The following is a 61,394-nucleotide window of genomic DNA, read 5'->3' as shown; positions in this document are numbered from 1 at the left end:
TAACCTTCCCCTGTTAACTCTTGTTAAATTGTAAGCCAGTTACCTTTTTTGTTTGTTTGGATTGTATTTGCGGCACTTGGATAATCACAGAAAGGATGGAAGAAAGGGTTTGGATGAACTTGAGGAGATGGACATGGAAACCAAGATCAAGTTCCAGTTTGGTTTAATTTTCCATCTTGGTTATTTTACGACTCAAAGGGAACACTTAGAACTGAGTTTACTAATAGAAGGGATAAATCTCTTCTGTTACTCCTGTAAACCACTGGCGGGTTTTAATCCATGCATTTTTCTTGGCTATTCAAGATTATAAATCTGTTGGGTTTTTAAAATACATCGAAACAAACAGTTGAGAAACAGAAGTTTGGTATATTGTCAGATCCCCTTAAGGGGAAGAGTTTAAGCTATAAAATAGTGGCTCTGTTTTTATTCCAAAACATACATATGCAGTTTGTTTTGGATTTTCTTTAAGTGCATATATATATATATTTTTTTTTTTTAATACTGGTTAAATTTTAGAATCTTGGCTAAATCTTAGAATTCTGGCCCTTTGTAGCCATATTACAGAAGTCTATATTGTAAAAGCTTAAAGATCTGGACAAGTTTCCAAAAACCTTACTTTCATGAGTATATAACCTTGGCAGAGACCTGAATGGCATTTATTCTTTGGTACACTACGCACGCGTGTGTATTTGTGTGCGCATGTGTGCTTGTATTTTAAATTTGTTGCACTTGAAAACCACAGCTGCTCTAAATTCTTAAACACTGGAAAGCCATCCTTTGGTTTAAATGGTGGAGGGTTAGTAGAAGTGCACATGCTGGTCTTAGCCTAAGGGCCTTTTGAAGCCTTTGGTAGTAATAGCCTCTTACTAGCTAACTGAAAAATCCTTTTGTTGACTGTCCCTTTTAGGAGGGTTTGTTTCTTGAAAGATAATGCCAGCTTTGTTTTCCTTTCTTTCAATATTGACTTGGATGACACTGCTCTCCTGAGCACTCTGCTTCCTCCAATTGTGGGGGAAGGATGATGGAGGAGAAGGGAATTGGGCTTGACGTTTAAATGGGTTTGAGAGGGGAGAAAATAAATTTTGAAAACTAGCTTTCTACCTCTAAATTGAGGCTTAGGAGTAAAAACCATTTTATCTTAAATTTATCATTTAAAATAGTATCAGTAACTTTTGAGCCCATGTCAAGCATTGAGCAGTTAGAGATTTTATAGGGAAGACTAAGTTAATCCAGTTCCCAAGAACCCAGGCTGAATAAGGCTTCAAGAGTCAGACCAACAAGTTTTATTCTGTATTGAGTTTACTGGTAAGAATATTATTATCTTGATACTACCTCTCAAGGGTATTGTTAGAAAATGCCACTTATGGTTAATGAGATAGATACAAAGAGTTATATTGACAGAAGCTTGAAACTCTGGCATCTATCTGCCCAACAATGGGGGCTTTCACTCTCTGTAATTTAATACTTTGTAGATACATTATTTGTGTGTAATTTTATAAGTGTCCATATTTTTCTCATTTTGCATTGTGTAAAGTGTACAATATCTCAAAGTATAAAATACTGCTTATATTGCTTGTAATTACAGCGTGTAAATATTTTCTAATTGTGTACATTGACAGGGGGACAAGTGGGTTATTCAGGTTTTTTTTTTTGAGTGACCCTTTTGTATTGCAGTTTCAACAGATAACTGCCCATCAAATTTAAAACCACTTTGATACATTTTTATTTAGCAGTTCCAATAAGAAAAGTCTCTATTTTTAATTGTCTTTCTCCATTAGAGAAAAATACTTCATCTGTCCCTTTAAAATCAATGGCCAAACATCAGTTAGGACCCTTGTATTTATGACTTTGGTAGGTGTCTTTAGTCTCCAGGTCATATTCCAGCCAGTATTTGCATTGGGGTTCTCAAAAATTTTTGTGAGTCTCTTTAGCACAATTAGCCCATGGTTTTTCTCCCAAATTAAGTATTATCCTTTTCCCTCTGAGTCCCCATGCTTTGTCTCCCTCCTGCTGCTGTTGCCCAGTGAATGGGACGGTAGTGGGGGAGAATATGTTCATTGCACAGAGAATGTCAGGCCACTTTTTTGGACTTGGCAAACAAAGCTTGCACTGAGTGGTGGTGTGTTTGGCAATATTACTGTGCCAAAAATCACCTTGTCTAATTTTCTGGATATGTATGTCAAACTTATTACCCTTATTGCAAGCTGAAAAATAAGGTACTTGTGTTTATGCTTCTGTGTGTAACTGTTTGCCTTTTCTAAACTGCTTTTCTTGTTATCCTAAAATATAATTCTGTTGGGTATATCACGTTAAATGAAGAGGCTTTCCATGCACAAAATGCATCTATGTAGCAGTGAAGTAACAGCATTTGTACATTTTCTGTCTATCTCCTGAGGGCAGTGGTGCCTTTGTCACCTTTTAGAAGGCTGGCATTTTGTTTTTGTTTTGAAGTACAAGTAATATCTTGCTTTGGACTTCACAAAAATCTCCCCAGATGTAAAAGAAAATGGTGTGTTGTCATCCAGGCTCAGTTGGAGCATTTGTATTTTTATTTCTGTCAAAACAAGTATAGTTGGTGGGGACTGGCCAGTAATAATGTGTGGAGTCTTTAAACCAAGAGTAGTTTTCAAATTTAAAAAAAACAAAAATTTAAGAGGTGACCCATTAACAAGTGACTGAGTTGGAGAATTAGGGGAGGACTGTTCTGGTTTGTCTCTAAGGAGACAAGTTAGGGTACAGGTGGCTTGGGCATATAGAGCATGATCTGCAGTTATTTCTTATTCATTAATAGTGTTGGTGCACCTCCTTATCTGTGTGTTTGTTTTCCCAGGCCAATCCTATCAGTCAGTTAATCCACCAGCTTTTATGAAGTTTACAAGTAAATGCAGATTTTCTTTCCTCTTTTTTTTTTTTAATTTTATACTATTTACATCTTGTTTTAAGTCCTATGAATGTATGTGTCTGTTATTAAAATGGCTTTTTCTTCATTTTGGACATGTGTTTAGTAATATTTGTTTGGGAGTGGGGATGGTTAAGTATCTGGAATGTCCTGATTCTTCCCCTGCCCCACCTAGGTTGGTTTTTTTGTTTGTTTTTGTGGGGTTTTTTTTTTGCAGTATGCAGGCCTCTCACTGTTGTGGCCTCTCACGTTGCCGAGCACAGGCTCCAGACGCGCAGGCTCAGTGGCCATGGCTCACGGGCCCAGCCGCTCCGCGGCATGTGGGATCTTCCCGGACTGGGGCACGAACCCGTGTCCCCTGCATCGGCAGGCGGACTCTCAACCACTGGGCCACCAGGGAAGCTCTAGTTTTTAAACTGATTTCTTCCTTTCTTCCTCTTGCATTGGATTCTCCAGTCAGATTTTTAGCTTGATGTTTCCTGTTTCTGGAATACATAAAGCCATAGTTGTACATAGTTCACTTTTATATAACCCAATTAATAATTTGCTGCATCCTTTGCAGTCAGGAATTTGGTAATCTCATGTTTAGATTACCTCATTCACTATGTCCATTCAACAACTGATAAGTACCTACTGCATGCTAAGCACTCTTTTTAGGATTTGGTGGTAAACAACATAAACAGAGCTCTCATGAATCTTACTTTCTGAAATCCAGGTGAAAATATTTTCTGTTATTAGGCAAAGGGGACTGGAAAAGAATTCCCTTGGCCTGGCTCCCTTGTTGTAGAGCTCAGGGCAAAGAAAGGGGAAGCCATACAGTACAGAGGCAGAGCTGCAACCTGCCAGGCAGATACAGCTCTGGATATGCCACCTGAGAGGAGACATAGGTTGAGACCTCCTCACAGGAGAAACTGTTCTTAGGAGCTCAAAGAAGGGCTAGGCATGGTTGCCAGAGGCTTGAGTTCCAGAACCATGCCAGTATTTCTTTCTCCCTTCTGACAGGCTGGTTAGGAGGAGACCAACCCGCCTGTGAGCACTTTTCTCCAGACGTGGGATGGAGCGGTAGGGAGCAACAGCCTAGGCAAAGCAGAGAAATTGCCTTAAGTACTTACTGGGAGACAGGCAGTACAGCCTTTACAAGTTAAGGGCCTTGACCTTGCCCTTAGTCCTGACCTCAGATCCCAGATTCACCATACCAGCCATGTGATCTTTGGCAAGTTACTTAGCTCCTCTGAGCCTTAGTTTCTTCATCTGTTAAAAGGAATAATAACAGTGTCTACCTCAGGATTAGTGAGGGCTAAATAAGCTAATTCATGAAAAGTGCTTAGCAAAGGCCTGACATATAGCAAGAACTCAATAAATGATAGCTGTCATTACTTAGCTCTACTTTGAGGCTCTTCTCAGATGACAAAATTGATCTTGGCACTTTGGGATTCACTGACATCTGAGCAAACCGTATCTCTTAAAATTATAGTGTATGTATGCTTATTCCTTCTGATACAGGGACCTCCAGAAGCTGCTCTGTCCAGCTCTGTCTCTGCTGGCAAAAAATTGTGATTTTTTTTTTTTTTTTTAAACCCAGCATGCTAAAGCTGAGAAAGGGATGGTGGGTGGTGATTTTCCATCATTTGTGGACATGTCCTAACACTCCCTTTTCCTTGCTAACCATTCCCCAGGCTGGAGTCAAGAGAGGGCAAACCAGAAGGCCCAGCTTTGGGTCTGACTCCAAGACGACTGGCTGGGAGGAAAACTTAACAAGCAAAACAGGCTTCTGAGGCACAGTGGGACAGTGAGACTACAGCATTGTTGCACTGGTGACAGTGCCTACAGAAGAAGCACCTCAGCTGTATGTGTGGCCAAAATAAATATCACACCACCAAAAGGGAGAGTACTGGGCAGACCAGAGCTGGAGATGGCAAAGTAGGAACAGAAATGCTGCCACAGTGAACAGGAAGCAGGACAACTTGACTAGGCCAGAGTTCTCTTGCCTCAGGGAACCTCTGCTCAAGTTTCAGGATTTCATACCTACCCCCTTCACCTAGGATCTCTGCTACAGTGAGTAACTGCTCTGTGCAAAGCCTGGAGCCAAACGCTGGTGTGTAGGTGGCTGAGGACAACCAGCACTGCCCTCTGCCACTTTCTTACAGCGGAGTTGGGGAGAATAGCCTAGCAAAAATAAAACCCATATTTGTGTTCTGTGTTTGTTTTGAAAACCAGAAGGTTTTCAAAATGGGCTCCTCTCATAGCCACCCTATGAAGCAGCCAGGGTAGTGACTTTAGGGGTAAGTAACAACCCACTCAGAGAACGACCTTCCTATGTCCCAGGATACAGATTCATGGCTAGGTTAGGATTAACTTCTTGGTTTGATTTTTAATCTCTTTCACTGTCACTATCCCCTCATTCATATTTTATCAGCTTGATTTGTAAAGAGGAGTATTGTCAATCGAAGGGGCTTCCTATAGAAAGTTCCATTAATTGCTGTTACATCTGATCATTTCATTAAGTTCAGAGATTGAATTGGGAGGACAGCAGAGAAAATGGATTTGGTCTGAATCTATATTATCAGAGATAGTGAAGTAACTGCCCAACTACAGCAAGTGCCATGCTGGAACTCAGCATTGTGATTTGTACATTCTGTACATTTGAAAATGTGTGAGGTTCTGAATCGGCCATCAGAGCACCTTAGAGGAGAAAGGCTTGCCTCGTAGAGTGTACACAAGTGGGATGACCACCAGGTCACTTTGGCCTTCTTGCCACCTCCTGAGGTATCTGAGGTTGGCACTGAGTTCTGTGAGAACATGAGGAGCTGTGTCCCTTAGCCCACTGGGCCCCTGCAGTTTAATTTCTCTCCTGTCTGGTACCATGGGGCTAGCAGTCTTCCTGCCTTCCCTCTACTGTCCCCCAACCCACTTTCCCACAAGGACTGCAGATTTATTTTTCATAGCCATGTCTCTCCTGGTCTTCCCAGCTTGGACTTCCTTACTCAATCCATCAGCTCTCTTTGAGGATTTTTTTCTGTAGTCTTTTCTGCACTACTTGCTGACTTTTCCCTTCTGTTTCTTACTAGGAACCTTCTCATCTCATCAAATCAAACTCACTTTCCTCTTTCATGCCCCTTCCCTTCTGCCTACTCCCTCAACACTCATCTGTGCACAAACTTGCACACTTCTGCCTTTGCTTTGACAATTCCCCTTCAGGTTTACCCTGCTTCCCTCTTCTCAGGCTTTTCCAGTCCTGATTTCAAGGCAAGTTGCTTAACCCCTTAGAGCCTGTTTTCCAATCTATAAAATAGGGCTATTAATCCCTCAGGGTGGAATGAGGCTACAATGAAAGAAAGAAGTTGGACATTCTTTGTAAAAGTTTGTGTACATTTTATTTATTTATTTTGGAATCTTAGTTCCCCAACCAGGGATGAAACCTATGCCCCCTGCAGTGGAAGTGCAGAGTCCTAACCACTGGACTGCCAGGGAATTCCGTGTATACTTTAATATAAACATCTCTCCCCAGCTATCTCCCCTTCCACATATACACACATCCTATTTACAGAGTGCTGGGGTGGTGGAAGTGTGACGTGGGCCCTGCTGTCTAGCGGTCTGCAGTCACACACAACCGCACAAACTACGAGACTGTATATGATGAAGTGCCAAACTGAGCTTTGGGGAATTCTGAGAAGAGGGATGACATGTCTTTCCCAGGGTCCCTTCAGTTAAATAATGGCAGCTACTTTAATCCTGTTCACTCTCTCTCAGGCCAGTGCTCATCTGCCTATTCCCCCACCCCCTGCTCCTCCAGAGCTCAGATTCTTAGGCACATGTGATACTCAGTTACCTATGACCCTGTGGCCCTCATCATTTTGGTCTTATTCTTGGGCCCGTATCAGTACTGTCACGGATGTCAGAGGGAGGATCAGGCCAGATCATGGCTAGAGCTCAGGTTTGATTCAAACCCTAGAGGGGGTTTTAATAGGTGGTGGGAAGGAAGCATGGCCTGAGTTGAGGGGAAATTGCAAGGCCAGATGGCATGGGAGGACTTCCCTAGCTGAGTTTAAGGGAGTTGGGGAATTGATTCTGAGGAGGCTTCCTAGGTTGTTGCTGGGTACGATGATTAAGCCTAGGCAGAGCAGGATATTTGCCTAGGAGGAACTCACTGTAAGATCTGGAGTAAGAATGATATTCAAGATGAGCTGGAAGGGAAGGCAGGTGTCTGAGTGACCCAGTCCCCAAGGAGGTGAACCCCAGTTACATCTAAGATTTGGTTGAGTGGACGGGTGCAAATGGTTGTGGCTATTTAATCAGAAAAACAGCATTTTCTGTGTGCACTTCTGGTCAAGCTGTTACTTCATCCCTCCAAGCCTGACCCCCTTCACCTCCTCAGACCTCGGCTGGAGACCCTTGAGCTAGGAATCAAGACACTGTTCTGTGGTGAGAGCTGCCCCAACTCTTGGTCTCCACCTACTCTGGCCCTCTGCCCTAGGCAGAGAGCAGAAGGAGGTGGCAGGAGCACAAGAAGTGAGTTCCAGGTTAGAGGACTGGCCAGAGGGCCTTCGGAGAGTTAAGCCCCGAGAAGAGACGTGTGCACATCCCCAGGAGCAATCAAGTCCAAGGGGTTCTAGGGCTGAGGGGTGGGAAGGTAGGATCAGCCCTTCGAGGGCGCACGGGGTGGTGAAGCCACTACCAGGGGGCGTTACCGGGGCCGCGGCCCTAGGGGGCGGGGCACGCCAGACACCCGAGGGCTGTTTGTGAGCCCTGACCTATAGTGTAGGGTGAGGAGCGCCCTTCCCCGCAATTCACCCTGTTGGCCCCGCCTCCCAGGCTCCCGCCCCACCCCCCCGGCTCCGCCTCCACCCCGCCCCTCCTCCGGCCGCGGCCCCTTCTTCCAGCCGCTGGTGCTGTGGTGCTGTGGGGCCGCGGAGCCGCGCACCGCTGTCTCTATGGCCGGGGATCTGAGCGCAAAGGTGAGAGAGGCGTGGAGTGCGGGCGGCGGCGGCGGTGCCCGGACCGGGGGGGCGGGGGCCAGGCCTTCCCACGTCTATTAAACCCGCCAAGCTAGGCCAGGCCTTCCTCACCGCCAAGTCCCCTGGTCCCGAGTAAAGGCTCTAGAGGGGCGCGGGCCAGGCCTCGGGCCGCGCTGGGAGCAGACCCGCCACCGCAGAGTCGGGAACTAGCGTGGGGCGGGGGCCCGCGTGGCGAACAGTGTTCCCTGGGATCTGGGTCACGTCTCCCAGCATCTGGCTGCATCGAAGGAGAGCTTGTCCTCGAGCTGCAGCAGTAGAGACCGAGGTTAGACCTGAGGACAGGAGAGAACCGCGGACTGTCCGGGATGGAGGAGGGAGGGGGTAGCGGGGGAGGGGCTCTCAGGCCTGGAGGGACCGCCATCCTACTGGGCAGAGGGAGATACCACCTACACTAGGCAGGTGGACATCTGGGATGAAGGTCGAGAGCCTGCCCATCCTACACTGATCCTGTTTGCAGGGTGGCTCCCCTCCTCAGTTCCCTCCGCCCTAAGATCTAATAGAGGGAAGGTGGTCAGAGTTCAGGGGGCTGGCCTTGGGAGAGGAACCCAAGCTGTGGAATCGGGGGGTGGAGTGTGGGATGTGGACTGGAGACCTTGAAGCCTCGTTGCCACTGGGGGAGGGGGTTGGCAGCTCCGCCCCCCCCCTTTAGCCCCATCCTCCCTCCCAACAAGTTAAATGGGGGCTGAGAGCTCCTGCCCAACTCCCATATCTAGAACTGCAGTATACATGGGAGTAGAGGAGGACTAAGTTACACATTCCATTGCATCTTTACTTTGCTAAAACTAGGGGCCTCCTCCTGCCTGGGTTAGGTAGCTCCTCCCTCCCTTACAGAGCAGCCTTGACCCATGCACCCATCCTATTTGAGCATGCGAGGTCAGAAACTTCCCCCATCACTACACACACACACAGACTCACAAACACATACTTGGATTCTGGCCTTAGAATTGGGACTTTCGGGAAAGGAGGCAGGGTTCTGCTCTGCATCTCAACCCCAGTGGACACTGGCAGCCTCCAAGCCTGCAGTGAAAACTGGACCCCTGTATGTACTTATGCTTGTCTCTGCGTAGATGTAACTGTGTTTGAGGACTGTGTGCGTACGCATGTAGTTGATCCTTTTGCAAACATGACGGTGCCTGACCCACTATATCTGTGGGTTTGTGTGCATGTCCCTACATGTACATGTGTATGTGCAGGACCCTCCTGTGAATAGGTGTACAATCCTTCATAGGGACATGTGTGGGTTTATAACTCTCCTTGTTAACCCCATAGGCTGGGTGACTTGCTGAACAAATGGGCATGTAAATACAACTTTACATGTAAGTATGTATAAACATGTGGCAGGCCCTTTAGATGAACATATGTGTGCACACACCTCCCTGTGAACGTGTATGTGCATGACTCTCCTGCAAGTACACGTGCTCACAGCCCTCTGATGAATATGTACGTATGTGTGTACCTATGTGCACACACATCACCCTCCTCTGGACATAAGTGACTCGTTTAAACCTGTGTAAGTGTGCCATGCACCACACTCTGAGTGTGGTGCCATGCACCTCCTCTGACCTGGGGTGTGTTCCTCTTGCCCAATTCTAGAGGCTGATCCCTCCTAGCCATAGGGCTCCCCCACACCCCCGCTTCTGCATTAAGGCCCAAAGGTAAACAGGTGTGCCTCCACAGTGAGAGATGGGGCATGCGCTGTTTGCCTGGGGCCTCTTGCTGCCCCAGCCCCCACACCAGGGGCCCATGCCCTTTCTGTGAGCCCGGAACTCTCCTCAGTCTACTCATACTCCATTCTCCCCTCTCTGGGCTCTGCCCACCACAGTGGTGACCTTTACCTCTTGAAAAAACCCTCCAAGTTCCTGTTTTCCCTCTGGCCAGTTCCCAGTCCTTCCTCTCTCTTAGAGGCCACATAGTTAATATTTGACCTGGAAGGAAAGGAAGAGGCCAGTTGCCCCCCTGGCCTCGTCTGATGAGATTGGGTGGGTCAGGTTTTTCTCCACACCTAGCCCAGCCAAGCCTCAGGAACTTCAGAGATCAGGCCTATTACAGGGATCACATCAGACCTGCCACCTATCCCAACCCCACCCCCAGCTGGTTGGCGTGAGGGAGGGTCCTGGTGTGGGAATAGTCTCCAAGATGTGCCAGGAGAGGTGGCCGAGAGCTCAGGGATCCTATCGTTCACCTTTTACATGTTGCTTATGTCACAATTAAGTGACCTTGCACACTAGAGACTCCTGTACAGGTATTACAACTGTACAGTGGCAGGGGGTGGAGAGCAGAGGCAGGCAGATACACCCCGAGGTGCCTGTGAGTGCCTGTTTGCAGGTAGGGGCACGTGTGGATGCTTAGCCAGAGGGTATAGTACAGACTCGCATGGGCAGGGCAGAGATGTGCACCCCCTTGTAGAGGAATGCCGAGGAGGAGAAGTATCTAATTAAAGACAAATTCCAAAGGGAGCTTTCAGGCCAGGGAAAAGAAAAAACAAAGGGAAAACAGGACAAAATAAACAAAGGCCCATTAAGCATCTCTGCCCAGGCCTTCCTGCATAAGGCACCCCCGCAGGCGCCAGGGGCAGCTGCTGCCTGAGTTGGGTCTCCCTGTTGGGAAAAGGCACTCTCCCTAGGAACCCGAGCTCCACCAAGATGGAGGCCTAGCCAAGCTTCTGACTCAGTCAGAGGAGGGCTATTACCTTGGGTTTGGGTTGAAGGGAGTCTAGGGTCTTGAAAGTGGACAAGTTCCACCCAACTTCCTGCATCAGAACACCGAGGGAGGCAGAATGGCTGAATCCATCCTCTTGTGGGAGTTTCGTAGATGCTGGGCCTCCTCCCTTTGGTACCACCTGAAGTCTGAGGGTAATGCTATCTACTTTCCATCCACACACAGATGAAAGGGCTTTTTTTCCTGTTTTTTTCTTCAGAAAACAGACCTCAGAGAACCAGGACTAGCCCTGCTGTTGGGGCAGGGTGACGCCATCAGTGACCTACAACCCCTCTGTGACCCCACAACTCCCTCTCACCATGGCATTTGTATTTGATGCCGACAGGCAGCATGTAATCCATTTCTCCTCTTGACCTCTTACCTGGGATTCCATGGCCACACAACCCTGTGATTCCATGTCTCCCCAGTTCCAGGACCCCCCCTGGCCCCATGACTCCTGACCTTCTAAGTCACCTCCCTGGACCTTAACCCCTGTGACTCTTCTTCCCATCATCCCCTTAACTCTGGCCCTGGCTCCCCTGGGGGGTCTTGTTGGTCTGGGCCTCCCCAGGAAGATGTGGGGGAGGCTCTGGCCCCTCCTCCTGAGCTTCCTCACAGCAACTGCAGTCCCTGGACCTTCGCTGCGGAGACCATCCAGAGAACTAGATGCCACCCCGCGGATGACCATCCCCTATGAAGGTTAGACATCCCCAACCTCGAAAGGCAGCAGGAGCCAGGGCTGGGCATGGGGAGTCAGTCCCAGAGCTGGGCTTATAGCTTCCCCTCTCCCCAGAGCTCTCCGGGACCCAGCACTTCAAGGGCCGAGCCCAGAACTACTCAACGCTGCTGCTGGAGGAGGCCTCAGCAAGGCTGCTGGTGGGAGCCCGAGGCGCCCTGTTCTCTCTCAATGCCCACAACATAGGAGACGGGACTCACAAAGAGGTCAGCCCCTGGAATTTGGACCACCAGAGGGTCTCCAGCTTCATCCAGCTCCTTGGGACCTCAACTTCCTGGAAACCCTGTCAGCCTTCCATAGCCTCCTGGTCAGACAGCACTGCCCTTCCTGACCCAGGTCTCCCTTACCTCCAATACTCTTCCTGAAACTTACCCCCACCCTGGGGTCCTATCACCTTGTCCCACAGGTAGTGGGGAAAGGCAAAGGCATTGGGTTCAATGCATCAGCCAATTCCCTTTACTGCCCCCTCCAGATTCACTGGGAGGCCTCCCCAGAGATGCAAAGCAAATGTCATCAAAAAGGGAAAAACAACCAGGTATGTGGTTCGCCCTCTCCCCAGCTCCCTTCCTCTTTCTTTTCAGTGGGGGATGTCGGGGTTGGTGGGGACACAGATGGAGAGGTACGGATCAGCCAGTCCGTTGCAGCAACCACAATAAGCACTGTAGGTGCCACTGGAGTGGCAGGCCCTGGGAGCAGTATTTTTAATCCAAACATCTGGTGACCTACTAGCTTGGTCTGAGACAGCATCTTAACCTCCTCTGGGCTCCCCAATAATAATCATGATAACAATAAGTAATCTCTAGTAAGTGCTGACTTAGCTATTATCTCATTTAATTCTAAAATAACCCTATGAAACAGTATTATCCTCCATTTTACAGATAAGAAAAATGAGGCTTTGGTCAAGGAATAGCTCAAGTACCCAGTTTTCCGTGGAAGGTGTATTAGTGAAGTGTCAGCCCTTTCTGGCTAAAGAACAGGGTGTCTGCAGGGGTCCTGTGTCTGGCTATGAAACAGATCCATCTGGAGAGCTTTTTACAGAGTGGGTTTTTTTTGTTTGTTTGGTTTGGGTTTTTTTTTTTGGTTTTTTTTCTTGGCCATGACCAGGGATCAAACCCACGCCCTCTGTAGTAGAAGCACAGAGTCTTAACCACTGGACCACCAGGGAGATCCCTGGAGAGCTTTTTAAAAATACACATTCCCAAGGCCCACTGGCCTGGGGATTCTGATTCGGTGGTGCTGAGGCAGCTGCATTTAAAGAGGCGTCTCCAGGAGATTCCATCAAAGGCTGCCTCTTAGTATAACATGGGTAGAAAATGGGGCTGGTGAGGCAGATGGAGCCCAGTTTATGGAGGGCTGTAAACACCCAGCTCGGGGTTTGGATTTTATTCTAGGACAATGGGCACCCTCACCATTTGACACTTTAGAGAGTCTCAAACTTTAATGTGCAGTGAACCACCTGGGTGTATTATAAATGCAGATGCTAACACAGTAGGTCTGGGGAAAGGCCTGAGATTCTGCAATTCTAACAAGCTCCCAGATGAAGCTGACACTGCTAGTCCCGAACCACACTTTGCCTTTAGAACATTTCCCAAAGCATGTTCTGAGGAGCATTAATTTTCAAAAGAGATGTTTAATAGTTAGATGAGTTTGGGAAATGCTGTGTGCTCAATCCCACAATGCACAGCAATACCCTTAAGGCTCTGAAAAGGTAGGTTTTACCTGTGGTTTCCTACTTATTTGACCACAGAATTCCCCCTCCCAGCTCCATTTTTTTAATGTAAACATCTTGGGGAAACACTATTATAAGAATATTTATTTGGTCCCAGGCACTAGATGGCTTAAAATAGAGTGAGTCTGGAGGCATGAAAGGCAGTGAGGAGGTTGGGGGCATCATATGGGTCAGAGGAGGGAGGCCTGAGCAGGCTTGTGGAGAGGAGGGATGGATGCCAAAGTACTGCACCTGGTGAGGGAGTGGGATGAGACAAAGAGGGCTGCATGGACTCAAACCCTGGGTAATAGGCAGGAGGAGAAATCATTAACAAGGCAAAGAAGTCAAGAGGGTGGCAGCTTAGGGCATTTGATGGGCAGAGGAGGCCAGTGTAGCTGCTGTAGGGTGAATTAGGCCACAGGAAGGGGTAGGGCCCTATCATGTAGGGCCGGGAGCATATGGGACCCTATGTTCAGGACTCTGGTGAGTCACTGAAGGGTTTTTAAATACAGCAGTGACATGATCTGGATTACATTTTTTAAATATGCCTTGGAAAGTGGGTTGCAAGACGGTGCTGACTGGTAGAATCTCTCTGGAAGGAAAATCCAGACAATGGTAACAGCAGTCTCCTTTGAAGGCAACAAGGATAAAAAGGAGACTGTTTACAACATATCCCTTTCTACCTTTGGAATTTTACACTGTGTGCATGTATTCCTCATTCACTGAATAAATAAATGGTTTCTGTAAAGCGTGGCAGAGAGTTGGGAGAGCTGCCAGGTGGTCGCATAGCTGCCCAGGGAAGAGGTGATGGTGGTAATTTGGACTAGGGTGGTGGTAGTGGAGGGGGAGTAGACCAAGTCATGAAACATGTAGGACAAAGACTTAATCACAGAGAGAGACTGAGTGTGAGGGTGAGGGAATGGGAAGCAGCAAAGATGACGCCTGGTTTCTGGACTGAGTGACGGGATGGACTGATGAAGTGGGAAAGACTGGATGAACAGTTTTAAGAGGGAGGATGCAGGTGAGGGAGGGGAGGGGATGAGCTTGGTTTCTGACAGCATGAGTGTGATGTGTCTGTGGGATATCAGGTGGAGCAATGGCTAGAACCTGGGGGTAGATTTGGTAGTGCCACCCCGAAGCAGGTGTGGGAGCTCCATGACTGGGGGACAGTGCTGAGGAGATGTAAGAGAGAAGCATCTTAGGGTGGTGAGAGCCCTTGGAGCCCCCGAACTGGGGGGTGCAGGGGACTACAGAAGATGCAGGAGAAGCCAGCCAAGTGTGTCAGGCAATCTAAGAGATAGCCAAGGGAAAAGGGGTCATGCCCCTGGGAGAGCAAAGGACAGTGAGTTCCAGGGAATAGTCTGTGTTCTGGGCAGTGAGAAAGCCCACCAGGCTCTTGGAAAGAACTATTTGTCCTGTGGGTGGGGGCAAGAGCCAGACCACAAAGCTGGCCTAATGGAAGCAGTCTCTAAGGAGGCCCAGGGCTCACAGCCCTCCCCCACCTATCCCACAGACCGAGTGCTTCAACCACGTGCGTTTCCTGCAGCGCCTCAATGCCACTCACCTCTATGCGTGCGGGACTCACGCCTTCCAGCCTCTCTGTGCAGTCATTGTGAGTATGCCTGTCCCTGCCCTGATTGCTGGTCCCTGACCCTGGACTGGTCTGATCTTCGGCAACAACCCTGGCCTATCAGGATCAATGACCTCTGGCCCTTCCTTCATTCCCCCAGGATGCTGAGGCCTTCACCTTGCCAACCAGCTTTGAGGAGGGGAAGGAGAAGTGTCCTTATGACCCAGCCCGTGGCTTCACAGGCCTCATCATTGGTAAGCATGCCCTCCTCCCCACATCGGCCCCTCATCCACAAGCATGCTGTTTGCGGACACGGATCTCATTGCTAGGACTTGCCACCCATGTGTTATGTGTCTTGTTTTGTGTGACATGTCTGTCATGGCTGGCATGTCCCTGCCTCAGATGGAGGCCTCTACACAGCTACTCGGTATGAATTCAGGAGCATCCCTGACATCCGCCGGAGCCGCCACCCGCACTCCCTGAGGACTGAGGAGGCACCAATGCACTGGCTCAATGGTTAGGAGGACGAGGCACAGGATGATGGGGGGCAGGGGACCACTTCTTCATCTTTACTCCCTTGGGCAGTTGACCATCCCATCCCCATACCCCCAGGTGATCGTGTCTATTCCTGTGTGTTGTTGAGTGAGGGCGGTTGGGGGAGATCCCAGCCTAACTCAGAAGCCACCTGAACTGCCTGACCCACAGATGCTGAGTTTGTGTTCTCTGTCCTGGTGCGGGAGAGCAAGGCCAGTGCAGCGGGTGACGACGACAAGGTTTACTACTTCTTCACGGAGCGTGCTGCTGAGGAGGGCTCTGGAAGCTTTGCTCAGAGCCGCAGCAGCCACCGTGTGGCCCGTGTGGCCCGTGTATGCAAGGTGAGGAGGACTGAGGGAAGGGCCAGGGTGTAGAGGCTGAACCTCTGATCCTGGCCCCTGACCCCATGCCCCTACCTCCCCAGGGAGACCTGGGAGGGAAGAAGATCCTGCAGAAGAAGTGGACCTCCTTCTTAAAGGCGCGTCTCATCTGCCACATTCCACAGTATGAGACACTACGTGGTGTCTGCAGTCTGGAAGCTGACACCTCAGCCCGCACGCACTTCTATGCGGCCTTCACGCTGACCACACAGTGGTCAGTGCAGGGACAGTGGGGAGGCAAGGAACGGGGACAGCATAGGGGCTGGAGCAGAGGTCAGTGAAGATGAGATAGGATCCACTGGGGGGAGGCTGGCTGCAGACAGAGAACTTCAGGCACGTCCAGTGGCCTGCTCACCCTCAGGAGAGGCCCTGTGGGCCTGGAGCAGGGATTGGTCAGGGTAACGGTGGGCTCCAGGCCACGCAAGTGGGCAGGCTCCATTCAGTGTGACTCAGCCCCGTCCCCTATGTCGCGTCTCTAGGAAGACCCTGGAGGCCTCAGCCATCTGCCGCTACGACCTGGCCGAGGTGCAGGCTGTCTTCACAGGCCCCTACATGGAATACCAGGATGGTGTCCGACGCTGGGGCCGCTACGAGGGAGGGGTGCCGGAGCCCCGGCCTGGCTCGGTGAGTGCCCAGGCCTGGGGTCAGTGCTGAGCAGACGGGACCCCTGAGAGGGGCAGGAGGTCTAGCCTTGTGGGGAGGACGGGCAGGTGGCAGAGTCCTGAGGTTCACCACCCCGTCCCCCACCACAGTGCATTACAGATTCATTGCGCAGCCGAGGCTACAACTCATCCCAGGACTTGCCATCTCTGGTCCTGGACTTTGTGAAGTTACACCCACTGATGGCTCGGCCCGTGGTACCCACACGCGGACGGCCCCTGCTGCTCAAGCGCAGTGTGCGCTACACACACCTCACGGGGACACCTGTCACCACGCCAGCTGGACCCACCTATGACTTGCTCTTTCTGGGCACAGGTGCTTCTGACCCCTGGCCTGAGCCCTTTGGTGACTGCTGGCCTGAGTCCTTGATCCCTGTTGACCTCCAGCCCCCTGGATGACCCCTGATCACAAAACCCTGATGACCATTGATGTTGATTCTTCAATAAACACTCACTACCGGTCCCCAATGACCACTAGCTCTTGGTGATTGCTGACTCCTGTCACCAACCACAGTGACATTTGACCCTAGTCACTAATGCTTCTAAATCCAATAATTCTTGTCATGACTAGCTTGGAGTTCCCAATGTCCAGAGGGCCCACTGCTACTGGCCGAATCCTTGTCCCTGACCTCATGACTCCAAGCTGCTCCCATTAGGCTATTGCAGGGGGCTGAGAGTAGATTCCACTGTTGGAGTCTGACCTTCTGCCATTCCCATACCAGCTGATGGCTGGATCCACAAGGCAGTGGTCCTGGGCTCTGGGATGCACATTATTGAAGAGACACAGGTGTTCAAGGAACCCCAGTCTGTGGAGAACCTGGTCATCTCTCCGACACAGGTAGCCCCTGACTTGTGACCTCAATATTCTGGCCTTGCCAGAATAAGTGGAGGGAGTGGGGAGGCTGGGCGGTGGCTGTGTGTGTGTGTCTGTAAGTGGGAGTGGGGTGTTGCCAACCAGCTGTCCTCTCTGGCTCCTAGCATAGCCTCTATGTGGGGGCCCCTAGTGGAGTCATCCAGCTATCACTGTCCAGCTGCTCCCGCTACCGCTCCTGCTACGACTGCATCCTGGCCCGGGACCCCTACTGTGGCTGGGACCCCGGCACCCATACCTGCGTGGTGACCACAACCGGAGCCAACAGGTCCCAGGGTAGCAGGTGGGAAGCCATAGGGGTGTGTGAGGGTCCCCTTTGCCCAGGGGATCGGGCCTGAGGGGTGGAGGAGGGCCTGCCAGCTGCAGGGAGTAGGGGCCAGTTGTTGGTAACAGCTTTACTGACCCTTCCACTGGGGAAACTGAAGCCCAGTTCTCCTTGTTCATAAATCCCAATCTTCTGTCTCCAGGACAGCACTGATACAAGACATAGAGAGAGGAAACCGAGGCTGTGAGGGCAACAGGGACACAGGTAAGTGACGTCACGGATGTGTGGCTGCATAGCCTGTCCTCTTTACCATTTGATGCCACTTGTATGTGCATGTATGATTCTGAATGGCTGTGTCTGTGCTTTCAGCGAGAATGACCCAGCACAGAGCAAGTACTCGACAAATATTTGTTGCAAAAAAAAATTGTAAATAAGGAAACAGGTTCAAGATGTGAAGTTTTTTGTCACTTCTGGAGCTTACAGCCAAGTATATGCACAGGCAATCAAATGATCACACAACCAATGAATTACAATTATTTTCTTTGGTTTTTGTTACAAAAGGAATAATTACAACTATGACAAGGGCTTGCCCCAAGGAAGATCAGATGACCGAGCTGATAACTGAAGCAAGAGCAATAATCATAATCATAATCATAGCTAATATGTACTGAGTACTTACCATGCGCCAAGCACTGATCAAACACTTACATGAACAATTTCATTTATTCTCAGAGCATTCCTATGAGAAAGGTGCCATTATTACCATCTCCGTGAGGGGCAATCTCTCTGGGGCACAGAGAGAATAAGTAAACTACCCAAAGTTAAATCAGCTATTAAGCAGTAGGGTCTAAATTTGAACCTGACCCTAAGCAGGCTGCCTGGAGTTTGTGCTTTTGATCACTGTTATGCTCTCTCCCCCAAGTTAACTGGGCAAATAGAGGGCATGGGGAGGGGGATGACACCCAAGTAGAGGGAAGAGCAGGCAGAGCAAGCTTGGAGTTTGAACAACAAGAGAAGAGGCTGGGGAAATGGGCGGGACTGTGCTGAGGCAGGGGAGTGGCATGATCGGCATAGTGTTTTTAAAAGGTCACCCCACTGCTGCATGCAGAATGGATTAGATGGGGGCCAGCAGCTGGGGAAGGAGAGACGTGAACAGGTCTAAGATAGATTCTGGAAGCAGAATCTTAGTGAGGGTTAGATAGAAAGATGAGGGGGAGAGAGAGCCAAGGGAAACTCAGGTTTCTGGGAAATGGCTGGTAGCACCATACATGGTGATGACAATTCAAGAAAAATACCTGGTGTAGGCTGGGAGGGAGATTTTGGCCTTAGTTCCTGTGACATGTCCAAGAGATGCCCAGCATGCGGAAGATATTCAAATCTGATGCTCAGAAGAAGAGAACTCTTTGTTGGAGGTAGAGATGAGGAATCATTGGCAGATGTCAGGAGGAATTGAAACCACTGAGAAGGGCCAACGTGAACCTTATGTGGGAGCGTGAGCACAGAGAGCTTAGTCAGTTGTCACCGTAATTCCAGATTCTGTGCTTGGTGCTGGGGACCTAACAGTGGACCACCTGGCTTGCCATCTCCAATGCCTTCCCAGGACAGGCAGGCAATGACCACTTCTCCTGTCCCTCGCTCCCTCCAGGGCCACCACCACCACTGAAGACCCGTTCTGTGCTCCGGGGTGATGATGTCCTACTGCCCTGTGACCAGCCATCCAACCTGGCCCGGGCCTTGTGGATGCTCAATGGGAGCATGGGCCTGAGTGATGGGCAGGATGGCTACCGCGTGGGTGTGGATGGGCTTCTGGTAACAGACACACAGCCTGAGCACAGTGGCAACTACGGCTGCTATGCTGAAGAGAATGGCCTCCGCACCCTGCTGGCCTCCTACAGCCTCACAGTGCGACCAGCCACTCCTGCCCCTGCTCCACAGGCCCCTGCAATGCCTGGGGCACAACTGGCGCCTGATATGCGGCTGCTCTATGTGTTAGCCATTGCTACACTTGGTGGCCTCTGCCTTATCCTGGCTTCCTCCCTCTTCTACGTGGCCTGTCTTCGGAGAGGTGGACGAGGACACCGACAGAAATACTCACTGGGTCGGGCCAGCCGGGCAGGGGGCTCTGCTGTGCAGCTGCAGACAGTGTCAGGCCAGTGTTCCGGAGAGGAAGATGGTGATGATGGGGAGGGGGCTGGGGGCCTGGAGGGTGGCTGCCTCCAGATCATCCCCGGGGAGGGGGCCCCAGCCCCGCCACCCCCGCCACCCCCACCACCACCGGCTGAGCTGACCAACGGGCTGGTGGCACTGCCCAGCCGGCTGCGCAGGATGAATGGCAATAGCTACGTGCTCCTGAGGCAGAGCAACAATGGAGTGCCGGCAGGGCCCTGCTCCTTCACAGAGGAGCTCAGCCGCATCCTGGAGAAGAGGAAGCACACACAGCTTGTGGAGCACCTGGATGAGAGCTCTGTCTGAGCCCAGCCTCCCAGGACAAATGCTCTTCCAAACCGGCCTGTCTGCCCCAGGCTGGGCCGCTGCCTCCCCAGCACAGACACCCTACCTTCATCCCTACAACTCCAGGCCCTTCTCCCAACTTTTTGATGTCCCTGTAGGGCTGGCCAGAGTCAGGCCCAGCCAAAGCCCCCTTCTCAGTCTCCATGGACCCATCTGTGAGCAGCCCAGGCCAACCGGTGCTCCTCAGAGGTAGGTGCTCCCTCAGGCTCTGCAGACCCAGAGCCAGCTCCTGTTCCCTTTTAACCTAAGCACTTGGGAGGAGAGGATGCCATCCTCCTGCCCCATTCATCTGCTCAAAACCTTCTTTCTCCCAGTCAGGGCTCTGCAGGTCCAGATGGCCTCAATGTCACCACCCTCTGCATGGCCCTATGTGCTGGATGGTCCTGAAAACAGACAAGACCTCTGCCAGCCACCAGAACCACCTGAGCCCTGTGTACATACATGTGTGCACATGGAAGAATGTCTATCAGCTGGGCTGCAGGGCCCCCACGCCCACCTCCTGGTGCATTCTTGTTTCAACCCTTCTTCTGGACTTTGGGTACCCTCCCAATTTGCCACATCCCATCCTACCTAGTCCTCTCCTGTAGTCCCAGCCCTGTGTGATGACCTCTTTGGCAAGAGCTTGGGAACAGGCCAGCCTGGGGAGGTAAGACTACTGCATCATTCACTCTTCTTCCTTAATGTGCAGCCCTTGTAAGTCAGCCTCCTTACCCCCTTAGTCACTCTCAAGAGTGACAGAGACAGTTCCAGGCATGGTCTTCCTCATGAACATGTGCTTACATTTCCACTCACATGCACCTTCTGAGCCTCCCCTTGCTGCGCTGGACCTGTGTCTGTTGGGTTTGATCCATGAACATTTCAGAGGGAGAGCTCTCTCCCATTTAGCTGTCCTCACAGACACTTCCTTCGGATGGGTGACCAACACTGCACTCAATGAGCCAGCCTCCCTTTTGTGGACCAAACATTTGCTACCCCTAGACCAGAGCAGGGGGAGAAGAGATCTGATGTCTCACCTGGCACATGAAGCCCGTTCTTGGAACTATGCAAAGGATAAGAGGCTGGGAGTTTGGATGCTTGGCTCCCACCCCTGTCCTACCTCACCGGGGCACTTTCAGGGTCCAGGGGCCTCTGAAGTCTCCAGGCCCATATGGGACAATCAGAACCTGACTGAGCTCCCCCATTCCCCTTGGGTGAGGGTGACTGTTATTTTTGTAGCTGAGAACGTGGAGTCCCACGGGATTTTTACTGCCCTTCACCCGGCCTCTCCCCCCTCTACCCCACAATGAATGTATTTATTGTAAACCGGCTACCATTCTTTAGGAATGCCCCCGCTCACGACCCAGGGAGGCAGGAGAGGCATGTGACAGGGTGGGGAGGCTGGGCTCAGTTCCTCCCCCCACTGTTGGTTAATAAATACCCTCCTTCCCCACAGCTATGAGTGGTCTGCTTGGTCTAGACTGGTCTTCTGATCACCAGGGGACAGGCTTCTGAGCCTATGGTAAAGGTGCTGCAGGGTTGGCTTTGCTTCCCATAAAACCATTTGAAGAGGAAATTGGGCTCCTCAGCTTCCATCCTGACTGTCCTGGGCAGGTACAGTCCTTTTTTGAAGGCTCTCACTATTTATTGATCATGGTGATAAGGGGATGACAAACAAAATTACGACAGTTCAAGGATTCATACAACAGTTTCTAGGTTTTTACCTCCTGGCTCTTTTTCTCACCATCTCCCCCCATCCCTCACCTCATTTTTAGCTAAGCCTAGAAGATGCTGCCTATTTCTCAGCTGGCCTGAGAATCACTCTCTCCAAGGGTCAAGCCTAGATTAATCACGTGGCCTTTGATACTACACCATCCTGAAGAGTTATTATTCACTTTGCTTCTGGTTTTAAGATAAAAAAATGGCATTACAGTTTAAATATCTGCATATTTTGAAGTAGACTTCAAGTGTGACCTTGACAAGTTTATTAACTTCAGTTTTCTAATCTGCACACAAACATTCACAGGTATAAAGAACCTAGCCCAATGCCATGCTCACAGCAGGGTATAAGGTACTAGCTCTCTCTTGGTCAATGGCTGCAAAAACAGGACATAAGGGATTCTTCAGAAGCCAGCCTTAAATCCTCTCACTGTGATTTGAGATCTGGATTTAAGAAATGAAGATCCAGTAAAATCTGAAGACTCTCGGGTTTCAGAGATGTTAGCTGGATCAGAATTAGGAGACTCACAGTCTCTGCCCCTCACAGGGTACATCAAAAAGAAACAGGCAGCTCTTCTTTATCCCAAGCAAAAGCTTTGGCATCAGCTTCCCCTTTGGTGGGCTCCATCTGTCTCCCGTGAACCAAACCAGAAGGAAGAACCACCTCTACTGGGGCTCTACTGGGGTGAGTCCAAACCCTGGGGATGGAGTAGGTGGAGCAACTCTTCATTGTGTTAGCCGCTAGGCTGGGGCAGGATCCTGGACCTCTCTCGAGGGCGCAGCCCGCCCAGCGTTGTCGGTTTGTTGGTGAAGGGATGCCACTGGCCCTGGATGCTAGGGCTGTCCGTGTGGAAGGGCTTGCGGATGCGGATCACGTCCAAGCCCGACTGGTCCGCCAGCTTCTGCACCAGCGTGGCGATCTCCTCGACCGACTTGCAGTGGATGCTCTCCTCGCGCACAGACCCGTTAACTGGCCGAACGGAGGTGGGGATAAGAGGAAGCGGGTCAGGGGTCACACGAGCGGCAGGCAAGCGGGCCGAGCCCCACGACGCCTCCCTCCAGCCCTCGTCCGGCCCCACTTACGGTATTCGGCCACTACTCTGGGCACGCAGCACGGCCGCGGGTTCACGTATATTACGACCCCGGGGTTCCTGCGGGCGAAGTCGGTCACCTCTCGTTCCACGAACTCCCTGAGGGACCGGAGAAGGGTGAGCAAGGTGACTCCTGACCCGGGGCAACCTCGGCATGGAGTCGCACCTCCGCGCCCTTCCCCGGCTCACCTGGCGCCGCGGGACGAGGGCGCATCACGGCTGAGGCTAAAACTGAGACGCTGCAGCTGCTGCACGTAGCGACCCAGTCCGTTGTGCAGGACACTGGTCAGGAAGCGGCTCGCGCTTCCGCGCGCCGTCATGGCCGCAGCTCCGAAGCCGTCGAGCCCGGCCTCTCAGTGTGGGGGCGGGACTAACCCGAGGCTTCCGCTTCCTGGAACACTGGCGCCGCGGCAGTTTTGTTTCCGAGGTCGTGGCTAGTGGCGCGAGTGACCCATGTTGCAGGCGACAGGGGCAAGAGGAGAGTGGTGACTCGGGGCCGGGGTTCGGAGCGGCGGAGCTCCTAGCGGTGGAGCCGAGAAAGCCACGCGGCGGAGGCGCGGCGGGCGTCCCTCTGAGCGCGGAGCTCGGCGGGAGCGAAGGAGTGGCGCTTAGGTTGCCTGGTGTCCCCTTGAGGGAAGGAGCGGCGGAGCGGTCCTCTAGCAGGGGGCTCAGAGGAGAGGGACTACGGAAGGGACGCAGGCGGCCGCAGAGATGAGGACGACGAGGAGGGGCAGTGGAGGGGCGGTAGTGGCGAGGAGATGATCGAGAAAAACCGCATCGGCGAGGGGCGGCGCGGAGGGGAGGCGGCGGGGGGAGCAGCTGTGGAGGACTTCAGAGGTAGGGAACCGGCCAAAGGGACACGGACGTGAAAGGGCCGTGTCCTCTGGCATAGATGTGAAGTGGCAATGTAGAGGGGCTGAAGAGGATTCAGAGGGAGAAGAGAGCTGCGTGCAGGATCCCTAGGGTCTGACCTAGTAGTGAAGGCATCCGAACCGGGCACCTAAGGCATTTCAAGCAGTGACTTCCCCCGTTTGACTAGGAATGTGGGTCCTCCTCCGAAGTGGGTACCCCCTCCGTATCCTGTTGCCACTGCGTGGGCCGTGGATGGGGTGGAGGGGCCTGCCACGAAGCTTGGCCGTGGGCCCTCCTCGCAGACGGTACAGGAAGGAGGCTCTCGCTGCCTTGGAGGTACCAGTGTTGCCTGTAACTGCAACTGAAATCCGGCAATATTTGCGGGCCCATGGGATCCCCTTCCAGGATGGGCACAGCTGCGTGCGGGCACCTAGTCCCTTTGTGGGTGCCTCGAAGCTCAAGGACGAGACTGGTGCTGCCACTTCCTTCAGCCTCTTCATTGACAAGACCACAGGCCGCTTTCTCTGCATGACCAGCCTAGCTGAGGGGAGCTGGGAAGACTTCCAGGCCAGCGTGGAGGGGCGAGGGGATGGGGCCAGAGAAGGGGTCCTGCTTAGTGAGGCCCCAGAAGCTGAGGACAGTGAGGAGGTCCAGAGGATCTGGGACCGAGCCGTACCTCTCTGGGAGCTGCCTGAACCAGAAGAGGCCCAGCTGGCTCGCGTGATGTTTGGCCTCACCAAAGTGACAGATGACACACTCAAGCGTTTCAGTGTGCGCTACCTGCGGCCTGCTCACAGCCTTGTCTTTCCTTGGTTCTCCCCTGGAGGTTTGGGATTACGAGGCCTGAAGCTACTAGGGGCCGAAGGCCAGGGTGACAGAGTGCACTATATGGAGACCACCATCCCCCAGCCTGGTGCCTTCCACAACCTGTTTGGGTTACCCCTGATCAGTCGTCGAGATGTTGAGGTGGTGCTGACGAGTCGTGAGCTGGACAGCCTGGCCTTGAGCCAGTCCACAGGGCTGCCCACCCTTGCCCTACCCCGAGGAACAGCCTGCTTACCCCCTGTCTTGCTTCCTTACCTCGAACAGTTCCGACGCATTGTGCTCTGGCTGGGGGATGACCTTCGGTCCTGGGAAGCTGCCAAGTTGTTCGCCCGAAAACTGAACCCCAAACGATGCTCCTTGGTGCGGCCTGGGGACCAGCAGCCCTCTCCCCTAGAGGCTCTGAACCAAGGCTTAAATCTTTCTCGTATTCTGCGTACTGCCCTGCCTGCCTGGCACAAGTCTATCGTGTCTTTCCGGCAGCTTCGGGAGGAGGTGCTAGGAGAACTGTCAAATGTGGAGCAGGCAGCTGGCGTTCGCTGGAGCCGCTTCCCTGACCTCAATCGTCTCTTGAAGGGACATCGGAAGGGCGAGCTGACAGTCTTCACAGGTGACCCTTTGGGAAATCACTGCTTGGGCGGGTTTGGGAGCAGAGGGTCAGATGATGGAAGCATGTGGGTTTGGGCTACAGTAAATGTTGAAGAGGCACCTTCCCCTCCCAACTTTGAAGCTCCTTGCGTGTCTTGGTTTCAACGGTAGGGCTTTACTCCTCACATGGGTCTGTGTTCAACCCCCCATGCAGGGCCGACAGGCAGTGGAAAGACGACATTCATCAGTGAATATGCCCTGGACTTGTGTACCCAGGGAGTGAACACGCTATGGGGTAGCTTTGAGATCAGCAACGTGAGACTAGCCCGGGTCATGCTGACACAGTTCGCTGTGGGGCGACTGGAAGAGCAACTGGACAAATATGACGAGTGGGCCGACCGCTTTGAAGACCTGCCCCTCTATTTCATGACTTTTCATGGGCAACAGAGCATCAGGTGAGATTCCTAGGTGTGGAGCTTTCAAAGAATAGGAGGGTGGGAGAACAGACTCCCAACAGAGTTTTCTGGCTGCCATGGTCTGGAGATTACTTGTAACTGACTCTTGAATTCATTGTCTCTGCCTCTTCCCAGGACTGTAATAGACACAATGCAACATGCAGTCTACGTGTATGACATTTGTCATGTGGTTATCGACAATCTGCAATTCATGATGGGTCATGAGCAGCTGTCCACAGACAGGTGACATCCTCCTCTTGTCTAGCTGTAACCCACTTAGACACACATCTTCTCAGGGAGCTGGCCTGTGGGCAGACACACTGTGCTCTTGTTTTCTGACATACGTGCAGGAACATACCATCCCATATGTATTTCTGTCTTTGTAGAGGTGTGGGGTGTGGTAGTGGGAAGTATGGACAGGGACTTAAGTGTGAGTCCTTAGGTAGAGGGAAGTAGAGTGAGCTTGTGGTGGTTTGTGGGGAGATGTTAACGAATCAGGAGTATGTGTTTGTTCTTGTCCTTCTGTGTCTGGTAACCTCTTTGTTGGGTAGGATTGCAGCTCAAGACTATATCATCGGGGCTTTTCGGAAGTTTGCCACAGACAGTAGCTGCCATGTGACACTGGTCATTCACCCCCGGAAGGAAGATGATGATAAAGAACTACAGACAGCATCCATTTTTGGCTCAGCCAAAGTAAGTGGGCTTTAGAGGAGCTCAAGCTATGGAAAGTAGAGGGGGCAGGTGTGACCAGGGACAGCCCTCATTCGGCCTTAAATCATCTTGACTATCCATCTGGAACAGGCAGGAGGCAGCTTGCCTCTGGGGCCATGACATGAGGAACACATGTGCTAGAATACAAAGGCTGATAATGGTTGGTCCTTTGCCCTGCTTGCCTTCCAGGAACTCACATATTCTATGGGGAAAGAGGGAGACAGTGAGGGACTTCCCTGGCGGTCCGGTGGTTAAGACTCCGTGCTTCCAATGCAGGGGGCGCGGGTTCGATCCCTGGTTGGGGAACTTAGATCCGATACGCCACGTGGCGCATCCAAAAAAAAAAAACAGGGAAAAAAGGAGCCAGTGATTACAACTCAGTATGATAAGCGCTATGATAGGCAGCACAGGTGTTGGGAGAAAAGAGAAAAGGCATCTGAGTCAGCCTGGGGGGAGACTTCCTAGAAGATGTGTCAACAGAGGTTGGGTTGGGTTTTGTCCAACAATAGGTGTTAAATAAGCAAATAAGTGGGAGGGCCTTCTGGGCAGCGGGACCAGCCAGATCCTGGAGCTTCCAGTGGTACACTGAGTGCCTATTACACGCCAAGCCTGGGCTGGGCACGGGGAATACAGGGCAAGGAACACAAACTATGTGCCACAATGGAACAGACATGGAACTGGGGGAGAGAATAACACAGAAATGGAAAGATGGTAGTGCCTTTTTTATTTACAGGGATCAAGAATGGTCTCTCTGATGAAGTGTAACATTTAGACCAGGACCTAAATGATAAGCAACTCGGGTTGAGTGAGCTGTGGAGCCAGAAATGTTAGCAGCAGAGGGAACAGCATGTACACAATCTGGGACAGCAACAGGGTTGTCAGGGAACTAAAAGGCTCAAGTGGCCCCAGCATTCTGGTCAGTAGTTCAAAGAGCTTTGGTGATGGGGGAAGTACTTTTCCCTTCCCCCATTCTTGCTATTCCTCCCTGCACCCTCAACCTTCCTTTGTGCTTCTCTCATACGTCTTCTCACTGCTCCTTCCTCCTTTTGCCCATTATCCCCCAGGCAAGCCAGGAAGCAGACAATGTTCTGATCCTGCAGGACAGGAGGCTGGTAACTGGGCCAGGGAAACGGTATCTACAGGTGTCCAAGAACCGCTTTGATGGAGACGTAGGTGTCTTCCCACTTGAATTCAACAAGAGCTCTCTCACCTTCTCCATACCACCAAAGAGCAAGGCCCGGCTCAAGAAGATCAAGGATGACAATGGGCTAGTGGCCAAAAAGCCCTCTTCTGGCAAAAAGGGGGCTGTGCCGCAGATCTCTGAGACTCACTCTGACCAGGCCCCCAACCCCAACAAGCCAGACCTCTCCAAGCCTTCAAGGTGAAGGCATTGCAGAGCTGGACGCTGAAATGAGCCTGCCAGGACAGGCTGGGGTAGAGACTCTTTCTTAGTCCTCTGCTAGGGCTGCCCCTGTCCTGTAGTTGTGACCTATGGGCCCTTCTCAATCTGAGGGGCCTAGCCTAGGGCAGGGTTTCATTGCAAGAGAATTCAATTTAGCAAATATTTGAGAACCTGCTGTGTGCCAGGTTTTGTTCTGCATCCTGCGAATATAGCACTGACAAGACAGATGAGGTCCCTGCTTCCACAGAACCTGTAATGTGGTAGAAGAGACAAGATAAGCAATGAACAAATACATACAAAACATAGTTTTAGATAGTGAAAAATGCTCTAGAGGAAAAAATACAGTAATGTGATAATGCTTACAGGCTAGTTTAGATTAAGATCTGAAAAGGTGTCTCTGAGCAGAGGACATTTGAGCTGGGGCCTCTGAAGAACTAGGATTGAGCCATGTGAACATCTGGAGAAAGGAGTCCAGGCAGAGGGGAAAATAAATACAGAGGCCCTGAGGTGGGAATGAGCAAGTCGAGGTAAAAGCAGTGGGGAACCTGGAAAGGGGATAGGGGACTTCTTGTCAAAACTCCAGCCCAGGCTTTCAGAGCCAAGGGGCAACATGGTGGATACCAATCTCCTCTGCTCCCCACTCTGGAGCCTGCCCTGAGGTAGTGCTTACTACCATTGGATCTAGGTGCTCAGCCCTTACAATACCAGGGACAGCCACAAAGGTGGAAGCCTGGAAGAGAGCCATGGAAGGGAGCTGTTAGCCCAGGGTGCCTGCCACCTAGACACTCATTCCATGGTATGCTGCCTTGGACTGCTGGAGTGGCTGCAATCATGACGTTGTAGAGCCTTTTCCAGTTTTACTGAAAAAAGTTTCCATTGCCTTTGTTGCTGTGCTTTTTCTTATTTGACCACTGGGTGTCACCCCAGTCTTTAACTGGATTTTCCTCTCACTTTGAATTGGGAGCAGATAGGTCCCCTCCCCCACCTCGTCTGAGCTGTGCACTCCCAGGAAAGCAGGGGTATTAAAGGGTCTTCATGCATGCACACCCTTACATCTGTTTGTGGCCTAGGGAAGACAGGATGGTGCTTCTTTATCTGTCTTCCCTGAGGATCTCCATGTGATCCCTGGCAGAGGTGTGGATCACTGGGCCCCATGCCTAAGGCTTTGCCTGACCAGCGGTACCTCTGTGACATGAGCCACTCACTGACCTCTCCTCGTGGACCCAAGCTCAGCATATTCTTATCTGGCCACCCGCCCCCCCCACCCCGTACATTTTCCCTCCTCTTGTACCCTCTCAGCTTTTCTCTTATGTTAGTGTGTGTCAGAACTGGGGCTCTTGTTTAAAAATGCAGAACCTATTTTTTTAACATCTTTATTGGAGTATAATTGCTTTACAATGGTGTGTTAGTTTCTGCTGTATGACAGAGTGAATCAGCTATATGTATACATATATCCCCATATCTCCTCCTTCTTGCATTTCCATCCCACCCTCCCTATCACACCCCTCTACGTGGTCACAAAGCACCGAGCTGATCTCCCTGTGCTATGCGGCTGCTTCCCACTAGCTAGCTATTTTACATTTGGTAGTGTATATGTGTCCATGCCACTCTCACTTTGTCCCAGCTTCCCCTTCCCCTTCCCTGTGTCCTCAGGTCCATTCTCTACATCTGCGTCTTTATTCCTGTCCTGCCCCTAGGTTCTTCAGAACCTTTTTTTTTTTTTTAGATTCCATATATATGTGTTAGCATACGGTATTTGTTTTTCTCTTTCTGACTTACTTTACTCTGTATGACAGTCTGTAGGTCCATCCACCTCACTACAAATAACTCAATTTCATTTCTTTTTATGGCTGAAGGACTCCTCATTTTTAAGAAACCCTGCCGGAGATTGTAAAATAACTTACCCAGAGACCTGTCAGAAATATTGCTAAGGGACTTACCTGGTGGTCCAGTGGCTAAGGCTCTGGTGCTTCCAATGCAGGGGGCCCGGGTTCAATCCCTGGTGAGGGAACTAGATCCCACATGCCGCAATTAAAAACTAAAGATCCCACCTGCTGCAACTAAGACCCCGTGCAGCCAAATATATAAATATTTTAAAAAAGAAAGAAATCTGCTTCTAATGAAAAAAATTTTTTTAAAGAAATATTGCTAAATGGTGACACTTTCCCATCTCACTTCCTCTGATATCCTAAAGTCTGTTTCCCTTTAGATTTGCCTGCAAGCGTGATGAGAATGCAAGATGTTCTAAGGGGGCTGGGGAGAAGCCTTTTGTAAAGGGTGGTGGGGTCAGTGGGGTTCCTGCTTCCTGAAAGCAGGGCTGCTTTATCAAGTTTTCCCTGTCAACCTAAGAGGGGGCTCTGGAACCCTGTGGAATGGTCTGGGGTCTCTCTGGTCTGTGGTGTGTGAGAACTGTGGCTACAATTGTCTCCTGAAACACCCTGGAGCAAAGCTGTTCTCTGGGGGGGAGGGAGGGGGGACCTCTTCCAGGGCCTCCCTTCTTGGGGGTCTCTCCCAGACTGGCTGGAGCCAGGCCTCCTAATCCTGCAGTAATCATTCCCAGCCGCTGGCTGGTCTAGGCCTCATCCAGGGTCTATAACGTTGAACATCAGCCATGCCTTCCAGATGCACACCACCGGCTCAGTCCTACCTATAAGGATGTGGGTTCCATATTCTGGTCTCCCTAGGATGCCTGGTGTGTTCTCAGGAAATCCTTTAGGGATTTCCATTAGGGGACTTTTGTGAGGTCTCTGTGTGAATTGGAGTTCGAGGGATAGATACACACTCGCCTGTCTTGCCCCACCCTCCTAGCAGATACCCCCCACACTGCACAAACCAGAATGGGGGAGAGGGGAAGCTAATGCTCCCCCAGCCCCACCCCCTATACAAACACATTCCATTCCACACCTGCCTTAAACTCCTCACATCAAAATTAGCCCAAAGTGTGTTCAGGAGTCCCTGGAGCCTAGAAAGCAGTAGTTAATCCCTGGGTCCTGTGTAAGATCCCTGAGAGTCACTGTCCCTGTGCGTAGCCAGAGTGTATTGAGGCAAATTGCCTGTGCCCAGCCGGACATTAAGAATCTTCCTGAGAGCTGAGGAAGAGCCTGGCCCAGCAGAGTCCAGCTGGATTTGCAGCCTTGTCCTCGATTCATTGTCACACTTGCCTGTGAGGAGCAGCCTTGGTCCTCCATCCCTTTACTGGGAATGGGTTTGAGAAGGGACTAAACTCACAGGACTCCTGCTGCCCAAGTACTCAGGCTGCAAATACGGCTCAGATACCTGTAGACATCAGGCTGCCTGAGTGCCATGGAGGGTGGGAGCCCTTTGTGCCTCCCTGCAATACAGGTCAACTTCCTGTTTGTGCCTGTGGGTGGAACTTTATGAGCCTGAGAGAAACCTGGCCATACTCCGTAGGGGCCAGAACTGGCAAGCCTGCTCACCTGGGCAGACACCTACTCCAGGGGAGGGGGAGACGCTGGTTCTGCTCGGGCAGCCCCAGCCCCGAGGTGTGTGTGAGGAAGGGCGGGGTCTGTTTTGGTGAAACCCGAGCCTTCTTTGTTTGATTCCCAGGGGTTTCCCCTGTGTCTGGGGGGTGGGCTGAGAGTGGACCAGGGTGGGCTCCCTACAAAGCAGAGGAGGGTGGCAGTAAAGCCCTATAGCCAACTTGGTTAGCGCAGCCAGGTAGCTTAGCTTGGCTGTCGCGCCACTGGCCCCTTCGTAAGTCAAAAGCCAAATCCAGTAAGCTGTGAAGTCAGAGGCCAGAGGAGCAGTCTCGGGCCACCGTCGAGCCACAGCTGGGCTGGGTACTGGGTCGGCTGTTGAGGGGGTGCTGCGCAAACCACTCCCCTGCCGGGGTCGGGGGCGCGGCCTCAGCCGCCCCGCCCCGCTCCACCGAGCCCGGCCGGGCGGGCGCTGGGAGTCCGCAACCGGGAGCAGGCTTGGGAGCCAGCGGGTCCGCGGCAAGGAGTTACCGGCTCTGGAGCAGAAGCCGGGCGGAAGCTGGAACGGCGGTGCAGGTGGCGCTGCGTGAGTGAGTGGTGGGGCCGCGGAGGTGCAGGAACTCTCGCCTGCCGCACACCCCCGCCCCGGAGCGAACTTTCCCGATATGGGGAAGCTGGGGATTGGGGTTGAGGAGGGGGGTCCCCGGTCCGGGGGCCGCAGGCCAGGAGTCTGAACAAGGAACCTACACGGAAACTTACACTGACGGGCCCACACACGCGCGCACACAGACACACACGCGTACTGGAGACACACGAACACACGTGCATTCCGGGGCGGACGCGCCCAGTGAGTTAACGCTAGTAGTCCGTGGAGCAGCGCCACTGGCCCGCGAGGACCCCCCTGCGGGCAGGGCGCGCTGCTGTCGCGTACTCGATGGGGGTGGGAGGAAAGAGCCGCCCAGTGACCGCGGATGGGGGCGGGCCGGGTGGGACACCTCCGGAGGCTCCTGCTTCCCTGCCGCCCGCAGGTGAAGACTAAGACGTAAACAGGCGCTGAGCACGTGATCGCTTCGCCCACCAGCGGGCTGTCCTCCCCCCACCCCAGCCTCGGGGCGGGAACCTCCCTCCGCGGTACTCAGCAAGTTTGCCAGGTATCTTGCCGGGCTGTATTTCATTCTCCTCCTGGAGGTGATCAGCCCTCCCCCAGGAATGGGAACACAACGCCCCCTGGAGTTGGGGTAGCGCAGGAGGACCAGAGACTGTTGCGCTGGGGTGGGGTTACCTGGGTTCCTCGTCCTCCTTCTCCGGAACATGGTGCCCCCATCCCTGAAAGTATCCCTGAAGGGGGTGCTATTCTGGATGGCAGTGTACAGCAGCCCCCGCCCGGTCCTCCAGCCCAGGGAGCAGCTGCGGGAGCGCCTGTGGGTCCCCTTCCTACTACCACTCTTCCTTGCAGAACTGGGAGCTCCTACCCCCAAAGTAGAAGCAGAAGGCCCACTCATGCAAGAGTGGGAGTCCCCCTTCCCCAGAGGTTGCATGAGCGTACACATCACCTCAATACCAGAGTGGGCCTATCTCCCTCTGGTAGAAGGGAGGACGGCCCCCCTCCCCCCAGGGAATAAGGTAGTGGGCAGCGGCCCTCGGCTTCCCTCCCTGCCCCACCCCCCACCTCTACACACTCGCTGAGCCCAGCTGCTGCCTGAGCTTCTGGGCAGGCTGCCAGAAAGGGGAGGAGGCTCCTGGTGTCCCAGGAGGCTGGGATCAGGGTAAGGCCAGCAGAGGGGGTCTCCACGGGGGAGGGGGGGCTCAGTCTGTTCTTGTAAGGCTGAGGGTCTAGGGTGAGCCTGAGGGTGGCTGGGCTACGTTTCCCTTTACAGGGAAAAAGAAAGAAAAACAACCCTTACCATAGAGCTAAAAATAGAGCTGAGAGCCGGCCAGGGCTGTGGCCTGGAAGGGGGGGAATGCTCCTTCCTGGGGCGGAGGAGCTCCGGCGGGCCTTGGCCCTGGGGGGCGGGGTTAGGGGGCAGGAGGCTGTCCTTGCCCAGGGGTGCGGGCATCAGCTGACCTGACTAGGTCACAGAGACCCCTACGGGCAAGTCTATGTGTTAAAATGTTTGTGAAATACAACGTGTATGTGTAAGAAGTTGTCTTTGTGACTGTGAATAAGACTGTCAGTGTGAAACATACTTAGGAGACGAAGTGTATTTAAGATTGTGACTGGGTGCGAAGGAACTCGAGCTGTGAAAGCTTGTGCACAGCTAGGCGTGTGACACCGAGTGTTTGTGCACAACTAGGCGTGTGACACCGAGTGTATCTCTGTGAGTTGGCCTGAAGATTATGGAAAGAAGGGACATGGAACCTTGTGATGGACGAGACAGACTGTGTGATTGTGGCTGTGTGAGACTGAATGTGGGAAAGATCGTGTGGGTGTTAAGACAGTGTTGTTTGTCAGAGGGTGAGAATATCCCTGACCCTGAGAAGACAGTGGAATGTTGTCGGCTGTGAGGCTCGTGTAGGCTTGGCCTGCAAGTTTGGACCAGCTCACCCCAGTGGCTTTTGGGGGTTCAGGGGCTGCCTCTCGAGCAGTGACTTCTCTCTTAGCAAATGACTCGGAGGGAAGGTTGGGGAGCACAGAGCCGCGCTCGGGGGAGGCCTGGGCTCTAGTGGGAGAGGACACAGTGCTGGGGAGTCGGGTAGGGACCCCCCCGAGGTTGGGGGTGACTGCGCGTGTTCTCCGAATAGGCCGCTAGGTGGCGCCGCCTCCGCAAATCCAAGCGTGCCTCTTCCAACCCGCTGCGGGTGGGGCAAGCACCCACCAAACCTCGGCCCCCGACTTGTGCTGGGGCGCAGGGCCCAGAGTCGGGGGCAGCTGACCCTCGGCCTCCCTCTCTGGACTCCGAAGCCGGAGAGTGTGTCGGGGGTGGGGGGGGCGGGGTTGGCATCGACCTGAGGAGCGGAGGGGGAAGGGCGGCCGCCGCGGCGCCTGGCCCTTTGTGCTCGAACAATGATCAGCAGCCACTGGCCCCGGGGCTCGGGTAGGGGTACAGGGTGACCCGCTGCCGCCTAGTCCTGAGCCGACCGAGCCACCAGACACACAGCCGCGGCGCCTCGGAGGGAGGGAACCTGAGTCCCGCTGCGTAGCCCCTGCGTGCGTGCGCCTCGCCGGACACGCGTGACACGGGGTGCCTACGCTTAAACGCGCCCCGGGGGCGGGGTCGCCCCTCGGACCCTCCCCCGCGCTGCACCGCCCACTTGGGACGGGCGGGGCCTGGGCCGGGCCGGGCCGGGGGCTCCCCGGAGGCGGGGCCGGGCCGGACCGGGCCGCTCCGAGTAGCGGCGCGCGGGCTCGAGCCGGTCGGCGCGCCTGTGGAGCGCTGGGGGCGGCCCGGGGCTGAGCATGGAGCAGCGCGGTGGAGGTGAGGGGGGGCCGGGGCTGGGAGGCGACCTGGGGGTGACCCCAACTTATGCACGGCCGAGGTCCCGTGGGGAGGCGGCATTCTACAGCTGCCCCCACTTTATGGAAACGGCGGGGGTCGGAGGGGGGGGATGGATTCCGGAGGGTGGATTGGGGGCTCCCGGCTTCCGGTCTCAGAATGGCAACTCGTGATCCCAGACTTGATCCCGCTGGATGGTCCTTGGAGTTTGCTGAGAGGGAGACTTTCCCGAACTCTTCTGCCCCCAAAACAGGTCTGTGGGAGCTCGGACCTCGGCCAGACCTCCCTCGGACCCCGGCTGGACCCAGCCCTCAGTAGTCCCCACTGGGTGGGGGGAGTGTGTGCTGTGCCGGAGCGGTTTCTCAAGGATGTTGGGGAGAGCTAGGGGTTCCCTTCCTACAGCCACAAACGCACTTCTCAAAATGGAGCCTCCACTTGCCCCTCCTTCTCTCTCGGGCTTCAAGAGCAGGAGCCGGGCTGGCTGGGCCTGGCTCTCCAGACGCCTGGCGCTGGCTCCCTGGGTGTCTGGCTCTCAGGGCCCTGCTCAGTGTCTCTTCTGGGTTTAGGGGCTCCTGGCTCCGTGGCGCGCAGGGACCCCGGCTCACTGGGTCTGCCTGACCCTGGGGCCTCTCTCAGTCTTTGTCTCTTGTCTTCTGGGTCCCTGTCTGAATCTCTCTGTCTCCTCCCCTCAGTTTCCACTTTCTCTGTGCTCACAGAAGTGGGGAAATGGAGACAGAGATGCCAGCCCCCATGGCCCCCTAAGAAGCCCCTTCCCCACTGTTTTCTCCAGGCCCTGGAGTGGTCTGGGAGAGGGCAGAGGAGGGGGTGTTCCATTGGCTTTGCTCAGGGCTGGCGCTTGTGGGGTGGACTCAGCCCCTGCCCCTGCTCCGTGGACACCAGTCACCCCGACCCCCAGCTCCCAGCTCCTCCTTCCTCAGTCTGGACACCTCCCTGGTTCTCCAGATCTTCTGACTTGAGCGGGGAGGGGGGGTGGGGGCGGACTTAACGGAACACACGCAAGAATGAAGGAGAGCAGATCAAGCAAAGACTCAACGTGTCTCTCTCCTCTCCCCACAATCCAGTGAGTGACAAAAACCAGGCTCCCACTCACCCAGTTGGCCCTGCGTGCCACCCAGGCTCTCACCCTCTCTCTCACATGCTCCCATGCACACACGGTGCTCTATACACACTTGTGCACCCTCATTTCCTACTCACACACTTGTGTAAGATACATAAACTCATGTATATATGAATGGACATCTAACCAAACATATTCTCTCACATAGTCACAGTCATACACCACAAATTCACTTATGTATGCATTTGTAACTTTCACATACTTTCTGAGACACCCTATTTACACACACACTTTTGTAAGATATGCACATATGAGTTCACATACATATGCATGTATATCTGAAGGTACTAAATGCATCTATCCAAACATATATACTCACACATTCATTCATGATATTTTCAAACACAGTGCTCGGATTCATGCTCTGGTACACACACACAGTTTCACACAGTGCTCGGATTCATGCTCTTGCACACACAGTTTCACACACACACAAATAAGTAAGACGCATACACTCCTACGCAATTCTCTGTCCACTTCTTGGCTCCCGTTCTGCGTGATGACTTCAGCAGATGCCTGGTCTTCAGCCTCAGGACTGGGGAGGGAGTTCCGGGTGGAGACTCGCTGTCCCCTTCCAGGAAGGAGCAGGGCCTGGGGAGGTGGAGCCCTCTTCCCTGGGCTCCAGGGAAATGAGATCTTGGAGCAGCTGCCAGAGGTGATGGTAGAGCTTCTATCCTCATCCCCTTGGGGTTACTCTGGGGAATGTCCAAAGCTAGAAGGTTTCATAGGGGTTGGCAGTGGGTCTGTGTAGGCTTCTCTAGGCCTGACTGATTGGGTGTGGTGAGGCTAGTTGTCATGGAAACAGGCATGAGCCTGCATCCACCTCTTGGAGGCAGGAGACCCCAGAGGGTACCTGTGGGCTCCCTAAGAGCTCTGAGTTCTTGTTTGACCAGCTCCACCCTTGCCGCCTGTCTGTCTGGGAGAAACTGAGGCCCAGCTGGGGGAGGCTGGGCACTGCCTGGCCTTAGCTCTTTGTTTCCTAATTACCATCTGAGTTGCTGACTGCACCCCTGAGGTTGCCCAGACTGCCTCTAATGAGGCCACCTGTCCCAGGGGACCAAGGACTGGTGCTGGGAGCTGGTAGAGAGGGCTCCCTCCCTAACTTGAGTCCTGGCCTCTGTGGGGCCCCATTCCGTCATCATCCCTGCTTGGTAGATTCAGTCCTCAGCCATGTTTAGACCAGAATTGGGCAGTGGCCTGGGGCCCAGGGATAAGTGAGGTTCTTGCCAAGACTCGGAGGGGATGCCTTGCGGGGAGGGTATCATTGTTTGTTACTGATGTCGGGGGGCTGTTTGACCTGGGACAAAGGACCAGGAGGAACTCGATACCTTATATAGGGAGGGAGCTCAAGATGGAGAGACTGACACCACTGCCCTGCTCACAGGTTTCCCTGGAGGCCCTTGGCCAGGCCTGAGCCTCTGCTGCCATGGCCATTGTGCAGACGCTGCCAGTGCCACTGGAGCCCGCTCCTGAGGCCGCCACTGCCCCACAAGCTCCAGCCATGGGCAGCGTGAGCAGCCTCATCTCAGGCCGGCCCTGCCCTGGGGGGCCGGCTCCTCCCCGCCATCACGGCCCCCCGGGGCCCACCTTCTTCCGCCAGCAGGATGGGCTGCTGCAGGGTGGCTATGAGGCACAGGAGCCGCTGTGCCCAGCTGTGCCCCCCAGGAAGGCTGTCCCTGGCTCCAGCTTTACCTACGTCAATGAAGACTTCCGGACAGAGTCACCCCCCAGCCCAAGCAGTGACATCGAAGATGCCCGAGAGCAGCGGGCACGCAATGCCCATCTCCGCGGTCCCCCACCAAAGCTCATCCCTGTCTCCGGAAAGCTGGAGAAGGTGAGGACCAGCCCTTTCTTTGGGGCCTGGGTGGAATCAGGGGTCCCCTGGAGAAGCCAAAATTAGGAGACCTATTTAGAGGGAGGAGTGTGGGCTCCAGATTCACCAGACCTGGCTTCTCATCCCAACTCTGCCTCATTCTGGTTGTATGACCTCAGAGAAGTCATTTAACCTTTCTGAGTCTCAGTTCCTATATCTGTAAAATGGAGGTAATAGGTCAACTCTTAGAGGATTGTTGGGAGAACTACATCTGATGATGTGTGTAAAGCGTTTAGCCTAGTGCCTGGCACGTAACATGTACTCGGTACGTGTTAGCTGCTTAGAAATACTGTTTTACACTTAAGACAACGTGTTTGAATTTGAGCAAGGCCCGTAACTGCTGAGCCTCCATTTCCTCATCTGCGGGTGAGAGAGTGATAATATTTTGCCCGTATGGCTGTGGTAATGATCTGGGAGGAACGTGTTAAATTGTTTGACATAAAGCTGACACTCAGGAGGCCCTCAGCCAGTGGGAGCAATTGTTATTAGTATATGGGGATTGGGGACCCCGGATGGGAGGGCAGGGAGTATGATAAGGGCTTTGAAAGATTGGGCGGCCTCATCCCCATTGTCAAGTGGCACCTCATTTCAGAACATGGAGAAAATTGTGATCCGCCCAACAGCCTTCAAGCCAGTGCTGCCCAAACCTCGAGGGGCACCATCCCTACCTAGCTTCCTGGGTCCTCGGGCTGCCGGACTGTCAGGAAGCCAAGGCAGCCTAACGCAGCTGTTTGGGGGCCCTGCCTCGTCCTCCTCCTCCTCCTCCTCCTCCTCGGCTGCCGACAAACCCCTGACACTGAGTGGCTGGGCCAGCAGCTGTCCATCGGGAACTCTATCCGACTCCGGCCGAAACTCACTGTCCAGCTTGCCCACTTACAGCACTGGGGGTGCAGAGCCAGCCACCAGCTCCCCAGGCGGGCACCTGCCTTCCCACGGCCCTGGGCGGGGGGCACTGCCTGGGCCAGCCCGAGGGGCCCCCACTGGGCCCTCCCACTCAGACAGCGGCCGATCTTCCTCCAGCAAGAGCACAGGCTCCCTGGGGGGCCGCATGGCCGGGGGGCTCTTGGGCAGCGGTCCCCGGGCCTCCCCTGACAGCAGCTCTTGTGGGGAACGCTCCCCGCCACCGCCTCCACCCCCTCCACCCCCTTCGGACGAGGCCCTGCTGCATTGTGTCCTGGAAGGAAAGCTCCGAGACCGGGAGGCAGAGCTGCAGCAGCTGCGGGACAGTCTGGACGAGAGCGAGGTGACCATGTGCCGGGTGTGGTCAGTGGCAGTGACGGGGGTGGCATGGCAGGACATCCACAGGTGCTGGGAATACAAGAAGCATTTCTGTCTGTGCTGAGGGGCAGGTGTCGGGCTATTGCACTGTGACCCCATCCCCACCCCAGCTGTCTGGCTTACACTGTAGAGTGGTTGACACAGCACCACCATTTACTGTCCTTCAGACTTGCACAAGTTACTTAGTTGTACTGAGCCTCAGTTTCCTCATCTATAAGTGGGGATGTTCCTGGCCTCAGGGTTATCTTGAAGATTAAGTAGGGTGAAGGGTGTAAAGTGCTTAGACAAATGCCTGGCACCTGGGAAGCGCTTGCTGTTATTGTTGTGTCGCTTTTCATAAAAGTAGCTGCTACTGTTGGTATTGTAATTATTGAATGGAATCTACCTTCCCTGAGCCCAGGACGGGAGCCAGGGCAGTCGGTGATTGGGGAGCTGGGGGTGGCCAGGGCTTGAGGTTTGGGGGAGCCACCAGGACCCACGCCTACCCTCTCGCCCATAGGTGTACGAGGAACGGCAGCGGCACTGGCAGCGCGAGGCCCTGCGAGAGGACGGCGCGGCCCAGGCGCAGCGGGCGCAGCGGGCCCAACAGCTGCTGCAGCTTCAGGTGTTCCAGCTGCAGCAGGAGAAGCGGCAGCTGCAGGATGACTTTGCACAGCTGCTGCAGGAACGTGAGCAGCTGGAGCGGCGCTGCGCCACCTTCGAGCGGGAGCAGCGGGAGCTCGGGCCACGGCTGGAGGAGACCAAGTGGGAGGTGGGCCAGACCAGGATGGGCAGGGAGCAGGGCCTTTGGCAGGGGGGTGGGGGTGGGGAGTGGGTAAGCCTTGAAAGGAGGGGCCCAGCCACACCCCCTCACCTGCCACCCCCAGAGGGCCTCCCCTTCCTCACCTTTGTGAGATGAGGCTCCCCCTTTGACCTCCCTTTCTGGGTGCGGGTCTTCTTGGGCCTCCACATGTGGTCTCATTGGTCTGGTCTAAGTGCACACGTAGCCAGTAACGTTCCTATCCACTGCCTTCCCGGCATAATGAGAATGAGAGTGTAGTGCTTGCTGCTCAACAGGCGCTATTCTAAGCGTGCAGTGTGGAGTGTGTCCTCTAATCCTCATAGCCACCCTGTGAAGTGGGTGCTGTTAACGCCCTCATTTTATAGGTGAGGAAAGTGAGACCCAGAAAGGCTGGAGCCAGAGATCACACCTAGTCAGTGGCTGAGCTGAGATCTGAACCCAGGCAGTCTGGCTCCAGTGTCTCTGCTTTTCACCAGGATACTGTAGTGCCTCTCAACTGGAAATGTGGGCACTGCCCTCAGTTGCTTCCACTCCTACCAAACCCGCCACCACCCAGTCCCCAGGGCGCTACTGCTTTGTGATGGTTTAAAGACCCCAGCTTTGAAAGCAAAACATCTGGGTCTGTATTCCACCGTAGCCAATTAATAGCCGTCTCATTATCCCCATCGGTAAAATGGGTATAATGATCAAACCACCTCTCCCCAAATGCCCAGCATGATGTCAGGGCCTGACACCCTGGGAGAACACTTCTCACCATCCTTTCTGACTATCTCCCACCCCCAGGTGTGCCAGAAGTCAGGCGAGATCTCCCTCCTGAAGCAGCAACTGAAGGAATCTCAGGCAGAGCTGGTGCAGAAGGGCAGCGAGCTGGTGGCCCTGCGAGTGGCGCTGCGGGAGGCCCGGGCGGCACTGCGGGTCAGTGAGGGCCGGGCGCGGGGCCTCCAGGAGGCAGCCCGAACACGGGAGCTGGAGCTGGAGGCCTGTTCCCAGGAGCTGCAGCGGCACCGCCAGGAGGCTGAGCGGCTGCGGGAGAAAGCTGGGCAGTTGGACACCGAGGCGGCTGGCCTCCGGGAACCCCCTGGGCCTCCTGCCACTGCTGACCCATTCCTCCTGTCAGAGAGTGATGAGGCCAAGGCACAGCGGGCAGCAGCCGGGGTTGGGGGCAGCCTGCGGGCCCAGGTGGAGCGGCTCCGGGCGGAGCTGCAGCGGGAGCGGCGGCGAGGCGAGGAGCAGCGGGACAGCTTCGAGGAGGAGCGGCTGGCCTGGCAGGCGGAGAAGGAGCAGGTGATCCGCTACCAGAAGCAGCTGCAGCACAACTACATCCAGATGTACCGACGCAACCGGCAGCTGGAGCAGGAGCTGCAGCAGCTCAGCCTGGAGCTGGAGGCCCGGGAACTTGCGGACCTGGGCCTGGCGGAGCCAGCTCCCTGCATCTGCCTGGAGGAGATCACTGCCACCGAAATCTAGGGCCTCGGCATCCAGCTCTGCGGGGAGGTCTACTGAATGTAGATGGTAGCCTCAGATCCACTGAGGGCCCCGAAGTCGGAGGGCCCCAGGGCCACTTGTCCCCTGTGATCCAGGCCTCTGGGCCTCTGTCAAGGACTCAGGGCTGCCCTGTGATTTGGATGAGCAAGATCAGACTCCTTGAAGGTCCCTGTGTTCACTGTCACCCCGAGGCTCCTACTCACTCAGCCTATTTCACTCACCAACTACTGCCATTGCCACTCTGCCAGCCCCGTTCACCCCCAGCATTCCAGCCCACCCAGCCAGGGGGCTGGGAAGAGGAAGGGGCTCCCTCATCTCCACATTCTCCCCATCACACAGCCAGAGTGAGCCAAACAGCGCCAGCTGCTCCAGATGTGCCTGCCCCCACCCTGCCCGTGTTGGGGGACAGGGCTGGGAGCGGGGTCTGATCCCCAGGTTCCAGCTCTGCAGCCTCTCTCCTGGGGTAAGGGGGCTATAGTCAGACCAAAGGAAGAACTCAGAAATGTCTTGTTTATTTGTATTTGTGACCAAGTGGCCCCTCCCCCACACCCAGGTTTATGGCCTTGTTTTCACTTGTATATTTTTCACATTGTAAATTTCTTGTACAAACCCAAAGAAAAAAATTAAAAAAATTTTTTTGTTTTTAGAAAATGATGAGTGTGCTGGATAAAGATTACGGGAAATTGTTTGACCCCCACGCCCTCTTTATTTGCTGGCTATTCCCCTAACCCCTCATGGAGGTCTTCCAGGGAGAAAGGGTGATGGGGGAGGGACAAATCCAGCAGAAAATCTGAGTTCCTAGTGGACCACAACATGAAATGGGCTCTTGGGGTTTGAGAAACGAGAAAAGACTCCCATCCTGTCCCTTGCACAGAACACTGCTTGGGGCTGGGGGCTAGATACAGCGACCCCCTTGAGGGCCCTATCTGAGAGTGCCTGTCCCTCACTGGGGGAATCACCAAGCCTAAGCCCCAGACCTTGGGTTTCCCAACCCCCTTCCTGTCTTGGGGGGTTGGGGATAGTGAGCTGGTGACAGAGCTGCCCAGTAGCACCTTGTCCTTGACACCAGGTTTATCTGGAATGGGCAGAGCCTTAGTGACAACTGGGGAGGGAGAATGGGGGGGGAGAGGAGCTGAGCCACCAGTGTGGAGCTTTGGGAGTAGGCAAGGCAAGCAGGAGTGGCAGGTTCTTGAGGCCTGAAGAGGTTAGTAGGTGAGGTCCAGGGGATGGCAGGAGGATTCTCTGGGGTCAGTGGGAAGAGTTACGGGGTAGCCGGGGAGAGTCTGGGATTAGTATCAGGAGGCTGGAAGACTGGAGAGGGCACTGGGCTGGGGGTCAGCTGGAGAAGCCTGGCATCAGTGGGAGGGGTCTGGGTATGGGTGGGAAGGGCGTTAATGGGAGGTTCTGGGAGCCAGTGGGAGGTAGCCAGAGTACCATCAAGGGGTCAGCGGGCAGGGGAATGGTCACCAGGAAGCTGCTGTTCAGTGAGGGCTGATGAGTCAGAGGGTAAGGGCAGTGGGTCGGGCCTGGGGACCCTGACCACAAGCTCCATGGGCTCCCGAGCCTTGTTTCGATAAGCCCGGCGGATGGTGTCTACTGCCCGCTGGTGGGTCACCTGCTCCAGGCTCTCTCCATCCACGGCCACAAGCTCAAAGCCAGCCTGGGATGGGGGTGGGAGAATCACAGACCTCCCTCCTCAGGTCAACCCCACACCACCACCCAACCTCTCACCTCCACCAGCTAGGACACTCCTCCCCATCTGGGCTCTGGGCGGAGGCGATGGACAATGGGACTTTTGTGTCCAGAGCCGGTTGGGGGCAGGGTGGGGTGCAGACAATTGCCTTTTGTCCCTTGGGGCTAGCGGTGTAACAGGATGGGCCACCCTCAGGCGCAGGCTGGCATGAGGGGACAGATTTTTCCCTAGGTCTGCGCATCCTTCAGGCCTAACCCCGCTGCTCCCAAGCCTCCTCCCATGACCTGGTCTAAACATGTCTGGCTGGAAGATGAGCATGTACCAGCCCCGCCCCCTGCCAGAATTCAGCTCTGGGCCTAGGGAGTGGGCCTGGGTGCCCTTCACCCACCTGAAGGGCCCCACTGAGGAAGGCGGCGCCCCCAGGGAAGATCTTTTCTATCTTCACCATGGGCTGCACCTTGGACTCAATGCCCCCAGAAATGCTGATGCCTAGTGAGAGGGAGAAACACTGGGTTACCGTGCAGCCACACCCCTAAAGCCCAGAGCTCCCAGGAGAACCCAGGACCCATCCCTAAATAGAGAGCCCCCAACTTCTCCCAAACCCCCAGATTCTATTACTACTCAATCCTCAACTCACTCTAGACCCCAAACCTCCCAAATATGGACCCTCCCAACTATATCCTAATATCCCGATTTTTTCCCTAGTCCCAGGTCCCCTAGTTATACCCCAAAACCAAGCCCACCAACCTCACCCACACCCAAGAGCCCCCACCCCCCAGCAGGTGCAGTCCCGCCTGGACTCACCCAAGGACTGCTTCATCTTGGATAGTGTGACGGTCCTCAGCTCCCCACTGGGGACCTTCGTGGCTGCCTCCTCGGCTGTCCCACCAGTTCCGTTCTCAGAGGGCCCTTGACTGCCCCCTGCCTTGGCCACCTGCCCATCCGTAGGTCGTGGCAGAGGAGGCCTGGCCTTCCGAGGCTTGTGGTAGCGCCCGCTGGCTGTGCTGGGAGTGGGGATAGGTGCCGGGGATGGGGAACGCCTGCGTCCGGGGGACTTGCCTCTGCCCCGGCTGCGGCTGCGGCTCTGGCTTGGGCCCTGGCTCCGGCTCTGCCGAGGGCCCTCTAGGGTCAAGGGTTCTGTCAGCAGCCAGTTAGGCCTCGGGGGCCGGGGAGCCACAGGGGGTGGCTGGGGAGGGGGTGTGCAGGCGCTTCTGCGTGAGATGAAGGCATCTACTGGCACATCCTGGAGAGGGGGGATCCCTTTATGAGGGTGGCGGGAGGCAGAGGCACCCAGGGAGACCTGGAGGCCCCCCAGACGCTCCCTCAGCTCCCCATCATCTTCCTCCTCTGAGAAGCCGTTCACAGGAAGTAGGTAGAAGCCTCCACGACTGTCTGGGGAAGAGGGCCAAGGTCAGGCCGCCTTCTCAACAGCCCAGACCACCTTACCAGACCCCAGTCCTTGCCTTTGTTGGTGTAGGGAGACCCAGGCCTGGGTTTGCTCAGGCCCTGTGGCAGCGTGCCCGGGTTCTATTGCAATAGTATTTTAAAACTTTCTATTGTCATAGTTACAGTTTTATTTAAGTAACTATTACAATAGCAAGTAAAAATATGACTCCCACACCAAGCTGGTAATTTCTCAGAGGTTATTGCATAGAATGAGATGATTTAAAAAGTGAGTGGATTTAAAACCCAATTATTAAGGGGCTTCCCTGGTGGCACAGTGGTTAAGAATCCGCCTGCCAATGCAGGTGACACAGGTTCGAGCCCTGGTCCGGGAAGATCCCACATGCCTTGGAGCAGCTAAGCCCGTGAGCCACAACTACTGAGCCCGTGAGCTACCAACTACTGAAGCCCGCGCTCCTAGAGCCCATGCTCCATAACAAGAGAAGCCACAACGATGAGAAGCTCGCGCACCACAATGAAGAGCAGCCCCCGCTCGCCGCAACTAAAGAAGGCCCGCGTGCAGGAACGAAGACCCAATACAGCCAAAAATAAAATTAATTAATTAAAAAATTTTTTTAAAATTATTAAGTAAATAATAGTACAGATGGTGAGTGGACATGATGAAAATGGGTTCTGGCAGACGAGGGATTTCTTTCAGGGAAACACACATACCTCTTAAGCCGCGACAGCCCACACGGGGACAAGGATGGAAGGTTCACTCTCCCTCCCCCAGCCCCGCTCGGGTGTGCCCCCTCCCCGGGCTCTGGGACTCTGACTGACCAGGCACAGGAGTGATGAGGTGACGCTTGGGCGGTGTGTCCTGCCGGGCTGGTCGCAAGGCAGGAGGCCAAACTGGTTGGAGAGGAGAGCAGGTCAGGAACAAGGCTCCCTGATGGGCCCAGCTGAAAGGGCCCAGGCAATCTCTGCCCCTCTCCACTGGGAGGCCACGCCTCCAGCCCCACCTGTGGCTCGGGAGCCACAGTCCTGCCCCCTGGCTGCTGACCTGCCTGGCTCTTGAGGGCCTCAAAAGCCTCCAGCTCCACAGGCATCACCATGCTGTCGAAGCGACCCAGGTCTGTGGGGGCCACCACACCCCTGGGGGAGGGCAAGAGACGAGGAGTGGTCAGGGCTCAGTTCTGGAGGTGCCTGGAGGGACTTCAGCCCTGGAGAGGTTAGGGGAGGTATTGGGGATCCCCTTCCTGCCCCCAAGCCCTCACCACCTGATGTCCCTCAGCAACAGCAGCTTCGCAGGCCTGTCCAGAATGGCCAGCAGGGGCCTCACCAGGTCTTCCACGCCGCCCTCATGCACGTACTGCAGAGAGAGGCATCACAGGTCAGATAGCAGCAGGGACTTCCAGACCCCGGTGAGGGGGCATGCCTGGGCATGGAGGGGCCCCACGTTTTGGAAAGGTTCTCCCCACCCCCGGGCTGTCTTATCTTGGTGACTGGGTGGAAGCCTGCAATAATAATGACAGAGCTGTAACAGCAATAACAATAACAGCTTTGAATCTTTTTCTAGGCCTCGTACACATGGTCCCTCATTTAGCAACCACTCTGAGAGAGACATCAATTATTCCCGTTTCACAGATGAGGGAACTGAGGCTCAGAGAGAAGGACTTTGCCCCAGGCCACACAGATGAGGAAGTGTGAAGAGGGACTGGAACCTGAGAGCTCTGGCTCCGGCCTGCTGTGGTACCGGAAAAGGATGTGCAGGGCGTGGACTCTCCTCCCCACCCCACCTCCCGGGCTGAAGGAAGGAATTTGAGCCAAAGTCTAGGCTGTGCGCCTGGCTGTCCCAGCTTGTGTCTGCACAGACCTACAAATTAGGCTTTGTTCAAGGCTGGAATGGGGACTCTGGGGAAGGGGTGGCCCTACAGAAAGCCTCTCCAGTCAGTACCCAGGGTGGTGGAGGCCTTTCTGCCTGGCACTGCCCAGATGCCACCAGCCACACCCCACCGACGCAGACAAACTGGCAAACTGTATACTGGGAGCCACCCGACTTGGACAGCACACTGCCCCCTAGTGCCATGAGGGACACACATACTGGTTCCGGGACACACACAGAGCAACCCGGGCGTGCACAGACACAGGGAAACAGCACACCCTGGTGGCCAGAGTGAGACATTCATAAATATCTGGAAATTCAGCTGTGTTTGTGGCCCTAAACCACACACAAAATTACAGGGACCCACACTTACAAATATGGACAATACACCCCCTTTTGTCTGGAGAGAGATACACGTAATTTCACAGAACCAGTCACATATGTGCACACACTTCAAGTCCACAAACCTGTGTTCAGCTTCCACTAAGTGCCAGGTCCTGTACTGGGCAGTGGGGACACGACAGAGAGCTACATGCTCCAGTAAGCTACAGACCACTGGCGACGGGGCAGAGGGAGTCTCAGAGGAGGGTGGGAAGATCAAAGGAGGCTGCATGGAGGAGATGGCCTTTCACTGACTCTTAAGGATAAATGCAGGGAAACAGCATGATAGCTGGCAGGAAAGGGTAGTGTGGAATAATGGGTAGATAGAGGTTGAACTGGAACATGGGGTACATGGAGGGCCTCCATATAGGCTGTACAGTTTGTGACTACAGTGTGAGTAGTTCCCCTAGAGTTGTGCAATTCGTAGGCTGTATAAACCAGTGTTATATGTTATACCGAGGGAAGAGGATGTGATGTGGTGACCATGGGAAAGCAGAGGTTAGTGAATTGGGGAATCAAATCAGGGAGGGCCTTGAATGTGAGGATAAGGAACTTGTACTCTATTCTGCCAAAGATATGAGGCTGCAAGGGGGCTTGGGGAGTGTAAAGTGATCAGAGAGGTGGTTTATAATACCTGGTCTGGCGGCTGTGGGGAGATGGCTCAGAGGGGGAGAGAGAAGGGAGGCTTGGGGTTCGGGAACCACACATCCAAGTCACTAGCGGAGCTTTACTAATCATTCCAGCCAGGACTCCACCCCGAGGGTCTGATCTCTTGGTGTGGGTGGGGCTTGGGTCAGGTTGGGTGGTAGGCATTGCTCCCTAGGTGCTCTGGGACACAGAGAGAGGCCCTCCTGGCCTGGGCAGGGTGGGAGGAGCAGAGGGGTGGAGGAACAGGAGCCTACCAAAGAAACTGATGCAGAGCTCCACCTAGTGGCCAGGGCCTAGAGTTGCAGGCTCACAAAGGCTTGGTACGCACAGCCCTACTTGGCGCTCAGAGCTGAGCGTGACACTCAACTCAGTTTAGCCCAGAGGCCTTTAGCTGCCCCCCAGATGCACCCCCATATGTAGCTCTACTGTAAACCAAGCATTGGCAGAAGGATGCATGAATTAGTGTGCCTCAGTCTCCAGGTGACATACACACAGATACAACCGTACAGTTAGGTCAACACAAACTCAGGTACCCCAGAGATTAACAAAGGCACATGTCACACAGACATAACACAGCCCCACCGTGACCAAGGTGAGGGAGTCGGGGGAACCACAAACAATTTCCTGAAACTCCTCAGCTTGCCCTGGTATACAGGATCACGTGTACACTGATGCAGATCGAGCACAAGGAACCCATCACAGGAAACCTGCAGGTTCTTGAGACAGAGGGATAGGAGAGGGCCTTCCAATCCCCTGGAGGGCGTGGCCTGTGCCTCCTGCAGCCTCCCCAACACCCAGGCTACAAAGACTCCCTCAGATCTACCCTCTACCCCACCGTGGGGCCCTCTGCTTCTGTCTGAAGTTGAACGAAACAGAGAGCAACAGTGCAGGTGTTGGGGGAGGCTTGGGGTATGTTGGGAGGACAAAAGATTACTGACTTGGGTAACAGGGGAAGGTGCTTGGCAAGAGGCCAGACCTGTTGGCTGACCCAGGAGTGGAAGGAGGCATGAGGGGTGGGGAAGCCTGGGTTTAGAAGAGAACAGAGAACAGAGCAGGTGGCTGCAGGGACCCAAGTCCTGAACTCATCACCTGTCTGGTCTGGCTCCTTCTCCCCTCAGCTTAAATATCACCTCCTCAGGGAGGCCCTCCCAGACCACACCATCTAGTTTGTGCCTCTTAGGTTATTTTCTCATGTTCTTTTTCTTCACAGTACTTCACATGGTTTGTCAGTATGGGTGCTTAGGTTTTAGTTACTGTCTATCTTCCCTTCCTGGCTGTGAGCTCAGCGTGTGTGTGTGTGTGTCTGTGGGTCCATGTGTCTGTGTGTCTGTGTGCACTCACGAGTTACAGGGGTAACTTCTGCTTTTACTTACCACTGGCCTCGCAGTGTCAAGCCCAGATACTGGTCAATAGATAGTGGCCTGAATGAAGGGTTAGGAGACTGAGTGACCATGTACTAGGGCTGGGGACGGGCTGGAGGCTCACCCGGGAACAGTGGCGGGTGACAGCAAGCACCTCGTCATCAGTCAGCAGCCTCCGGGCCAGGTCCTGAATCAGGGGCCTTCGGCTCTCCCAGGCCTGCACCCTCTCATCCACGTTGGGCAGCTGGCTGGAGGGGCTCCTGGACCTGGCAGAGAGCAGAGTCCGGCCCCTCTCCCGGTCTGCAGGGCAGGAGCAAAAGGGTATGATGAAGGAGCCAGGAGCCATCCATAAGAGGAGGCAGGGGGGCTCCCCTCAGTGGGGTCAGACCCCAGAACAGACTGGCTAAGGGGCCCATGTACCCCCAACGGAATCCCAGTCTAGCCCAGGTGCTCCCCACCATGGTCTCCCATACAATCTGCTCATCATTGGAGCTCCAATCCAGGCCCTTCAGCCCCAAACACAGACCCCTATCCCAGGCTGTTCCTTAGTGGAGTCCTAGCCCAGTGCCCCCTGGGCCCCCTGAACGTCCCTACTGGAGTTCTAGCAAGGTTACCTCCCTCATATCTCCAAAATATCTGTCTTTGGGGAGACCCAACTCAAGCTCCCATTCCTCAAAAATGCACCCCAATATCTGTCTGCAACCCTATCTTTCTTAGAAAGTATAGTCCAATTCTTTTAGCTGCCCCCCAATGTGTACCTTCCTATCTGTCTGATCCCCCATGCTTGACCCCAGCTGAGTTTAGCCCAAAGCCCCTAAGCTACTACCCCCAGTATGCACCCCATCTGCAGCTCTACCATAAACCAGGCTCGGTAGAGGGATGCACGCATTACCACGTCTCAGCCTCCAGGTGACAAACTTCGGCACGGATCCCGCTCCCCCTGCTATGAAGAAGAAAGAGGCTCAGTTGCAGCCCTGGTCCCCAATCTGAAAATGGGGTTTGGGGGCTCAGGACTGGCTGGATCACTGGGTGGAATGGAGCGTTCAAGGCTGGAAGGTGGCAGGACCGGGAAGCAAGAGGCCAGGCTATTGAGGAGGGTCTTGAAGGCCATGTTCAGGCCAGGGATTCATTCACAGGCAATGGGGAGTCAGTGAGGCTTTGGATCAAGAGAGGGTCCAGTCTGCTCCCTGCTCATGGAGGTTCATTTGGAAGCAAATGAATGGAGGGAAGAACCCCAAGGGCAAATCACCTACCTTCAAGGGACAGAGAGAAAAAGAGGAGCCTTTGAAGGAGAGGAGTGGCCAGAGAAGTAGGAGGAGAACCAGGAGAGAGCAGGGCCCTGGGGGCTTTGGAAAAAGAGATGGCTTTAGGGAGGGGGCTGGCCTGCCCTGATTTGAAGTGGTTGTCTCTCCCATGAGACTGTCACCTTGAGACCCCAGGGAGGGGCAAGGCCCAGCCCCTCATCCCCTGGTTGTTTTTGCCTACCCAACATCCACTCTCCCTTCTGGAAACAGCACCCTGATTTTATTTGGGGACCACCCCACCCCCACCCCATTCTCAGTCCCTGTACTCCAGGGTGGACACATGACCCAGGCTGCCCAATGAAAGCACCTCTCTCTCTCCCAGATGACAAGTGATGTGTTGGGCACGTGATCCCAGCTCGGGCAATGAGAGCCTTAAGCTGGAACTATTTAAGGAGAAGCTCTTTCCCCTGAGTTGCTAAGCGACAGTGGCCTTCTTACCTCCAAGTGGCAAAGCCAGCAAGATAATGAAGCCAACCCAGGGGAAAGAGGAACCAGAAGATGAAGGGGGCAGATGTCTGGGAAGATTGTTTAAACGTTTAGACCCAGCTTACACCAGTAGCTGAGCCAAGAAGCGCTTTTTAAAGCTAGCTTGAGTTGAGTTTCTGTTACAGGCAACCCCTATAGTCTCAACTCATCCATTTTTGGTCCAGTCTCTGAATCTCACCAGAGAGATGAGACACCCTCTGTAAGTGTCCTTAGGAAGCCCCTGACATGAGTGAAGCCTGTCTAGGCCTTCCTGCCTGGCCCTTGATCTACAAATGGCCTTGCTCAAGATGGTTCTAGAAGTGGGTAAAGCCTGTGGAGCTCTGGCCAGGGGAGGTGAAGCCAAATGCTCTAGGAAAGGAGTGCCCTGCCTCCCCTCAATGCCAAGAGCACGGGGATCTGACCCAAGGCTTTCTCGTCTATGCTGTGACTCTCCTCAGTTTTCCCTTCTGTAAAATGGGAAGATAAGGCAGTATAACAAGGACCATTATATTTTCTGAGCACCTTCTGTGTGTCAGACCATGTGCTAAGTGATTAACATACACTAATTCACTTATTCCTCATTATTCCCAAAGAAATAGGTATTATTACTCTCATTTTACTCATGACGCTCGCAAGGTGAAGTGGTGGCTCACAGCTAGGACGAAACAGTGTGGGATTTAAGCTCAGACCTGCTGGAGGCCGGAGTGGACTTTTCCTCTGTCCTGCTTGGCTGACCTGCCCAGTACTTACCTTTCTCCAGGTCCGGGTGGGGGCGGGACCTGGCTGTGCTCCCACTGTCCAGCGTCCAGACCTCTCTGCGCCCGTCCCCTGCCAGCCGCCCCTGCCGCCCTCCCTTGAAGAAGAGGTTCATCAGGGTCTTGGAGCGCTGCAGGGCCCCCTTCTCCCCAGGGGACCCCGACTTCTCCTTCCTCCGCTGTTTCTTCTCCTCTGCAGACACGAGGGAGCACCCGGGGGGCTGGAGGGGTGGGCAGAAGGGAAGGACGAGGGGCAGGGGTGTGGGGAGGGGCAGAGAAAAGGGAGAGTAGGGGGCAGACGGGATCTGCAGCCATGTGGGGAGGTGGGGATGAGCACAGGGCTGGGGTTCCTCTTTCAGCTTTCTACCCCTCCCCCCCCCCCCACAGCTACAGCTATGTGAGGAGTGTGTGTGTGTCTGTCTGTCTGTCTGTAGGCAGGGCTGGGAACTCCGGGATGGAGGGGCTGGGTTAGGGCTGGTTTGGGGCCCAGGGCTGACAAGCTGGGGCTGGGGCTGAGGGTAGGTTTGGGGCCCAGGACTAGTTTGAAATGGAGCCCAGAGCAGGGTCTGAGTGTGTTCTGCAGCTGGCGCTGGGGCAAAGCCTGGTGCAAAGGAAGCTTTGGGGCCCAGGGCAGGGTGCGGGACAGGTTTTGGAGCAGGGGCTTTGCAGAGAGCAGCAGCCACCCATCCCCCACATACCCCACAAGGTTAGGTGGCTCTGGGAGCGGGTGATGGGGGGCCGGGGTTGGCTGAGGGCCAGGAGCAGAGCAGTTTTGGGGGACTCAGAGAGTGCAGAGTCAAGGCGGGGGGCAGGCGGGGGGCCGTCGGAGCGGATGGCCGTGTCCCTGAGGATGACTGTGGGCCGCACACTACACCAGGTCTCCACGTGGCCCCCCGTGTCTGGCTCCGTCTGCATGGCCGTGTCTGCCCGCCCCCGGCCTGGTCCCCAGCTGCCCGACTCCTCAGGCCCCAGGCAGACATCCAGGTGGTCCGAGGGCAGGGAGCTCCAGCCATCGGCCGAGCTGTAGGGGGCACTGGAGGCGAACGAGGAGGCGCTGGAGCTGCTCTCCGAGGCGGGGGACAGCTGCTGCAGCACCCCGTTGCTCACTGCGGGCAGTGGGAAGGGCAGGGGCGTCTCAGTGATCCGGCCAGGTGGCTTTGGGGCCCTGCCGGGGCCGCAGGCCACCCGTGGGCTTGGCGGCAGCAAGGTTTGAAGCATGGGGTCTAGGGAACCAGCTGCTCAGCCATCCTGCCACTGACTGGTTGAGAGATCTTAAGCAAGTCACTTCTTCTTCAACCACCCCCTGCAACTCCAGACCCCAGGAGAGCCTGTAAAGGAACCGCAGCTTCTCGGAGGAGAGCCCATAAATGGCTCTGGGCGTGTGAAAGTCCTGAGGAGATCTTGGTGCCCCTGCCCACTTATTCTACAGAAATTTCAGCCCCAATTTAGGGCCTCAGCCCCTTCCTTCCAACCTTGGAGGCTTGGCTACTTACATCGATCCAGCCAACAGTATTCAGAAACCATCTCCTTGTAGGCAGGATACCGGCCAGTCTCCTGGGGAGGGCATGGTGGGCACAGGAGGGCACAGGGGAGTGGGTGAGGAGGGAGGGTAAGAATGGAGGAGCAATGGGACAAGAGTCAACTTTTCAACCTGATTATTCTCCTCCGAGCTCATCATGTTCTAGCCACACCAGCCACTTTGTTTCTGAACGTGCCAAGTTCCTCTATACTTTAGGGCCTTTGCACTTGCTGTCCCTTCTGCCTGGATTCTCTTCCTTTAGCTCGTCTTATGGCCAGCTCTTCAGGTGTCACCTCCTCAGAGCTGAAAGGTCCTGACCCCCCTGGCTAAAAGAGCCTTCCCAAATTACCCCATCCCACCTCTCTGTTAATTTCCCTACAGCAGCTGTCACAGTCCGCATGCACCTAGTTTGTCTGTTTCCCTCCAGTAGCAGAGACCTAGCCTATCTTGTTCACTGCTGTGACCCAGTACCTGGCATAGTGGCTGCCGTGTAATAGGTACTCAAAAATATTGAATGAATGAATGGGGGCAGAGTGGGAGAGAGGAGGAGTGTTTGGGATAATCTGAGAGGAAGGAAAGGGAGAAACGGGATGTGGGAGAGGTGGGAAATAGAGGCGGTGGTGGGGGGATGGCAGGGGAGGCACTGAATGGTGAGAAGGAAGAAGTCTGACAAGGGAGACGACGGGGGCAGGGGCCAGGGTTGGGCGCTAGGGGAGAGTGAGACATCACCTCTTCCGGGAGCCAGGGTGAGAAGGACTTGATCCTTAGGCAAGTGTGAGACCCACATGAATAATGAATCCAGGCATATCCCCTGAAACACAATCTCTGGCTCCAGCCCAGACCTCCCTGCCCTGTGCCCTGAGGATGCCCACTACCCAGGTCCTGCCCAAAGCCACAGCTACCACCCCCCTTTCTTGGCAGGACTCCTTTCTGGGTGGAGGCCCCTAGACCTCCACCACTCATACAAAGGGACACTGGCCTACGCATCTGGTGGGGAGCTGGACAGAAACCAGGCCTTCCTACTGATCAACTGAGTAATTGACTCTGATTCCTGAGTTATGTCACCTCTCTGAGCCTCAGTTTCTTCTTCTGTGAAATAGGTATGAGGACAATGCCTGCCCTACCTCTCACGAGGCTGTGGAAAGTCATAAGTTGCACAGCGATGGGCAACATTAAGTGCTAGAGTGGTCTGGGAAGTCCTTCCTATAGTCTGGCCTCTCCCTGTCTCCCACAGTCCTGCCCACCTTGATGGTCAACATGATGTGTGTTTGGCCCTTCAGCACCTCCACGGCTTGGCTGTGGCTGATGTCGTCGAACCTGACACCATTGGCCGCCAGGACCTGGTCCCCCACCTTGATGCCGTTCTCCTCGGCCAGTCCACCGTGGTCCACTCTGGGGTCAGAAAGGAGGCATTCTGATAGGCGACCTGGCTGCTCTCCCTCACCCTATTCCAGACTCTTGCATACAGGGATACACCAGTCAAACCCCTTGACTCTCCTCCTCCGACCCCCTCTCCAGATCCCATCCCTGACCTAGGTCATTGGCCAGGACTCACTTGCTGACCCATCCCCAGGTTCCAGCCCAACCCCTGCCCCAGCCCTCACTTGGACACATAGATGCCCAGGCCAAACTCCTTGCCCCCGCGGATGTTGAAGCCCAGGCAGAAGTCATCAGAGGTTGTGTAGAGATGGACGATGCGCCGTGCGCCGTCCTCTGAGCCACTGTCAGAGGGCGTTGAGCTGTACTTTTCCACCACCAGCCGCCGATTGACCACATCCACCCTGGACAACAGCACGGGGCCCTCAGCCTGGGCCCTCAGCCACCACCGGCCACCCCCTCACCTCCCAGCAGCCAAAACAATTGCATAGGAAAGGCAGGGCTGCCTCTGGGGGACTCCCAGACCTGAGATCTTCACTGGGACATAGATTTCATCAAGCCAGGGAAACCATGCAAATCTCTCTTTATTGAGCAGCTCTAACTGCCAGGCCCCATTTCAAATCCTCCCCGGGCCCCGAGGGAGAGGCCCTGTACTGGCCCCTGGCTCACAGCCGCAGCATGGAGGGGCAGGGCCACCGGGGTCTGAGACAGCAGAGTGTTGTGTGGAGGGCTTGGGGAGAGAAATGGCCTTTTCTCATTTCAAGGTTGGGCTGTCGGATCCCTGTGTTTCCAGTGCCAGGGGATGGGAAGAACAGAAGCCATACTAGCCAGGCCCCCGGCTGAGCCCTGTGCCATTGGCCTCTCCCTCCATGGCTTTGGGTGGTGGTGCTGGGGTGGGTGGGGTGGGACCAGGCCTGCTCACCACGTGGTCTTCTCCTTGGAGAACTTGATGCCTGGTACGCGGCCCATGCGCCTCACCATCATGTGCAGGCAGCTGCTGCCCGTCAGCACCTTCACAGCACTGCCCATCGTGGTGCTCTCCAGGCTCAGCCCATTCACCTCGGTGATCTTATCACCCACGCACAGACCAGCCCGCTCTGCACCAGGGGAGGCATGGCTGGCGTGGGCCACTTGGGAGAAGTCCCCCAGGTTGAGGCTGAGCCTCTCCCATCAGACTAGGCTCCCTGGGGTAAAACCTCTTTGATGAGATTGGGATCCCCAGGTAGGGTCTGTGTATCTGCCATCAGACAGGGACCTACCTGTTCATTAGCCCCTTCCATCTCCCCATTGGATCAGGCCCTCCAAAGCGGAGGGCCCTCTCCTCTTATTCTTGACAACAGCATCTCCGCACCCCACCAAAGTGGGGGTCACGTCCGAAGCCAGGACCTGGGCGCCACTCACCTGCACTGCTCCCCTTCTCCACTTTGCTGACGAAGATGCCCAGGCCGTGCTCAGAGCCGCCCCGCACACTGAACCCCAGCCTCCCAGCTGGACTCTTCTCCACTCGAACTGCATGGATGATGTCACTTTCATCGCTGTTGGCTGTTGGCGTAGGGACACAGGCATGACTCCCCTGCCCATTCTGGGCAGAGAGGGACCCTGGCCTCCCCAGCTTGGGGCCTGCGAAGGCTGGGTTGCTGGGCACCGGCACCCAGGGCCCTAAATGAGGGGGTAGGTAGCTAATTTCTGAGTCCTCTCTGGGTGATTTTGAGACCATGGGCCAGGGAGGGTGTGGGAGCAGGCAGGACAGGACTCTATGCTAGAAGACACGGTCCTCCTTTCCTCATAATGCAGGGTCTGTGTGTGTGTGTGTGTGTGTGTGTGTGTGTATCTAATCCTTACTAAGCTACCCATGACCACAGGCCTGGGATAGGCCAAATTCTGAAAAATCCTGCCACTCTGAGAGTCAGATGGATGGGAAAGATGTTCAAGATTCCATTCTACGAGGCACAGTTGAGGAAGTCTGGGCTCTCCAGCTTGCAGTAGAGATGAGTATGGTAAGTCTATATTCAAATAGTTGAAGAGCTCTTCTATAAAAGGCATTAGATGTTTTTGTCTGTGTAATCCATAAGGCAGAACGAAGCCCACGCAGTGGAGTTATATGGAGGAAGATTTAATCAGGGAAAACTTTCTAAAACCTTCAGTTGGCAGACAATGGAATGAATTTTCCAAGGAAAGGTAGTGAGTTTCCCATCACTGGAGGCATACAAGCTGATACCTAGTAAGTCCCTGTCTGGGATGTTGTGGAAGGATCCCTGAGGCCCCTTGTATCTCATAGACTCTGTGATCCTGGAGGTGAGGGCTCTAGGAGCTAACTGACTACATGAGGAAAGAAACTCAAACCACCATGCCTCAGTATGTGCCCAGAGCACAGAAGTGGTCCTCTCCATCAGTGATGGGGAAAGTCAGAGGAGGGGGTCCTTAGGGACTGGAGCTGTCAGGGAAGGTTTCTTGGAGGATGGGATTTGGATGGGTGGAGGGGAAGGGAAAGGCACTGATGAGGGGATGGAGTGAGCAAAGGCTCAGAGGTGGCCTTTTGGTTAGAGAAAAGGGGTAAGTTGGGTCCCAGTTGGGAAGGTCAGAGTTCTTCTTGCGGAAGGCTTACTCAGAGGTGTTTGAGAGGAGAAATATCACACACACACACACACACACACACACACACACACACACACACTTCTATTCGATCTAAGAGAAATCAGGTTACAGTACATGAGCAGGGAAACTCAGGAAGTAATCCCCAAGGGCAGCCTATAGGTGGGGACAGTGCAGGACAGAGGTGTGGGAGATGCTGGGGCTTCCTAGCTGATTCTATCTGCACAGGTCCCAGGATTTTCTCAGCCCAGACAAGGAGGCTTTTGCTCTCCCGCCCTCCAACCCTCTTTCTCCTCAGTCTCTCCTCGGGGGCCTCCCTAGGGCCGTGGGCCAGGGGGATGTCAAATCTGGGGTTTTGAGCCTAGGAGCTTGGGGCCTCTGAGGAGGGAAGATCCTCTACCTCTACTGCCCTAGCCTGGGGCCACCAGGCATCCCTCCAGGCACTCAGCAGCCCCTCACTATCTCCTCCCCTCCTGCCTCCTTTAGTCCATTCTCTCTACACAGTGGCCAGAGTCAACTTTCATACTAGATCATGCCTTTCCCCTGATTAAAAACCTCAGTGCCTACCCCTGCTTCTAGAAGGAGCTCCACATTCCTTCCATGCCCAATAACGCCCTCCCTGGGCTTTCCTCTGCCCACCTCTCTACACTCACCTCTGGCCACCCTCCCCAGCCTCATGACCTTTGGCCACAGTGACTGCCTTCCTGTTCCTCTCACCGGCCAGTCCTTTCAGTGTTCCCTCTGCCTGCGATGCCCTTGCCCAGACCTTCATAAAGCCACCTCCTATTTCCACTTCCCCCTGGCTCAAACACCACTTTCTCAGAGAAGCCTTCCTGGACAACGCTACCTAAGAAAGTCCCTTCCCCCTCCTCCCAGGTAGTCTCTGTTCGAATGGTTCTCAAAGCGAGCTCTCCAGACCAGCAGCATAGCAGCACCTGGAAAGTTATTAAAAATGTGAACTTGGGGGTTTTACCACAGACCCACTGAATCAGATTCTCTGGGTGTAGGGCCCAGTAACCTATCTAACAAGGCCCCCAGGCAATTCGGATGTATTCTAAAGTTTGAGAACCACTGCTCTATCATATCATCCAAATTAGTACCTTCAAGATTCTTACCATCCTTTCTCATCATTTGCTTATTTGTATATTATTTATCCTTGCTCTCTTTTCACTGGACTCTAAGCTCAGCCATGGTAGGGACTTAGTAATTCTTTCCACCAATGTATCCCCAGTTTTGTGCACTGTGCTTGATATTTGCTAAGTCTTCTTTTAATCAGTGAAATAATAAGTGGAATAATGAATAAATGAATGAATTAGGAGAGTGAGGAGAAAGGGCTGGTTGGGATTAAAGATAATACCATTTCTCTGGAACCCACTGAGTTTGAGGAGTTGGTGGGAACTCCTGGGTGATATGGGTGGTAGTGTTCCCCTTCCCACTGTGTCTCCCTTATCAGTTAACTTTAGGCCTCTGGAAAGTTCTAAATATTGATAATAACGTGGGGGAGGGGCTCCAGGCTGTGGTGAGTTGGGAGATGTTTGTGCCCAGGCAGAGGGGATGATTCTGAGCTCACAGGCTCCCAACCCAGACAAGCCAGCTGGCTGGAGCAAGGCCCCAGTCCTTCCATTGCTAGGGGATGCAGCCCTCCTGGCTGCACTAGGGCACTGGGGTGAGGCAGAGGGAGAGAGCACTCATGGAACTTCTGGAAGAGGGACAGTGTGCATAGGCCTCGCATCACAGTTGGGCATGGGGTATGTGGGCATGTGAGGGGGAGGTATAACGTAGTTCTTCCAATTCGATGGGACTTGCAAGGGCCGTGCTACAGTACCTCCTCTCTCCCCCTCTGCGTTTCCTAGCTTATCTGGCGACTTCTGCTCCATGTCCAGAATGACATGCTGCCCTGCTGCTCACCTGAAGTTGAGGCCGGGCTTGGTGGATGATGGGGGTGAGCGTGACGGGCCACTGGTGCAGGAAAGCCTGCTCCCTGAGCAACACGCTCCTCCCCTGCCCTGGTGCCCGGGATAGGGGACAGAGGGACCCAGCTGAGTCAGCGGGAAGGAGCAGGCTGAAAAGTCCAGTCTGGGATCCAGCCAGGGGAGCCCTGCTGGCTGAGAGAGAAGAGCGGAGCTGGAGATACTTATCTGGTCCCACCCATGGAAAGCCCAGGCCCAGGGGGCCCCACTCCCCTGCTGGTATTCAAGGTCCTGCCTTGGTCACCGGCTCTTTGTCGCCTCACATCTGTCACTGCAGCCAGGCTGTCTCCTAAGTGCCCACCCATCATACTCCATGCTTTCCGTTTCAACCTTGTCTGTGATATCTCCACCCCACCACCAGCTGCTGTCATTGCTCTGTCTCTAAGCCCTGCTACACTGGAAATTTCTGGAAGGTGAAGATTGAGCCTTATTTCTCTGTAGGTTCCCACAGGACCTAACAAGAGCTGGTATACAATAGGTGTGCAATGAAACGTTAAGCAACTACATAAGATTAGGTGTCCCCCTCCCTCAGGGCCCAGACCTGGGGCTCCCTCCCTATCCTCAACCCTCCTTTTCTCCCCACTCTTTGCAACATCTTCCACTTTACCTCTGTCTCCGTCCTCTGCACCTGAAGCCTTTAATTCTGTGTCCAGCTGGACATTCACTCCTCACAGCCCAGCACAGAGCTGGGCTCACACTGAACTGGTTGATGAAGAATGTCCCTCTCCATCCTGCCCACCCCCCAAAGTCATACATGAATGGGTCTGGAGAAAGGAAGAGTCCATAGGAGTGAGGGGCCAATTTAATGCTCTGCCTTGCTTCCTTGGGGGCTGGCATACCACACCCCCCTTCTCTACCTTCATGCCAGACCTCCCACCTCTGACCTCTCCACAATCCTGGAACACTAAAGGACCGGCTTAAAGGTGAGAAAAGGGTGGATGAGGAAGAGTCTATGGGTTACCAGAGGCTCTCTCTCCCTGCATCCCTATGATTCCCATTTCTTGAGTTCCCCCACCCACACTGGCTCTGCCCTCTCCTACCTAGTGCCTGCTCTCCCCTACCCCCCACCTGCAGTTCCCGGCCCAGTGGCTGGGCCCTGCTCCCACCTTCGATGGGGGAGTTGATGAGGATGACACGGCCCATGGGCGATGAGGCTCGGATTCCGCGGAGGGGCCCATTCAGCAGCCGCCGTTGCTTTCTCAGCAGGTATCGGGTTGCAGAGCCTGACTCGCTGCCCAGGTGGCCTCGGGAGGAGAGGGAGCTCAGAGAGCCAGAGCTTAGGTCTCTGAGGCCCACTGGGTCGAAGCCCACTGGGAAGCCATGCGCCATGGTGGCTAGACGGGGGTGGTGCCCTACAGGTCCAGAGGGAACCTGCTAGCCCTTGAGAGGAGGGCCCCACGTGCCCCAGGCTCCATGAGCCTTCTGTGCTGACTGGGATCTCAGGGACCTGGAGTCCCTGATCTCTGCTGCCTCTCAGGAGTGTGTGCTCCAGGCCTGCACAGGGAGAGCAGAGATTGGGGAAGGGGTGTGAATGCTGCCTCCGCTGCCCGCCAGAACTTCCACCCCACCCCCTGCTTGGGGCATCCTGCCTCCCACTCCTTAGGCCTCTCACCTCTCCCACCCCCTGGCCAGAGAACTGCCCAGTTCAGCCACCATTGTGGACTTCTGGAGCCATTTATACAACAAGGTGGGTGAGAACCTCTTTTTCACCCCTAGTTCCTGCTCTCAGCTGTCATCTACTCCGGTAGGTCCCCAGTCCTCAGTAGAGGTTGAGATAGTGGAGATGGGATTATTGCCGGCCCTAGGGTTGCAAGCAGTGTGAGAGAAATTTGGGCCAGTACAGTTCGCTGAACCACCCCTCCTGTGTATGTGGGTAGGGGGCCAGCCCCAGGGACTTGCGCCTCGAGGGGCTTCAGAACCTGGGACAGCTGCAGCCAAGGGCCCCAGAGATCCCCAGGCCCCAGGCTGCGGTCCCCTCTGTCCCCCCTTCCCTCCTGTCCAAAGAGGGGCGTGAACCTCTCCCAGCCTTGGGGGAAGGACCTGCTGGCGAGAGCCCCCCAACATCCCGCGCAAAACCTGGGCCAAATCCCTCAGAGCAGCTCCTGGACCCAGAACGCAGCACCCTACTCCCGGCTCGGTCCTCCCGGCCCCCCTCACCTGCTCGCGCGTGCTGCAGCCGCCAGCCTCGCCCGCCCGCGGGCGCGGGCGACAGCAGCAGCAGCAGCAGCAGGGGGATCCCCGCCCAAGCCTCGCCGAGGCTGAAGGAATAGGGCCGCCCAGCGCAGCCCCGGGCTCCCATTGGCTGGGGGGGCCGCCAATCACTCCCTCCAGCCACCTCCCTTGGGTGCCCCGGTCGGCCGTTTGGAATCTGGGCTGCGGCCTCTGGGTTCTACTCGCTCCAGTTCGAGTTCTGGTGCCCCACCCCGCACCGCGAACTTAGGCCTTTGGTCTCAGCTCGCCCGGCTCCCGCCACCGGTTCAGCGCAGGGGAGCCCAGAACCACGTCTTCTCCAGGCCAAACCAGCTACCAGGGCTCATGGAATTGCCACCCCTCCGCGGTCACCCTTGAGGCCTCAGCGAGGGAATGCCACCTGGGCAGAGCGGGGCGTGAGCCTGCGGTGGGCAGGAGCGCGGGCTGGCACCTGGGTGTGCAGCACGCATGCTCTGTATGGTGACTGGGTGAGTTGGGAGTGTGTGTGTGTGTGTGTGTGTGTGTGTGTGTGTGTGTGTGTGTTTGAGCGCTGCCTTCATATGCATCCTCCTATGTCAGAAAGTGTCTCTCTGGCCACCCAGTTCTGGAAAGGACGCAAGGCAGGGAAGCTGGTTCCAGGACACTAGAAGGAGGAAGACTCTTTCTGATCCACTTTCTTGATGCAGACAGAGGTACCTTGAGCTTTCTGCCCCTTCACATCCGGGGCAGGGACTGCGGCCAGGGTCTGTGATGCAGGGGTAGGGATTGGGGCATAAGGAAACTGGGGACCCAGTGGAGCTAGAGGTTATAGAGGGGAGTATAGAGGGAACTAGGGAGGAGGAAAGGGCTGGGGACACCGAAGAGGCACAGGCACGAGCAGAACCGGACTGTGAAGGGGTGAGAATGCCAAGGTGCTGCGAGAGGACCTTGAGGGAACCGGGGTAGGAGACCAGGGGTCCAAGTAGGCAGAGGCCACTGCCAAGG

General features: G+C 54.6%; 5 protein-coding genes across 7 annotated transcripts; 3 read left to right on the top strand and 2 right to left on the bottom strand.

Moving 5' to 3' along the window:
• The first annotated feature begins 11,186 nt into the window (after positions 1-11,186).
• Positions 11,187-21,274, top strand: SEMA4G (semaphorin 4G). Of its 2 annotated transcripts, none has more exons than XM_065894097.1 (14): positions 11,187-11,310; positions 11,405-11,553; positions 11,820-11,882; positions 14,569-14,667; positions 14,786-14,879; positions 15,028-15,141; positions 15,331-15,500; positions 15,584-15,753; positions 16,019-16,163; positions 16,292-16,514; positions 16,921-17,036; positions 17,177-17,337; positions 17,537-17,598; positions 18,980-21,274. In XM_065894097.1, the coding sequence occupies exons 1-14, from the start codon at positions 11,187-11,189 to the stop codon at positions 19,804-19,806; spliced, it is 2,517 nt and encodes an 838-aa protein (XP_065750169.1). In that variant the 3' UTR covers positions 19,807-21,274. The 2 variants fall into 2 exon arrangements, with proteins under 2 accessions (XP_065750169.1, XP_065750168.1); XM_065894096.1 differs by having other exon boundaries at positions 17,177-17,352.
• Positions 21,275-22,281: 1,007 nt separating this feature from the next.
• MRPL43 (mitochondrial ribosomal protein L43) lies at positions 22,282-23,002 on the bottom strand. The gene is given in 4 exon segments (XM_065894098.1): positions 22,282-22,311; positions 22,314-22,510; positions 22,624-22,730; positions 22,821-23,002. Coding segments are annotated over 4 exon segments (465 nt in total). The 5' UTR covers positions 22,952-23,002.
• A 42-nt stretch (positions 23,003-23,044) lies between these two features.
• Positions 23,045-28,330, top strand: TWNK (twinkle mtDNA helicase). Its single transcript, XM_065894325.1, has 5 exons — positions 23,045-24,915; positions 25,108-25,348; positions 25,484-25,591; positions 25,900-26,041; positions 27,124-28,330. The coding sequence occupies exons 1-5, from the start codon at positions 23,673-23,675 to the stop codon at positions 27,442-27,444; spliced, it is 2,055 nt and encodes a 684-aa protein (XP_065750397.1). The 5' UTR covers positions 23,045-23,672; the 3' UTR covers positions 27,445-28,330.
• An 8,566-nt stretch (positions 28,331-36,896) lies between these two features.
• LZTS2 (leucine zipper tumor suppressor 2) lies at positions 36,897-40,869 on the top strand. 2 transcript variants are annotated; one of them, XM_065894504.1, is made up of 4 exons: positions 36,897-37,304; positions 37,936-38,601; positions 39,121-39,372; positions 40,186-40,869. In XM_065894504.1, exons 1-4 carry the CDS (start codon positions 36,897-36,899, stop codon positions 40,867-40,869), a joined length of 2,010 nt encoding a protein of 669 aa, XP_065750576.1. The 2 variants fall into 2 exon arrangements, with proteins under 2 accessions (XP_065750576.1, XP_065750577.1); XM_065894505.1 differs by lacking the exon at positions 37,936-38,601.
• A 1,279-nt stretch (positions 40,870-42,148) lies between these two features.
• Positions 42,149-59,549, bottom strand: PDZD7 (PDZ domain containing 7). Its single transcript, XM_065893893.1, is given in 16 exon segments — positions 42,149-42,547; positions 42,969-43,069; positions 43,385-43,972; positions 44,804-44,875; positions 45,027-45,118; positions 45,244-45,335; positions 48,363-48,538; positions 49,131-49,181; positions 50,758-50,955; positions 51,461-51,868; positions 52,256-52,316; positions 53,526-53,673; positions 53,886-54,062; positions 54,581-54,755; positions 55,060-55,200; positions 59,327-59,549. Coding segments are annotated over 16 exon segments (3,102 nt in total).
• Positions 59,550-61,394: the final 1,845 nt, after the last annotated feature.

The sequence above is a fragment of the Phocoena phocoena genome, chromosome 16, assembly GCF_963924675.1.
Source record: "Phocoena phocoena chromosome 16, mPhoPho1.1, whole genome shotgun sequence".
NCBI lineage: Eukaryota > Metazoa > Chordata > Mammalia > Artiodactyla > Phocoenidae > Phocoena > Phocoena phocoena.
Note: the sequence above shows the minus strand (reverse complement) of the source record. Positions and strands in the feature narration are given on the sequence as shown.

Excerpts from the sequence above, each read along its gene's own strand:
- SEMA4G (XM_065894096.1), top strand. The coding sequence starts at position 11,187 with ATGTGGGGGAGGCTCTGGCCCCTCCTCCTGAGCTTCCTCACAGCAACT. Across the intron at positions 14,880-15,027 it reads CTTCACAGGCCTCATCATTG|ATGGAGGCCTCTACACAGCT; the intron begins GTAAGCATGCCC and ends TCCCTGCCTCAG. Across the intron at positions 15,142-15,330 it reads ACCAATGCACTGGCTCAATG|ATGCTGAGTTTGTGTTCTCT; the intron begins GTTAGGAGGACG and ends CCTGACCCACAG.
- TWNK (XM_065894325.1), top strand. The coding sequence starts at position 23,673 with ATGTGGGTCCTCCTCCGAAGTGGGTACCCCCTCCGTATCCTGTTGCCA. Across the intron at positions 25,592-25,899 it reads GAGCAGCTGTCCACAGACAG|GATTGCAGCTCAAGACTATA; the intron begins GTGACATCCTCC and ends TTTGTTGGGTAG. Across the intron at positions 26,042-27,123 it reads CCATTTTTGGCTCAGCCAAA|GCAAGCCAGGAAGCAGACAA; the intron begins GTAAGTGGGCTT and ends ATTATCCCCCAG.
- LZTS2 (XM_065894504.1), top strand. The coding sequence starts at position 36,897 with ATGGCCATTGTGCAGACGCTGCCAGTGCCACTGGAGCCCGCTCCTGAG. Across the intron at positions 37,305-37,935 it reads TCTCCGGAAAGCTGGAGAAG|AACATGGAGAAAATTGTGAT; the intron begins GTGAGGACCAGC and ends ACCTCATTTCAG. Across the intron at positions 38,602-39,120 it reads GCGAGGTGACCATGTGCCGG|GTGTACGAGGAACGGCAGCG; the intron begins GTGTGGTCAGTG and ends TCTCGCCCATAG.